Source organism: Amblyomma mixtum, chromosome 5 (assembly GCF_055824585.1).
Source record: "Amblyomma mixtum isolate Tamu chromosome 5, ASM5582458v1, whole genome shotgun sequence".
Lineage (NCBI taxonomy): Eukaryota > Metazoa > Arthropoda > Arachnida > Ixodida > Ixodidae > Amblyomma > Amblyomma mixtum.
Window position 1 is genome coordinate 108,304,090 of NC_143016.1, and position 70,306 is coordinate 108,374,395.

General features: G+C 48.4%; 5 protein-coding genes across 5 annotated transcripts; 3 read left to right on the top strand and 2 right to left on the bottom strand.

Moving 5' to 3' along the window:
- The first annotated feature begins 4,499 nt into the window (after positions 1-4,499).
- Positions 4,500-5,794, top strand: LOC149343314 (uncharacterized). The gene has a single exon (XM_089542361.1). The coding sequence runs from the start codon at positions 4,542-4,544 to the stop codon at positions 5,448-5,450; it is 909 nt and encodes a 302-aa protein (XP_089398487.1). The 5' UTR covers positions 4,500-4,541; the 3' UTR covers positions 5,451-5,794.
- Positions 5,795-12,177: 6,383 nt separating this feature from the next.
- LOC149343315 (uncharacterized) lies at positions 12,178-13,618 on the bottom strand. The gene is made up of 2 exons (XM_089542362.1): positions 13,482-13,618; positions 12,178-12,522 (listed from the first exon to the last, which is right to left on the bottom strand). The coding sequence occupies exons 1-2, from the start codon at positions 13,616-13,618 to the stop codon at positions 12,219-12,221; spliced, it is 441 nt and encodes a 146-aa protein (XP_089398488.1). The 3' UTR covers positions 12,178-12,218.
- A 470-nt stretch (positions 13,619-14,088) lies between these two features.
- LOC149343316 (uncharacterized) lies at positions 14,089-31,408 on the bottom strand. Its single transcript, XM_089546934.1, has 4 exons — positions 31,318-31,408; positions 29,243-29,418; positions 16,545-16,907; positions 14,089-15,264 (listed from the first exon to the last, which is right to left on the bottom strand). Exons 1-4 carry the CDS (start codon positions 31,406-31,408, stop codon positions 14,089-14,091), a joined length of 1,806 nt encoding a protein of 601 aa, XP_089403060.1.
- Positions 31,409-32,069: 661 nt separating this feature from the next.
- Positions 32,070-33,049, top strand: LOC149343317 (sodium- and chloride-dependent glycine transporter 2-like). The gene is made up of 2 exons (XM_089546935.1): positions 32,070-32,181; positions 32,913-33,049. Exons 1-2 carry the CDS (start codon positions 32,121-32,123, stop codon positions 33,047-33,049), a joined length of 198 nt encoding a protein of 65 aa, XP_089403061.1. The 5' UTR covers positions 32,070-32,120.
- Positions 33,050-34,489: 1,440 nt separating this feature from the next.
- LOC149343318 (uncharacterized) lies at positions 34,490-58,866 on the top strand. The gene is made up of 15 exons (XM_089546936.1): positions 34,490-34,615; positions 36,296-36,486; positions 37,076-37,211; positions 39,763-39,897; positions 40,526-40,629; positions 41,201-41,325; positions 42,323-42,435; positions 43,113-43,241; positions 44,025-44,124; positions 45,009-45,109; positions 47,413-47,562; positions 49,124-49,264; positions 50,184-50,453; positions 55,124-55,972; positions 57,940-58,866. The coding sequence occupies exons 2-15, from the start codon at positions 36,362-36,364 to the stop codon at positions 58,864-58,866; spliced, it is 3,405 nt and encodes a 1,134-aa protein (XP_089403062.1). The 5' UTR covers positions 34,490-34,615; positions 36,296-36,361.
- The last annotated feature ends 11,440 nt before the right edge of the window (positions 58,867-70,306 follow it).

The following is a 70,306-nucleotide window of genomic DNA, read 5'->3' on the forward strand; positions in this document are numbered from 1 at the left end:
CCTACAGCTATTTGTCACCATCATAACGCATGATTACTTTCTGTCAGACCAAACGTTGTACCCACCCCTTATGTAAAGCCCCTGAAAGGGGTCTAAGAAAATTGATTGATTGATTGATTGATTGATTGATTGATTGATTGATTGATTGATTGATTGATTGATTGATTGATTGATTGAATAACTGAGATGTTACGATTAGCGGTTGGTGCCAAAAATGATGATGATTTTTTTATGGCGCAAGGCCGGGTTTGGCCACGTAGGGTCATGGCACACAGTGCTTCGTTCCACTCAAAGTGGGGTCAAAGGTCCATTTCACAAGCATTTCCCTAGATTAGAAGAGTACCAGGGCGATGAAAAGTTTGCACTCATTGTATCACCGGTATGGAAGCGAGCTACGGAAAGAAAAATGATAGGTGTAACGTTAAGATAGAGGAAGAGGGCAGAGTGGGTCAGGGCTCCACCACGGGTTAATGACACCGCAGTCAAAATCAAGAGGAAAGATTGGGCTTGGGTAGGGCATGTAATGTGAAGGCGACATAACTGCTAGTCTGTAAGGGTAACAGACTGTATTCCAAAGGAAGGGAAGCGTAGGAGGAAAAGGCAGAAAGCAGGGTGGGCGGATGAGATTAAGAAGTTTGCTGGGATAGGTTGGTCGCAGCTGGCACAGGTCAGCGTTAATCGGAGAGATATGAGAGATGCCTTTGCCCTGCAGTGGGTTTAGTGAGGCTGATGATGATGATGAAGGTGCAGCACCGGTAGATGCCCTGTGGCAGTAGGGATAAAGCCCCACACCTGCACATGCGAGGCTGACGCTGCTGTCTGGAGACCCTCCTTTGCGGGGCATTCGCCTCTTTGTTCTTCAGTTGTATAAGCCTATATAAACAAGCGGCTGATTAATCGGGCTCTAAAAGCGGCGAAAGCATCCAGGAAGACCGAGAGCACTTTCGAAGAACAGAAACTGATGAAGGTGGCATCACGTCCCGTACCAAGGAACGTGAGCTGCACTGTACCTTCTTATTCCGGCTACCGCCATCTATGAGCCATTCCAGACTGCGCTACACCTTTCTTGCCATGCGTTTTATGTTTACACCTACTTCCGACGGAGATATGGACTGCAGCTTTTTTTTAAACTGTTTGGTGTGAAACAAAAAAGGATATGTCAGGCCCATACAAACAATAAATCTGCCATTGGCGGACGCAGCTCGTGTCCCCATAATAGGCATGGCGCTGTTTGCAAACCGCACATAGGGTGCCCCATTCCAGTGCGGCCGTGAAGCTGAACCTCGAGGCTCGCTGCACGCAAGGCTCCTTGACGCCTTCCGCAAAGCTCAGTGGTTATATCTAAGGTATCCTGGCATGTTCTGAGTGAAAAAAACACCTAATTTTAGATGACGCTCGGAAACAAACTATTTCGAACGGCAGCAAATTTAACATTTTGCTGTAAAACTCACGTTTGTTTGTTTGCAAATGCCTGACTGTGCCCACTGACAGGAACAGTGAATTTTGATCTTTCAGGAACTAAAAAGAAGAGCAAAGAGTTTCTTGGCATGATACCAAATACACATCTCTATCTTCTTCCTTTTGTGTTTGCTAAACAGAAGAAGAAAATGGTAGGCTCATGAATACGCCATGGCGCTTAAGGTTGAAACTCATCTGCGCTTTACACTATTTGCAGCCCGAAAAATAAGACACATACCTACAAAACACTTTTGCAATATTTTCACTACACGACGATAGCACAAATGTTTTATGCATAATGATTTTCTCTCGTGACGAGCTATGGCTCGTAAACTTCGTCTTTCATTGCACGAGAAGCTCGCGCCGGTTGCGCGATTCCATCTGCTGGTCCTATTCCAACATCTCCATGGACAACGACCGTGCCTAGTAAGTGGCGGTTTCGCCCTCTCCATTTCTTTCGTAGTCGTCTATGTCTGGGGCCGAAGGCGAGACATCTTATCTCTCCGCTAGCGCAAGACCGCTCCAGGAGGCGTAAGCTTCCATAGGCCTAGAATCTAAAAGGGCACAGATGCCGCGTCTACCAGCGCCCCTGGGCTAGCGAATTCTGGGTACGCTGGAAATACACAGTGGTGCTCAGTGTGACGCGCAGCGCATATGTAGGCGGAAATATACATTGTTTATAGGTTGTGCACTCTTACGTGTCGAGAGACGTGCGTTGCAGCTGTTCATTGCATCTTCCCCGCATTGTTGAGTTACCTGCGAAATACTACGTCGCCGTCGCGGGCAGCGCCCGTCTATGTTCGAATCAAAGTGTTTGGCGATGGCAGGAAAGAGAATAGTTCCTGTCAGCAGGCGCCGCAGAGTTCGCTCCTCCGCCTTACTCAGCCCCTTGGCAGGTGCCGGGTAGAGGCGGTGGCTATCGCAGTAATGATTTAAGATTTCTCGGAACCACAGAAGCGGTTTATGAGCTTCTGAGCCAGGAGAGCTAGGATGAGCAGCCCGGTGTGTGAGCGCTCGGGCGGCCGCATCAGCGGCCTCATTGCCTAGTAGAACCTGGTGGCCAGGAGCCCAGATTACGCTTGTGCGAGTTGGATCGGCGGGAGCCCGTCTTAGAATTTGGGAGGCAAGCGGTGATATTTCCCCTTCAAGATATCCATGTTACGCAGTAGCGGAGCGACCCAGAGCACGGAGGCCTATTGCTCCAGTTGTTGTTGTCGCGACTGAAAGAAGGGTGAAAAGGAAATAGCACGGGCCTGCCGACTGGCTCGAGCTGAGCCACAACCACTGCTACTTGCGGACAGAGGAGAGTTGAAAATGAGACGAAAGAGTGAAAGAACAGACGCGCGTCGCGACCACCGCCGCGTCCGCGGAAGGGAAGACGCTTATCATATCCCCCCCCCCCCCCCCCCCCCCTCCGCTCTTATGCTCTAGTGCCGCGTTTCTACCAAAACGTTCTCGAAGCAAACGCAAGTAGCGCACATCTCTCTGTCATTAGCGCCACGTAGCTCAAAGCGCGAATGAGGTGTCCACTGACCCGTGAAGTCAGTTTCCTTTACTTTGGTGACTTTTGCGCAAAGATGGAGTTGGTGAATATGACGACCCGCAATGCACAGCGCGAGTGGATGTAAGACCAGACATGATCGGCAATATTTGTTTTATTTCTGCCGGTATCTGAGAGCCTTCAGACACATTTCACCTTTTCTAGGATTGCTAGGGAAATAGTGTTTTCGCACTAAAAAATTATCAGAGAAACTAGACTATGGTTTAGCTCAAGATTCGCCTAGAGGCATCGCTGGTAGTAAGTATGATGCCGAGGCGGCGGTGGCTTAGTGCTGACGCTTTCTGCACATCACGGCCGCACGCCCTTCCTAGCATGAACCTCGTCTGAGATAGCAGTCGAAGGTCCGCTCCCTTCGGCGAGGCTGTGGTCGTCCGATTGCGTGCGAGCGTGCGTGCGTGCGGGCCCGTCCGTGTGTGCCCCTGCGTGTGTGTGTGTGTGCGTGTGTGTGTGTGTGTGTGTGTGTGTGTGTGTGTGTGTGTGTGTGTGTGTGTGTGTGTGCGTGCGTGTGTGTGTGTGTGTGTGTGTGTGTGTGTGTGTGTGTGTGTGTGTGTGTGTGTGTGTGTGTGTGTGTGTGTGTGTGTGTTTGGAATATGGCACCCCTCCAAGTGACCTAGCTGGGGTAGAGTGGACGCGGCTGGCTGGGTGGCATGTGATAGCCCTTGTGGGGATTAGTGGAGGCCGGACACCATACCCAGGCGCACTTAGGGGATCGCAGCGGATCAGGAAACTTCCGAGCACTCTCCGGAGCACCTTCCGGAGGACTCTTCGGCGGGTGGATCTCCGAGCACATGCAAATTCTACAGACCATGGTTACACAAACACTCAGGGTGGTTCGTGGATGTAGCCCGCCTTAACCTTTGTTACATCTTGGGGGGGGGGGGGGGGGGGGGGCGGAGACAAAGCTAAAGCGTATGAATCAGTATTTCGTCATTTTTCGCAGTGCTCAAGATATCTATTTAACCTAACGAATAAACAATACGCTACGCATGTCTCAAGAAAATTTACCTGTAGAGCTGAACTCAATTGGTTGTCTCTCCCACAGGGCACGGGATTCTGTGCTTATTGCAACGCGATGGCCACTCGTCAGAGCACCACTGCCAACGCCAGCCATGGTAGACACCCCAACGAAGAGCAACAGGGACATCAACAGCGCGAGGAGCGAGGGATGTCACACAACAACCACCAGGAAAACCAAGATGTTGGTCACGATGAAACCGAGAACAGTTCTGATTCTGACCTCGATTGGTGGCCCAACATATTGCCACCCTTCTGTTCATCACCAGGTCCAAACGCCTTCCCAGAAGTAATGCTATCGTTCGGCGTGTACGATTCCTTCGATGAGGACGAAGCCGGGGAACCCAGCGGGCCTGGATATGTCGACAGCTGCGAATTCGAGCGGCACGACGAAAACCTCTTCTGCGACCTTGATTACGACGATCTGCAGCAGCAGTGGGGGGAGCACGCCCTTTTTATACAGCCTTCAGCGCCGCTGCTGGAGTACGCCCACTTTGTGCAGTCTTCGATGCTCCAGGGGTTCGACGCTGGTGACCGAGAGGAAGAAGAGGGTTTAAGTGGGGAGCCATACCTCGGCAATGACCTGGAAGACGAGGAGCCGCACGTGTTGAGCTTAGAGGGAGGCGGCAATGCGCGAGCGGGTCCTGCGGCCATCGACCTGAACCCGTGGCAAGGTCTGCCGGACTCTTACTACGGACCCGTGGTGTCGAGCTGCGCCACAGTTTCCGTGTTCCTAAAGCACGGCGTACGCGTCGATATCTCGTTAGACCGAGCTGTACGTGTCGTCAACTACGAGAAGCACTGCACAGCAGCCATCGGCAGCTCAGGCGACAGGAGCTGCGTGTGTCACCCGTGCGGTCGCGTGCTCCAGGAAGGCGCCGACGTACACATGGGTACGGGCGCGCGACTGGCCAAGATCTCCAGCCGCGGTGTCACTTTCACGGCTCTCAACCACGGCCTAGTCTACCTGGTGGACGCTTCTGGAACGAAGTCGACCACTGAGAGGTTTCGGAACCTCACCTACGATCTAGCGCTGAGTGTGTTCAACATCGACCCGGAACCAGATGTCGATTCATTCAACGAGTGCTTTCAGATCGTCGCCCAGGCGAAACATCGAACCACGCAAAACGGGGACGCCATCTGGACGGTTGCCGGAGTGCGCATGAAGCAGACACCGCGGGGAGACGTCCAGGTGTCTCGCTGTTCAGGAAGGCGGGTAATTTGGACGTCGCCTACTACTGGAACCATTTCTGTGGCCACTCCGCTGGTGAAGGTAGCCGTTAGCTGTGATGCTAGAAAGTATTTTTTTGTCAAGACGGGTACGAAGAGGCTTAGCGCGAGCGCTGAGCGGTTCTTCGTCAGAAACGGCAGTCAGAGCGCGGGGTTTGACTATCGCGGCCGGCTGACACTTCCGTGAACCTGCACGCTGCAAAGAACCACGCACGCTGTTTCGTCATGCTTGCAGTAGCACGCCGCTCCACATCGGCAAGACGAAGAAAAGTGTGACCTGTGAAAGTGTGTGTGTGTGAAATATTGACCTATCCACGGTGAGATAACTCTGTGGAGGACGCTCAGACTGTCACAAGTTCCTTCGAGTCGCCGCGTTTAGAAGTTGCGCTGCTTGACTGCCTTCGACCCTTGTTTGAGGAGCATCAACTTGCGTGAAAGATTCACAAGCTTAACAGTAGCATATGACTGCCTGCAACAGCGAAGCTTCTACATAGCCATTGTGAATTATTGCCTATTCACTTCAAGACCATGGCTGAGTAGGAAGACAAAGTGGCTTTGTGCAGACTGTTCCAGAACCATCGTGGCATATACGACTTCCATGCGATACGGCGCGAGTGAATGCCCGCGAGTCAAAGTTGTCAGGCCATCGCGTTGAGATTTAAAGGACGCCAATAAACCACACCGCATGTGCCGTACCGCTGCGCAGAGAAAGAACAGTGTGGAGTGTGTGTCTGTAGGTTCATCGGCTAAGGTGCGATGGAAGGTAACATCCGTAAACTAACGTGCTGTATTTATTGTAAACAATTTCCGGTTCTCGAAAGCATAATGTCCAGTGCAAACATGTGCTGGGCGGAGTTATAGTTTTGCACGAGTGCTTTCCGCAGATACGATTGATGCGGGAGCTGTCTATTGAGGATTAGAATAATGTATTGCAGGTTATACTTTCTCGGATCCACTTCGATAAAGACAAGTCTGACTGATGCACTGAGATCATTTTTATGAAGAATGTAGTATTGTCTTATATAGTTTCTGTGGCTGTTTCATAAGTCATGTATAATGAACGTTCGTTAACTATGCGTTCGTGAGGATTACGCAACGGTATTTTGTACCCTGCTGGAATCTCGACCTGCAAGCTGGTGTGGTCTTTACGGTGGGCTTTTAAGGGTCATCATATTAGAAGAACAATCTTCAGTCTGCGAAATATGTTTTTTTCTGAGTGAACTTAATGCTTCTGCCACGATAATTACTGAAAAAAAAGACAAGTTCTGCGATTCCAGGACGATACCTTTAAAGCAATGATTTGTATGCCGCCAATTACCTCTGCTAGCGCTCTGTCTCTTGCACTGCAGGCTATTTTACTGATTCCAGTGCCTCCCAAATAGGTGTTCTCTGGCTTTGGCTGGTTTTGTGCTATTTCTTGCCTTTCCAGTTACCGCCGACGCGAATTAAGCGGCATGGATAAGCACGCCCTAATCCTTTAATTGGTTGCATTCTTATCACACGGTCATACTGCCAACACCTCGCACACAGTCTTTTGTAGCATCTCTGGAGAAGGCAGTGTTGATTCACCACGTGATGGGTATGATTTCGAAGCTTGGAAACAAAATCACGGAGCTAACAGACACTCAGGTAGGTCCAAGAATGGGCACTTCAAACGCATTACTTCATTCACACAACCAAGGATATTATAATATTGATCGAATTCAACGTCATAACTTACACTCCACTGGACGTGCTCTCAAACTTGATGGCATCAGTGCTTTGCAGCTTTTCGAAGTTTGAGCGGATAAAAAATGAAGTAACGGAAAAAAACACAGCAAGTAAGATTTTTAGAGCGAAAGGCTGTTGTAGGGAGCTCAACCGCGATAGAGTTCGGTGAACCGTGCACAGCCTCCCAGCTGCAAGGAAGATTAAACGCTCATCACGCCCCTGTGGTCGCTTTGCCTTCTTTGCGGCTCAGAGCAGATTCCACGCTGGGCTAGACTTTAATCGTTCGTTTTCCGGTTGAACGCCAGTGCTGACGGTCGTACTGCAGTAACACAAAATAGAGTTAGTTTCCGTGAAGGTCATCATCATCATCATCAGCCTGACTACACCCACTGCAGGGCAAAGGCCTCTCCCATGTCTCTCCAACTAACCCTGTCCTTTGTCAGATGCCGTCACTGTATCCCCGCAAACTTCTTAATCTCATCCGCCCACCTAACTTTCTGCCGTCCCCTGCTACGTTTGCTTTCTCTTGGAATCCACTCCGTTACCCTTAAGGACCAGCGGTTATCTTGCCTTCGCATTACATGCCCTGCCCAAGCCCATTTCTTCCTCTTGATTTCAACTAAGATGTCATTAACCCGCGTTTTTTCCCTCACCCACTCCGCCCTCTTCCGATCTCTTAACGTTACACCTATCATTTTCCTTTCCATAGCTCGCTGCGTTGTTGTTAACTTAAGCTGAAACTTCTTTGTTAGCCTCCGCGTTTCTGCCCCATAGGTGAGTACCGGTAGGATACTTTTCTCTTCAGGGATATTGGTCCGTAAAGGTGGAGGGGCTCAAATAAAAGCTTCGAATTTATCTACTATTTGACTGCACACGAGCCCCCTTTTACAGAAGACACAGCGAATATTTGTAGTAAGAATACATATATAATTTATAAAGACGCCATTGTAGAATATGTGCGTATAGGTCACTCCTGCGCAACAAAGAGCTTTTCGGCACTTTGTTCTTCACATTTGGAAGAGGGATGTTGTAATACTTTCAAGGTTAATAGGCAAAGTGAGATGGCAGTGACGAGGCATTACGTGGCCTTGAAGAACGTCAAAACAGGGCACATATCAAATCTCAGATGAGCGCGTAAGATAGCCTTGCGTCTTCAGTGACATTTTTCAGTCGCTTAGGTAGGTTACTCAGCATTACCCTGGTCGTATCACTGCTGGCTACTATGGTCGTGTTTAGTTATCTTTGCTAAATTAAACTAATAAAGCGTGAGGATATATCTCATTTTTTGAGGATATATCTCACTTTCCCCTTTTCCCCCAGATCCGTTCCTGTCCCATGTGTCCGAGAAACAGGCTTTTCGTCAGCGAACACGCGCTCTAATTCCTCCGTGTTCGTACCCTCTCCCCCGGAGTCTCACTCGGGAGGAGGAGGTATCTGTGCGCCGGATTCTGGCAGGAGCGACTCTGACTCCTTCTGTGCGTCATGGGGGGCGTGACAAACGTTTCGAAGTGACTGGCAAGTGTCCTCATTGTGGTGCTGCGCCAGACCAGTGTGACGAAAAACATTTGCTGTGGACTTGCCCGGCTACAGCTTCCGTCAGACGACGCTTCCTAAAGAAGGTAGGCCTGCGATGGGACGTTGCAGACGACTGTCGCAAGTGGACTCATGATAATCGCTTTATCGTGAACTTTTGCCACTTTTTAAGCGAGGCTTGTTTACACTCTTTCTTATAACTTTCTTTCCCTTTTACATTATGCCTCATGGCAAACATCTCGAATAAAAAAAAAGTTATGTTATAAAACGGCCACTACAAGACTGATTGGTAATCAAAAGTTTACCGAACCTGTTTCACTTAAAACATCTGTTCGACAGAGCTGTCCGCTATCGCCTTTGTTATTTGTTTTATATGTTGAGCCCCTATGTCGTAGTATCATCAAGAACACGGCAATTCGTGGCTTCTCACTACTGCAATGTGAAATTAAGATTTTAGCCTATGCTGATGACGTTGCCCTTTTCTGCTGTGATAAAAAGAGTGTGCTCGAGGTTTTGCGTGCAACTGAGCAGTTTTGTGATAGTTCGGGTGTGTCTCTTAACCTTGATAAATCAAATGGGTTCTGGGTAGGTCACTGGGGTACAAAAACAGGCTTTTTGGCGGCATCAGCTGGGACTCCGAAGATTTACAGTACATGGGGGTTCTCTTGCATTACTGTCGTAAAAGTTGGCCTCAGTGGGATTCTCAGATCTCGTCAGTTAGGCGACAAACCCGCGCTTGGATGCGCAGGGAGCTGTCTCTATTTTCACGAACAGAAGTTAGCAATATCTTGTTCATTTCGAAGCTTATATATGTCATGCAGACGTTGCATTGTGCGAGGAAAAAGCACAGAAAAAGTCATAAAATTTTTGCGACTTTTGTGTTGCGCTCTATATGGGAGCCTTAGCATCGAGACAATTTATTTCTCCCTCTGGAGGCTGCTGGAGCTGGTTTTCAGAACTTATTTGATCATAAGCTTGTTTCAAGGTTTTTCTTTCTTGAAACAGCAAACCACCCCTTCTTCCTGGCTGTGTTTAACAGATGATTAAGTGCTCGTTTGCCTATTCTGTCTGCGCCCACTGGTCATTGGAGTGCGGGCCCTTTGTGGGGTTTTCTCAAGGAAGCCGCCGACACATTCCATTTCCTCACTGTATGGTTTTCCTTAGAATTCGTAAGCAGTCTATCCAGAAGAGCGATGACAAAAAAATTTAATGAGGCATTGTTTCCTGTACCGATGTATTTGCAGCCTTGCCTCTCCTTTCTAGACAACAGTGTATTAAAACAGGTGCAACGGATGAGTGTTCAAGCGACCGCAAAGACTTTCGTTTTTAAGCTTCAGAAGTCAACTTTATCTGTCAAAAGGTGGCTTCGTGAAAAAGAGACTTTTGTGGCATGGTCTGTGAACTGTCGCTTGTGTTAGCAGCCAGAAACTATTGATCACAGCTTTGTGTTTTGTTGTGATGCCGTGTTTGTTTGTTTGTTTTTTTGGACATTCTTCAACGGACTGTCAAAAAGGACATTGAGATTACGCCCTATAATATTAGATTTTTTCCTACAAAGGAAGGTTCTAAGGCTCCATATGATCTTTTAGTGCTCATAGGACTGTTTAGCCTCTGGAAGAGCCGCATGACAGATCGCCACTCAGAGCTTCCACGTTCATCGCAGCCTCCGTTCAGAGAACAGTGTGCTATGTTGAGGGGGGTATATGCTGCGTAGAGTCGACCTCCTGCCTGGCTCCCTCTCCTCGATGCATGCGTGTATCTCCCGAAATTTCGATGCGCTGACAAAGTGGGAGTGGATGCAGGTGTAATTGTGTACGACGGGTTGTTAAGTCGCACTTGAAGCTTGTCAATGTGGATGTACCTCCATGCAGTAAAGAAAAAAAAAGGACTCTTCGTGGCCTAGGCGTTGCGTGCCTGCCTGGCACGCATAGAGCCTAGGTTCGAATCCTGATGCCGGCTATTTTCTTTTAAGTTACTTTGTTCTGATTTTTCTATACTCCGAGATTTTTTGACTGACGCAGGATGACTGCCGACGCCGAGTTTTCAGAAAAACGAGCTCCTTACGCTATCGCGCAAAATGTTCTCAACCGGGAAAGATAAAGACCGCTATACGGAACCGGCCGTGGTCCATACGCTTTGTTCAGCTGCGATGCGGAACCCAGAAAGGAATTCAAGAGCCACCGAGATGGAAGTTCCTGTTTTATATGAACGAGATATATAGGAGCTGATAAAACAACTGCGGCATCGCCATTTATATCAGTGTATAAAGTTCATGGTTCAAGGTCGTACTGCTGACCTGGCATAGATTTCAGCGGCCAGTCTGGACTCCTATTCCCTGTCGCTAAAGTAGTTGCGCTGAGGTAGTCTCTAGATAGTCGAGAATTTTGAAGCTTTAACTCTCGTCCAGAAATTAAGTTCTGATCTTGAGAGTACAAAAATTTCTGTACAACATCGATAAGCACAATGACTTGTACTGACAAATGTTCCAAACATATATATTTCGGGTCTGCAGTCACAAAGCTCCGTGCGCTCGTAGTCAGTGATAGTTAGCCTCGTTACTGCTCGAATAACGCAATACGATCATCGCTTCGCGAATTGAAAGTGACCCAGTGCAGTTCATGCAATAGTCACAAGGTGAACGCAGCAGTTTTCAGTTTACAAGTACGGCTGTGAGGCCGTTTATACCGCAGGAACTCCTAGAAATAGCTGTGTGTAAAAAAAGTTAGAGATTTCAGGCATATCTGGTACGCAATGACAAAAGAAAATGGTGACAGCGAAAACAAGAAGGCGTCAAGACAGTCCGTCCTGGTGGGAAGTGACGACAGTAATAGCAAGAAACACTACATTGCTTCGTAGAGCGAGCAAAAAGGTTCAAGTTTAAGTAAATAAACCCAGAATGTGGACAGTGTGAACAGCGCCGACAACGGAATAAGCTCTCGACAATGTCGCGAACTCCACACCCTTCCCTGATCCCAAAAAAGGTGCATTGGCGTGGCAACGCTGAAGCGAAAGGGAATACATACAGCAAAGGAGGCCTTCGCCCAACTTCTAACCCCCCCCCCCCCCCCCCTTCTTCTCTTGACTGCCCACTAAACTATCGTGCTGTGGCAAACGCAGAAATGAAGGCTAGGCATGGCGCTGTGAATGGACGCGCATACATTCATATTTCATCGGTATCTACATAACTAGAAACATCGCGTATAATGCTCCAGGTAAGAAGTGTTCACTCGAAAAGGGCTAGAACAAGCTAATTACTAAAGGTATATTGCGAAAGCTCTTCATAACAAGTTTTCATCAGTGTTGGGCGTAACTACATCATTGTAGATCAAGGCACTAAATATTTCTTTTTGTTCATCAACTGTGTGAGCAGGAGATGAAGCCTGCTATATGATCATTGTCGAAACGCGCAGCAGTGATGGTGAAATATACTCACTTCTGGTAGCCTCTAGTGCAAGGTGCAACAGAGCTCTGAGCGATATCTAACCGCGATGTGATGTAGTAAAAGTACAACTGAATACGAAAAGAGATGCTGCTATGGGAAATCTTTCTAGAAGCTATTGTCTCCATTCGAAGGTTGGTTTTAGCGAGACCAGAAATCGGTTATGCAAAATGAACCGGGACTTACAGTTCACTGATAACACGAAAAATTAGGAATAAAAGGGCTGTGTAAATGTCGCGTCCAATGAATAACCGCTATAGTTCTGCCCGCCGTCTACACGAACAGGCAAGTGGGCTCAGTCTCTAGCTTTCGCATGCACTTGAAGGCGCCTTCGAAGTCGGACGCTTTCATGGCGAGGTTGCAAGCCAGCTGTCCTCCTGGCTCGCCGCAGTAGTGACTACAGTAACTCAAGTAGAAAATCTGCGTGGTCGACAGCTTCTCGAGGGACTTGAGGTGCTGCTCCGGCCAGAGGTCCGGGTCCCTCTCTGAACTTTTTCGCAAGGCTTCTAAGGCGACGTCAAGAGCGAAGATGTCGCCCACCAGACGGCGCTCCGTGGCAGATTTGGCACCGTCCAGACTGCGAAATCAAAGTCGGCACATAATGTCAGACGAAAAACTGCACTTCTTCGGGCACTAACTTGTTTATAGCTGAATGGAACACACCTCAAAAGTGAACGAGGACAGAAAAAGCGCCGAAAAACACAGGATGGTTGCCAACTTACAAATGACTTATTGTTTGCACATGCTGTTAAAATCCAGAGGAACCCTAGGATACAAAATGGCTAATTAAAAATATTACTGTGTTAGTTTCTTGGAAGAACTCGTTATGTGTATATCATTTGTCTCCAAGCATTTCCAGGACAAAAAACCATTCAGATGACCCCCCATCAGCCCTGCCCTACGCCATCCGTGTCAATTAAAACCAAACTTTCCGCTAAAAAATTCAGACATACCACTGGAAAGCTTAAGTTTGGTGCTGAAGCTGAGGCTGACAAAATTTTATTATGCATAAGCGTAGGCGATTAAGGCAAGTTAGCTAGCGTGCAGCAGGCCCTAGATACCTTTGGCGACGCCGGCCCTTTATGAAATTCATTGGCCTAGTTAGTGACCCGAGTTAATTACCCTTAATTCGTTAACTGCAGTTAAAACCAAAGTTGAGCTCTAGAGCTCAGTCATATACCGTTGGAAAGCTTAGCTCAAGTGTGAATGTTCCGTGGCAGTTAGCGAGATGAATTAATTAGCGGTAATTAGTCAATTTCAATTAAAAATAAAACCAATCATAAGCACAGGGCTAACGCTCTAGTGAATAGGTTTAACAGAGTTTAACCGTTGCCAATTTTTCTCTTCTTGATCTCAGCTTCAGGATATCATGAATCGCTAATCCATTTTAAGTCTCCCTGCTCCCGAACACTAGCCATTTAAATCACATGACATTTTCTTAAAAGTAAAGAAGTGGTATGGTCTAAGAAAACTGATCCTGAATCGAAGCCTAGTTCAGCTCCCGCAATTTCAATCCCTAGTTGCGCTTGCAATAACCTGCACGGCGATGGTCCGCGCTTGCTCGGCTTCCACCAGCAGATATGGCGACCCGCCCTGTCCAGGCCACGGCCGCGCAGGTCCACGGTGCGCACCAGCTCCCTCGCCAACTGAAAACCGAGCCCCGCGTAAGCCATGGCCGCCGACCCTCCACGCAGATACGACGGCGGGAACAGCGCGGACAGGCTGAGACGGAGTTCGTTGAGCGCGTACAGGTACAGCACACTGCCTGAACGCCATCGGTATCTGCAACAGATATGGGCGCAGCCTTGCTTGAAACAGAACTGCAGGTAGTGCTATATAGGCACTGCCTTCATTCACCTGCAGACAGCACTTCACCTGCAATGGCGTAGCGGTACTACCTTCTTTGGGGCCATAGACAGCACTTCAACCTCAGTAACGTATTGGTGCTACCTGCACTAGCGCATAGGTACTGCTTTCTGTGAAACTGTACACATCGTTGTTCCTGCAATGGTATTTTGGCACTGCATTCTGTTCAATCATAGGCAACAATTCACCTACATTATCACATTGCTACTGCCTTCTATAGAACTGATTACAGTATTTTGCTCCAGTGGTAAGGACAGATGAAAACTTTTTTTCAGCCTCACCTAGACGTCATCAGACTGCCGTAGAGGGGGCTTGCCAGCGCAGCACGAAGGGCCGTCTTCGTCTGCAGCCAATTCTCGAAGTATGTTTCCCCTTCATCAGAGAAGTTGGCATACAGGGCGTTAAGGGGATCCTCGTGGAAGTACTTCTGCGGCGGCCATGGCCAGCCAGACGAGAGCAAGCCAATCTTCGCCACGGCCTCTTTCTTCGTTGACTCCGCTATTCTCGGCGAAGCCTGAATGAACCCGCTGAGCGCCGCTAACGTCCAGCCGAGGAGCGAAGCAACTTTCTGCCTCTCGTTAGCGTCGAACGCGTCTAGGAACAGGGGCGCTGCCTGCACAATGCCGAAGGATTCCTGCGCCGCCATGAAGCACTGAACGTACGAGCTGAGGTCATCGGCACTCGACGTAAGGAAGTCGAAGTTAGCGTTCGCGAACCAGACGTAAGCGTACGCGAACATCCACCCGATGACGTTTAGTAGTCTTCGCTTTGGAAGCGAGGTCATCAGGCGGGCGATATGACCGAATTGCTGTCTATTCAGGATAAGCACTTTGGACGCAGCAGTCACGCTCACAGCGCTACGTAGGTACTTGTCCAGAAGCCCGGTCAACTCGAGCGAAGATAAGCTGCCTTCGAAGAGCATTGAGACGTTGCTGAGCGATAGCAGAGTGTCGAACTTCTCTCCATAGGTCTCGTTCTGTGTGGGCACTAGAATCCTCCTAAAAGACGTTTCGTCCACACGGAGTTCGTCGACATCTGCATCGTTCAAGACGACTTTTCCAGCGGATAGGAAGATAGATACGTTCCGAACTAAAAAGTCGTAGGCCTCGTCCTCGATGTCTTCGAGCTGCTCCATTCGAAGCAAAGGCAGGTGTCCAGGCTCTCCTATCACCACGATGGCAACGCTGTCGTCATCCGCGGTCCGAGACACGGTGACTTCGAACCATAGGCCTACGCCCCAGTTGACGGCTAAGTCCAGAAGGACGCGAAGCACTGCGAGCGGTCCCCGTTCACCGGCGGGACTCGCATCGGCAAAAGGCCATGGTATGCCGCGAGCTCGCATGAACGCCGTGATGTTGACAGGAGCAGTTTCCTCGTTCCGACTCATGCAGTAGACCACATTAGTGAAAGCCTTCACTGCCGCCGTAGAGATGCGATTTGCGTTCAAGAAGGCCTACGTTAAAAGATAAACAGAGATAATTAGGACGTCTCGTATCCAGGAAGCCACGATGTAGCAAAGAAAAAAAAACTATCGGGGGCACTTAAGTCTCCTTGCGTGCTATGGATGCGAAAGCATTGTACGCTTCTGCTGTTTCTGTTGGTGCGTTAGTGGTTTATTATGTATGTGGTTCTCTGTGCGTTTGTGTAAATTAACTTAGTCCGCGTTGGCCACAAAACCGCACATCATTTAGACCTGTTCAAATGCCATGGGGAATCCCCCAAGGTGAAGTAGAGCCCTACCTCATTCCAGGCTCCGTAGGTTAGTGCCCATATACGAAGAATAGGTCACTCTCTACTTAACATTCGCAGATGGCTGTAAGTCCTTATACCACTACCAGCGGCGCTGCGGTTAAGCGATGCGCCACAGCACTGGCAGGTGGTCGTTCCTGTCAAAGCGAGCCGTAGGAATTGCGCGACCCATGTTGCTCCTCCCGTGCAACTTCTTATGATTTTGTTTAACTTGAAATCCACTCCATTTCCCTAAGACAGGGGTATCCAAAATGCTGGTCGTGGGATACATCCGGTCAGCGGCGGGGCACAATCTCCACTAAGAGTCCTGGCCCCGGTCCGCCGCTGCCACGACGCCTGGTATCGCATGCGCATCGCATCGAGTTTTTAATGACAACCCCTTCCTGCTCATATGTGGGCACGTAACTATAGCTGTACCTGCTTTACTGTCCTAGCAGTGCCGGTACTGTACACACGAAATGGATGGTTCCTCGAGTGAAGCCTCCACCTCCCGGAAGCGCCACCCACCAAGCCCCCAGATAGAGGGCTGTCCATCCACCCACCTCTCCACCCTACCTTTACCATCCAAAAGCGCTCCCACCATCCCCTAGCTACCGTGCTTTGAAAGATCCGACATCCTGGCGGAAAATTTTGCCGATCCCCGCTCTAACACTCCATCGCTTGTCTTCTCATCGTATTACATGCACTGGTTATCTCTGTTTCGTCTCAATTTCAGCTAAGATATCATTAGGACGCATTTGCTCCATGACCAACTCTCGCTTTCTCTACCTGCTATCTTACGTTGCACGTATTGTTTTTCTTTCAACAGCTCACTGCGGTGTCCTCAATTACATTTCTCCTCCATCGAGATGTGTCCACTGCGGACGGGATTTGACCCCACGACCTTAGGCTCAGCTGCTGAGCCACTGTCGCTGGGTTGGTGTGAGGGAAGATGGACGACAATAACTAAACGTTTTAATGTTCAAAATTGAGTGCATGCGTCACCTCAGGGTTACCAAGCGTATTCATGACCTCGCGGCTGTAGGCGCGTGCCAACGTGTCAGGCGGAGCAGATTCGGGCTTGATTGGACCGCCACCACAGACGTGAGCGTGGAAGTCGACGCAGGGGTCGGCAGACGCGTTCAGCGTGGCCAGAATGGACTTGGCATGCTCCGCGCAGTCCTCAGTGTCGCAGACGACCAGGGTGTCGTGCAGCTGGTCGTGCCCGCGACGAACGACGAGCAGGGACAGGGCGACCACCACCAGAAGAGTGCCGACGAAGCCGCAGCCCAGCAGGGCCCGGTACTCGGAACGCTCCTCGACGTGTATGTGTGGTGAGCTCCGACAGCTGGCGCCGGGCTTTTCTTGCTGCGAGAGAAGCAAGGCAAACAACAGGATACATAGTACTGCTGTTCTCTCGGTGGACACATGCACCGCGCCGTGAGGGAAAGGAGGAAGATGGGAATGAAAGAAGAAAAGGAAAAAAAAGCCCAGGCTTAGCTTGGTTAAGCCAAGAATGCGTTGCATATTGCGCGGTCTTTTTGCGCGAGGTATTGCTTGGCGGCACTCGATTTTCTCAGCAGCTTTTCCTCCGTGACGTATGGATGGATGGATGGATGGATGGATGGATGGATGGATGGATAGGAGCGCCCCCTTTGGAACGGGGCGGTGGCAACCGCCACCATGCTCAGGCGTCGTTTTTTTTTCTTTTTTTTATGTTTTTCTTTTTTTACGTGGTTTGGTGACGTCACGTCACCACGTGACGTCCCCAAACTCCATGAAACGTGACGTGACGGCACCTGAAACGTGACGTGAAACCACGTGACGTCACGTCACGTGGTTTGGTGGCTTCCCGGCCGAGCCCAAGGGCTGAACTGAGTGATTGCAATATGCTACGCATAAAAGAGGCGCAGTAGTGGAGAGCTGTGGAATAATTCCGACCACACGGGGATCTTTAATAAGCACTCACGTTGCACAGCACACGGCGCCTCTGCGTTTCGCCTCCATCGAAACGCAGCCGCGAAGGCCGGGACCGATGTACTCGACAACCATGACGACAGGAAGAAAGCTCATCTCGAGAAAGCCATGGAAATGCTCAGAAAAAAAGCGTTGATATGCAAGAAATGCAGTTTTGTACGAAAACGAAAGGCGCAGTTATTGTCGCTATCTAGATGTCCACCTGAATAACTAAAAGATGATGAAGCAAAGGTAGGAAGTTCTACTTTGATGCGATGCTGCTTATGGGCACGTATTTTCAGTTTTTTCCTGAGTGGCTTAGCAAGGCAATGTCATCAGCGAATCGCAAATTACTCAGGTATTCTCCTCTAACTCTTATCCCCAACTGTTCCCATTCCAGTCCCCAGAATACCTCCTGTAAGCAGGCAGTGAAGAGCATTGGCGAGATCGTGTCTCCCTGCCTGACACCTTTCCGTATTGGAATTTTATTGCTGCTAAGCCACTCAGGACAAGAACTGCAAAGCATGATGAATGAGTTAGAAAGGCAGAGCAGAACGGTGGGGCTAAGAATTAACATGCAGAAAACCAAAGTAATGTTCAACAGCCTAGCAAGGGAACAGCAGTTCGCAATTGGTAGCGAGGGGCTGGAAGTAGTAAGAGAATATGTCTACTTAGGGCAGGTAGTGACCGCAGATCCGGATCATGAGAGGGAAATAACTAGAAGAATAAGAATGGGGTGGAGCGCATATGGTAGGAGTTGGGTTCCCTCTCTTGATCTCGTAGAGGGAAATTTAGTTAAAGATGATATTGAAGGATTCTTGACGTCTTGCAGATTCGTTTTGCTCAATCACATTGCAAGAGGACACTTCTGGAGAGGTTAAACTTTTATAACAATTAAAAGCACAAAGGAGGATACAAGCAAGGAGAAAACATATTTACACGTGACTGGCTCGTACTTCTACGTGACGAAACCAGCCCTCGGTCCTGCCGAAGCAGCTGGTTTTAAAACCAATGTCCCCGCCCTCGGTGGGAGAATAACCAATCAAATACTATACCAACATCCACCCAATAACCTATTGGGGAAAGGAAAATACCACCAATCAGCAATTGGGGAAAGAATAACACAACCAATGAATGATTGGGGAAAGAAGGTAACTCATCGCGACACTGTACTCATATGCACACTTTCCACCATCACGATTTCGGATAATTATGCTTTCCCGCTGCGAGCTTCGCGATCACTCGCTTTCCCAACGTCCGGTTGCCGCCAAGTTCGAGGAACGCCATTTCAACTCATCTGTTTCTCGTCGTCGCTCCTCATGCCTGCAGCTAGCGTGACAATATGTCAAAGCATGCCGCTGCAGACATGGTACACGCACTGTGGCGCGGGTCAGCCTCGCCGTACACATGTGCACACAGGATGCCGCCTAACGACTGAGTCCATGAGGGGAGTTTGACGTCTCCTGTAATCCCCCGCCATTCGGCGCCCCCTCTTCTCCCGCCGGGTTGACTGACCCCTTCCTGTGTGGTTGTGCGGAGAGCCCAAGAAAAAGAAAGTAATGGGCATTCCCATAAAGCGACCGGATGCAGCAAACAACATACGGCACCGCGAACTTCACTCCTCCCAACCAAGAATGTCACACGGACACTTGTTGTCAGTGGGGCATTAAAGTTCAGCCACGGTGTCCAACAACAAAAGTACATACGCACGCACACACACGTACGCCGGCTGTCCGGTCAGTCCACACACACGCACACATGCACCGGCTGTCCGGTCAGTACACCAGCACGCACACATGCGCGCACACAGCGGATATTTCAACCCGCACACACAAGGCTGGAAACCAATCTGCACATTCCAGAATTCACCATGTCAGATCGGTGTCCCAAACTGGCAGAAATTACTTCTAGCCGCCTACATCTCGAAACAACACTTGTTTCTTTTGAGCCTTGTCCGGAAGACTAGACCCAACTTCCGAATTATCCGGGAAAACACCGGTTCTAAAGGCTGCCGCCACCGTCGGAGCAATAGAGCTCACCTGCTCCCCGCGGGCTACGAAGATTGCTGCTGCCCTCGCGTCTGCATTCTCCACTTCTTTCAATTTTACAGTTCGCTCAGGCCTCTCATCGGCTACTTCGCATGCAGTTTTCCAACGAGATTCAAGTAGCTCTAGCTCTTCGTACAACTGCCCAGAGACGTTCGCTTCAAAGAAAATCGTGCCGTCACGCCCTTTCTGACAACTGCCTTCACCAGCTTGCTGCCGCACTTCTGGCAATGGAAAATACTGTGTCTCCTCCACGCTGATACCCACAGGGACAGATGCATTATCCCAATCCTGCAGTTCCTTATCAGCTTCGAAAACCATTGCAGCGAACAAACGCGCATTCCTTCCTTTCTCGGCATCAAATGCAGCCTCATCGCTCGTTGATAGCTCACAATCTGCTGCAGAAACTTTTGCAGCTACCGAATTGGCCTCAAGCTCTACCGGCGTCTCATATTTGTCTCGAATTTTGAAAGGCTTTTCCAAATCAGCTCTCTCAATTTCTTGATGTAGCCGCTCTCTTTCTGTCTGCTCTAACAGCGAGTGCGTCTCAGGTGTTACCAACTTCGCTACACCATCATCTACATCTACTGCCACTGCGCAGAGTGTCAGCTCCGGCTGGCTACCCGATTCATCTTTGGCAGCCAGCTTACCTTCGCCTGCAAAGAGTGTTGCCTCTATTCGCGCCTGCTCTACCTCTTCGTCGAGCATTACAGCTGCCCCAGAGTTTGCGTCAACCTGTTCTGGCCCAGTGCTGAACACCTGTTCACACACAATGCACTCATGTGCCTTCTGGGTCTGCTCTATCTCAGTTTGCTCTGACAGGCAGAGCTTCACAGGCGTGAACAACGCCCCTATGCCCTCAGCCATCTCTGCTGGCACGGCACACACGGTTGGGCCCTGCTGCCTAAACGCTGCAGCTTTCACACCTATAGCCATTGGCCCACAGGTCATTCTCAATACGGGAACATGCTGTTCTCGCTTCGATTTCGGACAGTCAATCATTAGATGCCCAAATTCCATGCAGTCAAAACATTGAACTGCTGCCAATAACATCCCTCTATCAGATTTCGTTCCCTGGTTGAATTTAGATTGCATCTGCGCAAGCTTTAACTTTTCTTGCTCAATGAGAAGTTTCAGCTTCTCAATCTCCAGCAGCTGTTCTGCCTTCTGCTCAGTCTCCAAACATCGCATCATGCCCTCCCGATCGTACCGCACGGCAGCCATCTCCCTTTTCCGTGCTATCATCTATAGCACGAGAACACTACACCGACATGGTGAATTCGGAGGAAGCAGAAAGGTCTCCTACCTCGCAGGTTGCTTTCCTCTGCCACGGTAGTCACGTCGCCCTCAGTGACGACAGCGGGCTCCTTGATGCGGATGAGTTGAGTTGAGCCCCGGCTCTCACAGTAGCTCGCTGACTTGTCCTGCCTCGTTTGACTTGCTGGTCTCCTGGTTCTTCTCTTGAACCTCAACGGGGACGCCTGGTTCCTTCCGCAGCTCACGGATTAGGCACCTCCACGACACGTCGGTCGCCTGGCTCCTTCAGCTCCTCGCCGACTTGAGCCTCCTACGTCCCGTTGACAATGACCAGCAGTCTCATGAAGCTTTCAACGTCGCTCTACGACGCTGACGTTCCTCCTTTAGGACGTACCGCTCTGCAGCTTGTCCACCGACTTGATCCTCCGCCCCTCCGTCAGATACCTCGAGCAGGAAGACGTAGCAAATCCTGTCGACTGCGCCAGTTGGATTCCCCCTTGATCTCGTAGAGGGAAATTGGGTTAAAGAATGATGATTGAAGGATTCTTGACGTCTTGCAGATTCGTTTTGCTCAATCACATTGCAAGAGGACACTTCTGGAGAGGTTAAACTTTTATAACAATTAAAAGCACAAAGGAGGATACAAGCAAGGAGAAAACATATTTACACGTGACTGGCTCGTACTTCTACGTGACGAAACCAGCCCTCGGTCCTGCCGAAGCAGCTGGTTTTAAAACCAATGTCCCCGCCCTCGGTGGGAGAATAACCAATCAAATACTATACCAACATCCACCCAATAACCTATTGGGGAAAGGAAAATACCACCAATCAGCAATTGGGGAAAGAATAACACAACCAATGAATGATTGGGGAAAGAAGGTAACTCATCGCGACACTGTACTCATATGCACACTTTCCACCATCACGATTTCGGATAATTATGCTTTCCCGCTGCGAGCTTCGCGATCACTCGCTTTCCCAACGTCCGGTTGCCGCCAAGTTCGAGGAACGCCATTTCAACTCATCTGTTTCTCGTCGTCGCTCCTCATGCCTGCAGCTAGCGTGACAATATGTCAAAGCATGCCGCTGCAGACATGGTACACGCACTGTGGCGCGGGTCAGCCTCGCCGTACACATGTGCACACAGGATGCCGCCTAACGACTGAGTCCATGAGGGGAGTTTGACGTCTCCTGTAATCCCCCGCCATTCGGCGCCCCCTCTTCTCCCGCCGGGTTGACTGACCCCTTCCTGTGTGGTTGTGCGGAGAGCCCAAGAAAAAGAAAGTAATGGGCATTCCCATAAAGCGACCGGATGCAGCAAACAACATACGGCACCGCGAACTTCACTGTAGGTTCTCTCAGATCATGAATGGTAGGTTACCAATATCCCTGAAGAGAAAAGTATACAACAGCTGTATCCTACCGGTACTCACCTATGGGGCAGAAACGTAGAGGCTAACAAAGAGGATTCAGCTAAAGTTAAGAACAACGCAGCGAGCTATGGAAAGGAAAATGATAGGTGTAACGTTAAGAGATCGGAAGAGGGCAGAGTGGGTGAGGGAACAAACGCGGGTTAATGACATCTTAGTTGAAATCAAGAGGAAGAAATGGGCTTGGGCAGGGCATGTAATGCGAAGGCAAGATAACCGCTGGTCCTTAAGGGTAACGGAGTGGATTCCAAGAGGAAGCAAACGTAGCAGGGTACGGCAGAAGGTTAGGTGGGCGGATGAGATTATGAAGTTTGCGGGGATACAGTGGCGGCAACTGACAAAGGACAGGGTTAATTGGAGAGACATGGGAGAGGTCTTTGCCCTGCAGTGGGTGTAGTCAGGCTGATGATGATGATGGTGATGATGATGACTTTCAGTTTTTGTGGCTTTTTTCGTTTTTACTCTAGGGCGGCATTGTTGGTGCTGGGAAATATGGTGAACTATAAAGACAAGCGATGTAACCAGCAATAAAAACAAGACCTGATCAATAATAACGGCTCGACTTTAGTCGACAAAAGTCGCGTGATCGGTTCCGCTAACCAATAAATTTCGTTTTGCCTACTAATTACGACTATACATTCACGATTAATCACAATTATACATTCTTTTCTGGTGTTTTCTTTTTGTATGTGTGTGCGTTTCTGTGGTAGTCCTGACAAAACTCCTGAACAGGCCACAATGGGCAGGAACAAACTGTAATATGATTGTTTGCGACTGTGCTTCGCGTTAGAAATTACGTTTTTAGGCACTTCCAGGGCACCCGCGCAGCACCTTTCAGCGGAAGACACTCCATTGCCTTAATTTCTGCTCCGCTCATTACGAAAAACTTTGAAGACAGGTTTTTTGTTTGTATGCGAACCGTGTACAACGAACATATAGAAATGGGTTATTTTGATAAGAATAACATTTTTTTTCCGCATCCCTCCTAAGCAGTCTTCTGTACAACACCGTGTCGTCTCTAACGACCCACTGTGTTCAGCAAACGATGGCGCCAGAGATATGTACATTTAAAGTCGTAATTTGCTGTTCTACGTGCACCTACCTGATCCGACAGATACGAGTGCCTGGTAGGCGGCCGTTGCGTTGTCTCTGCCGTAAGGGGATACTGCGTCGAGGCAATGCGTTCGTTGAGTTCAGGAGCTTGATGAAGTCGGCTTGCCGAGGTGCGTCTATCCATTGGCGTGCTCCCCAGGGCCTTATCAGATGGAACGTCCTTGGAGTCACTGACGGCGGTCGATGTGGGCTTTCCATTCGTGGCATTCCGTGTCGGCTGCTCCGTCGACCCGTCCGTACTTCCGGCGTCTACTCCAAGAGGTGGAACTTCGCGAGCGTTCTGATTAGCCGACGCGTCTTTCTTGTCGCTGTGTGTGGCATGAGAATATGAGGAACTAAATGAGCTGCTGCTTTTTTAGCTACGTCCTAAGAAAACAGGACAAAAGTCGCCTCCTGGCGTCGTAGTAAACGTAGGACCCTTATGAGCATCTGCTGGCAGGCATGGATTAGTTTGCAGCAGTATAGTTTCCGATACCTCCGCATAACGACCCGCAGAGGACGCGTTCTTTGCCCTTGCTACGAATACAAGTTAAAGGCAATTAATTAGCCATGCAATAACCCTCTTTCCTTCTGTACGCATATGTTAGCGATTTTCTTACCGTTTTGAGAGTCCTTCATATGCTTTGGACCCACAAGCACAACAGCAGCTGGCCGTTTTATCGAAACCAGGCTAATGTTACGTATGAGAAGATCCTCCACACCGTTCTCAAATGGTCTAAAGTTCAAATTCGCGGAGCCACTGCCATGACACTGACGTTAGTTCTTGCCTGTGAGGACTCATTTCGCAAACGTTATGTCCATTCTTTCCAAACGCATACGTGAATATTGTGTTCGTTTTTCCTTTTTTGCCGGCTGCTCGGTGGCATCATTTTGATACGAGCGCAATGATCGCTCAGTGGAAACAAATAGGAAGGTCGTGGTACTTGAGTGTGCGTATACGATCTGCGAACAGCGTATACAGGGCACTCTTTCCTGATTGAACTGCTACAGTGCACAGCGAGATCAGAGAGGAGGCGCGTGGGGGCATTTGGCATAGTCTGTGTTCCACGCGCCGTACCAGGGCAGGGACATTTTAGTAATTGCTACATGCGCTCCCTTCCACGTTACGCGTTCCACTTCCGTTTCCAGCTTACGCACCTCTCATGTGTCTCCTTTCCAGGTTGAGTTGCACTGACGTCCATGAGGTCAGCAAACGGCAAGCTTCTCAGGAGGACAACAGCGTTGGCGCTGCCGCAATCTCCTTCTTCTTCTACTGACGTTGCTTCTCGTCCTCTTCTTGCTGCGCCACTCTCAGTGCTTTTCTTCTTTTGTTCGACATTGCCACGCGCTGCTCTTGTCCATGTAATTCAGTAGCGCATACCGGTGCGATTCTCCACGTTACAATCACGCGCAAGCCAAAGAACAGGTCTCGCTGTCAGTTTTTACCGGAGATAGACGAACGGCTTTAGGAATAGTTTTTATCGCAAAATCAAGAATAAACAGGTAGACCATGCAGATGACGTGTCAGCTCTGCGACCCCTGGAAGTGCATTAAGAACGAAGAGTTGCTTCTTTAAGGCCTACGGAACTTAGGACGGTGCACTGAAACGAGCATACGTGATAGTAGTCAGTCTCTTGTGCTTAGCTAGTGGCATTATTGGACCTCGCACTGTCATGAAAATAAACGAGCCTAAGCACCGAAACTTTTGAAGACCCAGGTGACCACCTGCTAGCTAAAAATTTGGATGAAAGTTTGCCCGGTGAGGTTCTGTAATGTAAACAAAGGATTGCTGCTACTGACCAAGTCAAGAACTGTGGCTGTCTCATCGTCTTCGACTGATACTGGGACAGTTCGTTTACAGCCTAGACGTATGTGCAGTAGGCAGCAAGTTTAATGGTGTTCGGGAACAAGTGACCAATTCGTCTGGTGGTGTTACCAGCGGATGGAGTATTTGAGTCACCTTACGCCTGCACGTGTTTTAGTGTTTGGTACCGTGACGACGAAGGAAAGTTCTCTCGCGGACTCATATCCGACAGACTTGTTTTTTTCCCCGACGATGCACAGGACGGAGTGACTGGTGACCGCATAGGGTGACCGCTTGTTGTGCTGATGCATATAGCGCTGCCACTTGCAGCGTTTATGCAGCGGCTGGTGGCATATCTTGCTAATGAGCATCCGTAAAACGAGTACGTGGTCTCTATCCTTGCAGGCTGATGTCTGCGGCTTTCCGCTGATTCCTTCGAGACCCGCAATAAACAACAAATAATTCTGTCAACTATAGTTTCATGGTCTAACCCCCGTACCGGCTTAGAAGATTTGGCGTTCAGCTGCTCGACGAAACCGAAATGCAAAAATGTAAACACTCCTGTGGTGTGCGATGTCGGTACAAGAACCATAAATAATTGAAGCAATCCGGACGTCTCCACTACTCTATCGCTCATAGCCCATGCCCAGAGTTCGAAAATTCAACGTCACAAACCAAACCAAACTTTTATGTTGCTGCATGCTGTGGGATACACTGGTATCCTTCATCGTCCCCGCGCCAGAGGCGAACGCGTGGAGCCACGAGACGAGCGCGTGCGCCGCCGGGATTGTCGAGAGAAAGCACTCCGGCTACTTTCTTCGTTCCCAACATGACGTGACGTCACGGCAACCCATCGGCGTCATAGGGAAGGGGTGAATGCCTTACTTTGGACGCAACCGGTTGCCCCAAGCAAGGAATGCCCGAGAGGTTAAAAGGAGGAGCTCGCGGCGAGAACGCTCTCTTGCCGCGGTCCTCCTGGCGAACTACCCCGAAGGACCCCTTTTTGCCCGCGACCCCCGGACGACCCAACGCCTGTCGACGACGACTTAGTGAGCTGCTGAACTTCTGTTTTATCGGATTGAACATTCTTCCGCAGTGTGCTTTACCTCGCGTTAGGACAATAAACTATTGCCTCTGCCGTTGCCTATTTGTCCGAACCTGCCGTGGCTGCGACTCTGCGCCACGGGTTGGGGAAACGTGCCGCGTACGAGTAAACGCCTGCGTATAGCCGGCACGGAAGCTCGCCTTCCCGGCCGGCTGGACGCGGAGTGGCCCCATAAAGCATAGATTAAAAGCACTGGGAGAAGGGCGAGACAGGTAGGGCTTAAGATATCCACTGAATGGGTGGGGTTCGATCTGGTTTTCCGCTTTCATATTCTAATCGCATTCGTTTACGTTGTTCTGTCTTCCACTTTTACAAAAGCCATTTTCTTTCCAGCGCTCGCTGCGCTGTGTGTAGGCTGGCATATATAGTTTTTTTTTAAACCTCCAAGTTTCAGGCCTAAAGATTAGCACTGAAAAGAGGCCCCGGTTGCTTACTTTCCATTTCATGGATTGGCAAGCAGCTGTCTCTAAGAGTGATCACCGAATGTACTCCGTAAGGGTCTCTTATGCTCTCTGCCCTCTTATGGCGTGCAGTTCGTTTCTACACGTTCTCTTGTCAAGTTTCGTTGGCTGCAACAGAATCAGCTGAAGGTGTGGGCGTGACAGTGTCGTTATAGATGGCATCCAGCCTTCTTCCTGATGGTCCCAATTGTGCGCTATGGCGAACACTAGCACCCAGATGACGGCTACGCCGAATATGGGCTCCGCTCTGTACACGTCGTACTCAGACTTCTCTCAGACGGACAACGGCTGTACACAGCACAGCGAGCAGATCCTGAGTTTCTCGTTTCGCGGTTTTCATCTGTGTGTGGGTCAGCGACAGGAAGCAATATACATGTTCTGGGGCGGCGTGGCTTGATCGCTCACAAATCGTACGGCGACGCTATGTCCGGCAAGTATAGGATGCAGGTATCAGCCTCATCCCTGTAGGCCCTGGCATCCATCAGCAGAACCTCGCCAAACGATTACGACCGGCAGGCACTCAGCGTGCTGTGGCGGAGGCTACTGGTCAGGTGTTGCCGCACTACCTTGCAGACAGAGAATCTGTTGGAGAATACAACACTGGAAACTCCATCTAAAACAAAGGCCTGCTCTCCCATGTTTACAAAGAGGCTCTTATAATGTGCCCTTATCGGCGCATTGAGAATGTAGACCGCCAACTTCCGTTAACACGCGAGTCACGTAACCGGTCACGTGAGGTCACGTATCATCGCATGAACAGCCCAGGCACGTGACCGTGCGCCCGCTGTGACTGTTGGTTTTGGACTTTACTGCGAACAGCCTTTATCAGATTGTAGTCAGAAGCTCAGCGACAGCTTTTGCGGGGTTTAGTTCGTTACACAGCCGGGCGTAAACACTTCGTAATTTATTCAACTTGAACTCAGCACGCGGCTTCTGGGATGCTTGGTTTGGTTTGGTTTATGGGATTTAACGTCCCAAAGCGACCAAGGCTGTGAGAGACGCCGTAGCGGAGGGCTCCGGAAATTTCGACCACATGGGGTTCTTTAACGTGCACTGACATCGCACAGCACACGGGCCTCTAGAATTTCTCCTCCAAAGAAATTCAACCGCCACTAATGCCTTTTATAAACTTAAAGATAGGAAAAAATGCGCTCCAAAATAATAAATGGATGATGACAGGCTTTTTCAGACAACATATTTTACAATCCGAGGCACTCTACGTTCAGTTCTTGCGAGGTTTCACTGAAAGAGTGTGCGTCCACGTCCACTACAAGTAGCAACGATGTCTGACGCCGTCCTTGTAGTTTGTAGAAATCTCTCTGATACCTCTTGTCTGCTCACTTTGAAACCACAACAGTATAAAATAATCTTCAAATTAAGCTGGTACGCACAAGACCTTTTTTTCCACCAGTGATAGCGGACGGAGCATATCAGTAGTTCGCGCTCGCTTAATCTTCTATGGGAACAAGCGTGACGGGGCCTATAAGCACGGCATTATACACTGTGTTCATACCACTAGGCCACCAGAACATCCGTTTTGCATGCGGAAGGCGCGGAGTTCTATCACCACTGTCGCCAGGTGCCCACCGGTTTACACTGGGTACAAGCTTTGCCGTGGCATGGTGCACGGATGTTTGGAGAGAAATGCTTGAAAAATGATTTTTTTACCCACCTTGTCAACGCCAGAATACCTTGTACTATGGAACACTTTAGCCAAAGCTGCCCTTGCGCTATAAAAATGAGCCACATGATCATCAGAGTCCCCGTCCTTAGCATAAAAATAAAGCGATCGTGGTTGGCGTGTTTCATAAAAGAATAATTAAATTCATATTTGTTTTATGTCAAAGCAAAATGCTCACGGTAGAAGCAACAACATCATTTCGTGTACTCTGGCAGGCTCCGGGCGCTACTGCCGTGAATCTACAGCTGTAAAAACCTGTTTTCTCCCGACTCTGAGGGATAGAGGGAAATGGTTTCATGACGGGACCGGCCCGATGCCGGTACCCGTCGCCATCATGGGCATGCTTCCTGGTAGGCATTCTGACATGCCTTTGAGAGCGAAACGCCAAGTCTAGTAGCAGGAGGAGTATTACAGGCCTCTGCTTTGCGTCTTCGGATAAGAATTCATAAATTATTCCTATTTTTGAGGATGGCGAATTAAGTTCTTCGTGCCTTTTTGAGAATACCCTCTCAGGAAGCGCGCATAAAAGGATCCGTATACCCATCATATTTTGTAAAAAAATTTATGGTAGTTCACGGCTAAGATTAATGAAAGTTTAACAGCAGATTTAGTGCGTTTAAATGAAATGAACTCCTGCTTCCATTCCGTGACGGTTTTCTGCCATCGGAAGAACTTTCGGCGTCAGTCCCAAATCTTCCATATGAACCCCTAAGTATACTGCCTAAATTCGACAACAATCACTGCTGTGGTTCCAGTAGCATTCTTTTAAATATAGGGCTACATTATACATCAAGAACGCAGACAGGAAATTGACACGACATGAGTATACACAATGTAACTGCCCTCTTCCTGACGTTGTAAGCGCTATTCACCGAGCCTCGCCGAATAATGTAGCAGGTGAAGTTGCTCGTCATCCACCCTCCGGGGATGTCGTGGTGCCTCTCGAATGACCTGGTGCAGGACAGGAGTCGCGCCAGTGCATCGTACAGCGGCACGATATCGACCACGGCGTGAACTACGGAGTACGTGATCATCGAGTAGCCCACGCCTGCGGTAAAGCTCGCAGCTTACAGGTTGTTAAAAGTGAAACTTTCGCAAGACGAACATCATGTGCCTAGGTACAAAGAGGCTGGATCCTAGGGCGTTGGGACCCCGCCGCGGTGGCTCAGTGGTTATGGCGCTCGGCTGCTGGCCCGAAAGACGCGGGTTCGATCCCGGCCGCGGCGGCTGAATTTCGGTGGAGGCGACATTCCAGAGGTCCGTGTACTGCGCGATGTCAGTGCGCTTTAAAGAACCCCAGGCGGTCGAAATTTCCGGAGCCCTTCACTACGGCGTGCCGCATTACCTGAGTAGCTTTGTGACATTAAACCTCATAAACCAAACAAAACCTAGGGGGTTGTTGTTGTGTAAACCTTCTCCTGTGCGTTATGACAACGCGCTGTTTCCTCATAATGTTCTCAAGTCTCCACCAACTAGCAACAACAAACAACAACAAATTCCAGCAACTAGAGATCAACTTTTCTGGTTACTGAAACCATCTCGGAAGGGCTCCACATTCATTCTAGGTAGCACAATCACCAATGTACGTCCACTTGTCACTTGCTTGGGTAATTAGAAAATCAGAAAGTAGAACGGCATAATTGAGAAATGATAAGCATCTATCGAACAGTTTTTAATAAAGTTGCCTGAAAGACAGCGCCGCTCTAAGTGTCGTAATGAGTGTTTTTCTTTTTTTTTTAAGTCACTGCGGCTGTAGAAACAAGATTTCTACTCGTTCCGTAGTTAATCGCAGGAGTCTGAAACAAACGTCACTCGTCAAAGAGCGGAACTGCGCTGAAAATTACCCTGTAGCCGTCTGCGACAACCCGGCCCAAGTTGTTCTCTGGGAGTAAGATGAAGAACGTCACGAAGCCCAAGAACCTCAGGTAAGCCAGCAGGAACGACGCTGCATTTTAAGACTGATGGGTTCGTCGCAAATTTAGCGTCATTCACCAGCGAAACATCCGTTAAGCGTTCACTAACGGATGGACCAACTAGGCAACGGATTCTTGTTGAGGTTTCGAATTGAACAGAAACCTAGTAAAGTGCGTCTGCACTGCAACCTAATGTGGACCTTAATTACAACTTTCACGTGGTGGGAGCAGAGAAGAAATGAACGGCAGTGCCCGCATGTTATTCTGCTCTTTTGATGGTAGTTTCTTTTGTGCTTCACAGCTAATCAGCTACTTGTTAGCTATATGCTCACAGGACGTTTATATGCCGCAACAGCAGCTCGAGTATCAGGATATAACACAGCTATGCTGACAGATTCTATGTCTCCAAGGCTGAAACGATAAGACGTGGGTTTATCCCACTTAGATTGTTCTTCTTTTGCTTAGACCCTGTAATCTCTGTTGTCTCAAGTTCTGGCTAAGTGCACATCCTCAAACAACGCACCGAGAAATATGGCTCTCAGAAAGGCAGTAATTGGCACATTGAAAGTCTTACTCGAGTCAGGCATCGCGCAACGTTAGCTTTCACAGATTTTGCACCAGCAGATTGATTAGCTTTCGTTCCTTTTTTTTCAATGCTTGGAGCCCATAAGACTGGCAGAGCCACAAAAAAAAAAAAAACTCGTTTGGTTTGGTTTATGGTGGTTTAACGTCCCAAAGCAACTTTTGCCTCTTGCATTTCGCCTCCATCGAAACGCAGCCGCCGTGGCCGGGTGTCGGGTACGAAGGCAAACCAAGAAGAAGCTGGAACCCTGGTGAAGAAAAAGAAGAAGGGCACGGTCCAGTATGCGCGTGCCCACGCCCGCGTGCTGCCAGAAGAAGAACGACCGTTTCGAGAAGCGCACGCCACAGTGCCCAGCTGTTCTCCTTCACCGTGGTGGCTAGAGCACATCTGCGTTCACTACAAGCGCCCTCGACACGACGACGTACTTCAGCAGCCTAGTGCCCGCACACACCGTGCCCCATCATGACGTCGTCCAGCGAGGAGGAGCAGGAGGTAGGCTTAGGGCTCTTCCCTCGCTGCAGTTCGTCTTCACAGGTGCTCATCGAGGCTGGCTCTGTTGAAGCCTGCCTCAGCGTTCGCGGTGTTCTCCATTCCATGCCTGCGGCGTTATATTGCTCAGCTAGCTCGCGAAGCTAGATAATTAGCCTGCCACTTCGCGTGCGGCTCTCACGTGGGGCTCACGGATGCGGTCCTTCAGGTCTCGGAAGGCGTTACCACTACATGATTTGCCGCTGCTAGGCCCTCACCCCATTATCTCTTAGATATCTAAAGACGTGAAATTTTTTTTATTCGTTTTGTTGTGTTAGTGCGCACGACTGATGACCCTTCTCTCATATTACGTTAACGCGCAAAAAATTAGAAGGATGCTTCATAAAGGCACCTTCATTCATCTCGAGTGCTATATCCTGTATCGCTAGCGCGCCTTTCTCGTTCACGAAAGGCGTATAAGAATCACATGACTGCAATGCAAGAGTTCTCAACAAATTTGGAAAATGGTTAGGAGAAATGGGAACAGGAGTACTAACAGAGAAGAGCTAAGAGAAGGGAAGGAATGGGAGGGACTGCAGACAGACAGATTGGCGAATACGACAGGGGTACTAGGCAGTAAGAAATTGAGGCTGCGGAGGAATGGTGTGATTTGTGATACAGTGCTGTTAATAGTGATGTGCTCAGACGACAGGCGCAAGCATCTTTCAGGGAGACAGCTTCGGTAACTACCAGAGCCGGGCGCACAAGCTGGCCGCCCTGTTCATCATGACGACCGGCAGCGTCAACGCGAGCCAGTTTCCCATGATGTTCATCGTCTACGGAGGAGGTGAGCATCCCGCCGTGGACAATGCGGAGATATGGCAGGAGCACGAATATGCATACTCCTTAAAATTGCCAGCTTATGAGAATGAACCGTTACTGATATTCAGAGTGCCACCGATGCTATACGTCTCGGTGTCTCCAACAACATTACACTCAATTTTCTGTTAGAAATACGCCGTGTGTATAGAGATCTGATCGACCGGGGCCCGGTATCGGACGCGCACGTGGTGGCGATGCAGAATTCTGCACTCTGCCATCGACATGACACAAACGGTGCTTAGTGACGATGGACAAGATTTAGAAAGACCATCGCCGCGCGGACTAGCAGCCAGATTTGCTAGTCTCGGCAGTGAGGTTGTCTTTGTCTTCGGCTTTTTAGTGTCCTCTGTATAAATGTGGCTTTCTCCATCTTGTCCGCCGTTTCGGAGAGCAACGCCATGTTCAGTGCTGTAGCTTGGTTGCGGGCTAGTTCCTTCATTGTCTAGGTAACGAGAATGCAGCCTAGACTCCCTCCCCCTTCTTCTCGGCGAGTGTCTAGGAGTCTGCTGTTTTCTTTATGGGAGGGAGTAAGTTCTTAAGCCGTTAAGTTCGCCGAGGTTTAGGGAACCTTTAATATAATCCAAGCTCGCTATATATGGAGGTGTTCTCTAAGTCGCGAGGAGTCAGTAGTTTTTTTGGCTATTTGCTTGCTGTCTTGGACGATGCTGCAGCGACCGCGATTCTTTTCCGATGCAGTGCCGTTCCTGCTGGCGTACCTTGCGTTCCTGGGCGTCGTAGCGTTCCCCATCATGCGCCTGGAGAGCAACCTGGCCCAGTTTGCCGGAGATGGCAACAGGGGCATCTTCAGCACAGTTCCGCTCTTCATCGGTTAGTGCACGAACCTTCTACTAATGCCCCGCCGCGGTGGCTCAGTGGTTACGGCGCTCGGCTGCTGACCCGAAAGACGCGGGTTGGATCCCGGCCGCGGTGGCCGAATTTCGATGAAGGCGAAATTCTAGAGGCCCGTGTACTGTGCGATGTCAGTGCATGTTAACGAACCCCAGGTGGTCGAAATTTCCGGAGCCCTTCACTACGGCGTCCCTCATAGCCTTAGTTGCTTTGGGACGTTAAACCCCAATAAACCAAACCAAACCAACGAAACCTTCTACTAATCACTTAGACCACTCGGATACAGAAGCTTTCATCCTGAAGTTGTTGCCGGGTTGAGCACAAAAAAAAAACAGGTATAAAGCAGCAGCGCTAATATGGGGTATTTGCTCATTTTTAACCACCCTAGCAAAAAGTAATAAGCTAGTAATTACTCCCTTACTACAAGTCTACTCGACATGGAGTATTTCCCTGAACATTGTGCTAAAAGGAGTACTGTTCAAAATTCAACCGCGTTTCGAAAACGAAACCACGTTCTAGGGTAAAACCGCTACTCTCAGGTCCCACGAAACAGTGGAAAGTTTTCGCAGCAGCATATTCCTCAGCTATATGATATCGTCTTTGGACTCGTCCTGTTATATTATTTATCAGGTATGTTTCTACCAGTTCCCTAACTATCTCACCTCTGTGGGCGAGCAAGACGCTTGTCCCGTATAGATGAGGGAAACACTGCTACTTGCAATACAAGGCAAGGTTAGAAGACTCCTCACATGTTAACGTGAACTGCAGCAGTGTGCGCAATTCATGAAGTAGGACTAGCGCTGTGACCACGGAACTGCTGCTTTCCTGATATTCTCAAAGGCCCTGGAAGCAGGTAAGCTCACGAAGCATCATTACACCGCGGTCAAATGTCGAGACTTGAGATGCCACCCCGTTTCGGCACCATTCCTAATCATGCCTGTGACGCTGTCTAAAATTTTCTGTTCACTCTGTTTTCGTTGCTACCAGACCGCTAGCGTTCCAACTGTTATAGTAGTTTGCAAGTTTTTCAAACGCGCCTACTGTATGGGAGCAGGAGTGGGGGAGGGGGATCATGTGCTCCTTCATCCCGCGGAGTCCTCAAAGCACTCCTGCCAGTCCGAGATCTCGAAGAGCCCTCCTTGACCTGGGGCCTATGACTGTCCTATGCTGAAGAGCACCGGAGGTCGAGGATTGCTCTGAATCCGTAGACGCATCTGGACATAGAGTAGATGTGCTCTTTCAAATCCTCTTAGAGGATTGAGATATACTACGTGGCATGGTACTCCTGCACGGCTTGACGTTAGCTTGTGCTAAACTCCAAGCAGCATGGGAAAATTACGAAATTCGATGCACGTAACATCTGGCTTCCCGCAGGTCTGGGGTACACCATGAGCCTGTACGCGATCGTGCACATGGTGGGCGACTCGGTGCCTGTGTCTGACCAGCTCCTCTACCTGCTCGGCTCGGTCAGGGAGGCTGCCTGGAACGACTGCTCGCACGGTGTGCTGCTCGCGCCCGACCGCACCTGCTACGTGCCCAGGCAGGCGCTCGTGAGTGCCCCTCCTGTCATCTGGCCGAAATTGTTCGTTGCGTGAGAGAGATAAAAAGGAAGAGTGAAAGCAGGGATGTTAACCTGAAGGATGTTGTGGTTGGCTACCCTGCACTGGGGAAGAGGGATGAGGGTATTGAAAGGGGAAAGAGAGTGGGGCGAGGGGCACAGTCACAACTGGTCTCTCAAGCCAGTCGCTCTCAGAAAGCTAAACAGTGCCTGTAAGCCTTGAGGGAAGTCGACTGCTGTGGCTACTGCCCCAGGATCTTATCCTCGATATCGATAGACATTGTAGGTGGACAGTCTTAGCGATGTATGTGCCAATTTTCCTCTATGAAGGGAACTTTGTCAAGTAAGACAATAGCTCGCAGCATTACATTAGATTTTGCATTGCATGAACTAGCACTATTTGTGACCTAAGCAAGATGTCGCGGCACTGCTGTCATTCCTATGTTACGGGGCATTCCTATGTTACGGACATGCGAATGCATGTAAACAAAAGTTTCAAAAGAAGTTTTATGATTTCACGGTGCGCCTATGATGTCGTCCCTTTGTTAAGCAAAACCGAGTAAGAACAGAATGTGCAAGTATAAAACGTCATTATCAAGGTCTGTGTAGATTAAAGCAACACCATAATATTTGCGTACCGGTGCTAATCAGGGTTGGCATAGGTTGGCGTAGTGAGGAGGAGCGCTGCACTTAGAAACAAGTGTAAACGAAGCATATTAAGATAGTAAACTACATATTAAGATAGTAAACGAAGCATCTTCCAAAATATTTTTGATTTTACAACGCACGTATGAAGGCGGCCGTTCTTTAATTGCTGGCGAGTACTTTTAAGAGGAGCATGAAAAAGTGTTCATCGCCTTTTTGAAGCTTATATTCTTTTTAAAAATTAACGACAAACTCGCGTTCTGAAGGCAGACATACCGCCGACAGGCACTCTCTCCACGAATGGCAAGAAGGTTCTGGTGCAATCTTTCATGCAGTCGCGCACGGGTTACTTTGCTAAGACAGTCGTTCAAACTAGACAACTTAGACAGCTCTAGATGTAAAGCAGTTTTCAAGTGAACAGCGCACCATAGCAGGCGATACCCCTAGCAGTTATAGCGTCATGTGTTTCACATACATGCAAACACTTTGTTGTGCCTATAGCAGCACGCATCGCTTTTCAACACTACGTAGAACGTGCACGTCCTGACTAAAGACCCTATATTCACGTCTGTACTTGTGATACTTGGCGCAACTGTACGTTTCCGTGCTGTTATTGCGTATTAAGAGCATCAGACAGTTAAACGCCAAGGGAAGGTAAATGGTTCAATAACTACTCTTGTTTCGGCCAGTTGGTTCATGATTCACAAAGAAAACGGCGCGAAATACGAGGAAAAAACAAAGACGCTGGTCCTGTTGTGTATGTTTCTCTTTCGTCTCTGTATTTCGCACCGTTTTCTTTCTGAAGGTATATGGGTAGGGAATGAAAAGGAGCAATGAACAATTTATGCTTTGTTTGGGTCACAGTAAACCTTAGAAAGTCTCCGAGGCCACTCAAGCCTGGCAGATTACTAGTCTTCTCAGCCTATTGAATCGATGGCGCAGGCTTGTTTTGCGTCATAGACTTATATAATAACTGCAAGCTAGTCAGGGGAACGAAGCAATATACCTGTATCCCTGGCATGCGCAGTCGCTGTGCAGGACCACCCGCGCTCGGCTCGTGGAGGCGTTCAGGCGACAGGCGCTCAGCCAGGGCATGCCGGCCGTGGGCGCAGCAGGCGAGAAGGACCTGGCTGTGACGCTGGTGCCGCCCAAGGTGTACCGCCACGATATGGCTGCCTGTGTGCCCGGAGTGTACAACTACCTGCAGCCGTACCAGCAGTGCGTGTTCGCTTGCTTAGCTTCTCTCACCAGCAACCAAATTGTTGTTGCAGCAATTGCTTAGAAACACGACAGAGGGTAACGCAAGTCCTTTCTCAATATGGGTTAGATGGAAGAGCGGGTAATGCTTCGCAGCACAACATTCCGGATTAAAATATTCGGCCAAAATTCGTCCCCACTAGAAAAAAGTAAACAGTATTTTCGCAGAAGCTGTTAAATACATACCTGCCCTATATAGACAACTGCAGGCGTAGCGTTTCTATAAGATGATTTCAGCATTTTCTCAATGTATGCAAAATCATAAGAGATGTAGATCTCAGTCGGTGCATTAGATAGATTTTCCTCCAGATTTTCCTCCACATTTTTTTCAAGATTTTCCTCTAATTTATCCTCGCCAGCATATCTAGGATTTCACTCTCTCGTTACCGTGCCTTGAAAAAGTCCACTGCTACTATGATCATTATTGCTCATGTCCTATCACCTTAGTTAGGTGTGACCCGTACAGCTTACAGATGAGAAAATAGGGCGACAGTGGCTCGGTTTTCAACGCTTAGCGACTGAAAAAGGTCACTGTATGCCTTGCCCGCAGGCGACGTCCCTCCGACTGGGTGGAGGAGGACTTCCACTCCCTCAGCGACATCCGCGCCCAGCCGTTTCTCTCGCTGGCCGCCGTATGGATGCTGGTGTTCGCCCTCGCCCACCGGGGATTCACCACGGCCAAGCGTGTGCGTAGTCTGCGAGGCTCGTCCGGGCCACTGTTTGTTCGTTCGCCCGAAAGTGTCCAGCACGCCATGCTGCCTGAGGCCTGTGGCATTGAGGATGGCAAAGATCACCGTTACTATCATCTTCGTCCTTGTCATCATCTTAATTGGGGACTCTCAATAGCCCGTAGCTCGGAAATTTTGGCCCTGAATTGAACCGCGAAAACGCAGTGTATTTCTTGCGAAGTGTATATACTCTTCGCAGTATAGCGTATGGCGAAATGGGTTATTTTTTACGCGGCAGCGTTGAGGGCGCCGTGTCGCAGAAAAGCCGAAGTCGGCGTCGGTGGCGTTGGCCGTGAGCGAAAAATCTCAGATGCGTTAATTAATAAATAAAACCAATTACGAAACTGGTCGAGTTGGGGAATCGAACCAAGGCCTCCGGAGTATGAGGCGAGCACGCTAACCACTCCGCCACGTCGGCTTTTTTTTTTTCTTTATTGCCTGGCACTCCGCCACGTCGGCTCGATGGTTTGGAATGAACAAAGGCGCGTCTAGTGAATACGGATGTCTTAGAAGGGTGCATTAGAGACATGTACTGTTATGTCCATTCCTTTCGGGTGTACACCGAGATATGAGAGACAAGCCTCTACCCTTTCCTTAAAACCAATTTTCATTTTTTTCTTCAAGGCCCCTACGGCGCGTTTGGGGTGTCCACCCAGATATGAGAAAGGCATGCTGCGTTTTCTTTCCTTAGAACCAATTTTTGTTTCACACGGTTCGAATTTCTAACGAGATATGAGAGATCGTCGTTTCCTTAAAACCAATTTTCATTTCATTTTCCTTTCCTTACGGCGCGGTTCGGGTGTCCACCGAGATATGACAGACAGGCGTCGTTTCCAGTCCTTCGGGCAAGGCGTTGGTGGTGGTGAAAACATTTATTTCGAATGAACTGGAGGTATGTTTGGATCAGCCCGTAAGGGACCGATCCTTACAAACACTAGGTGGAGGTCCCTAGTATGGGACCCCAGTGGCGGTTGCCGCCGCCCGGGCGCGCCCGACTAAGGCTTGTTGGGCCTGTAAGTCGTGGCAGCCGAGCAGGGTCGCCTCCCAGTCCTCCCGGGTTGGGTTGGGGATGGGGGGAATAGCGGGGTTGGAGGGGCAGGCCCACACCATGTGATAAGTGTCAGAAGACACTGCACTACAGTGTGGGCAGCTGCCGCTAAAGGAGGGGTCAAAATGTTTTAGCGCTGCCGGGCACAGCAAAGTATTGGTGAGAAGGCGGAGAAGGAGCCGCTCATCCGCCTTCTTCAGGCCTTTACATGGGCTAGGGTAAAGGCGATGACAATTTTGATAATATGTTGTAATATCTTTGAATGTATAGACCGGATTAAAATCGGGTTCCTGATCGGATGGGGAGGAGAAAACAGCCCGGTGAGAGAGCGCGCGGGCGGCTGCGTCTGCTGCCTCGTTTCCTGCCAACCCCTGATGAGCAGGGGCCCATATGAGGTGACGGTGTGCGTTGCGCCGATCGGGCGATAGCGTTCCGTGGACCCCTTGGCAACACTGCAACACACTGTCGCGTCCCACTCTTAAAGACTAAGCTTAAGCGTCATCCAAATTTTTCGCATCATAAATACTTACACAGAGCCAGTCACAATTTCATGTGCGTGATGATGATGATGATGAAAACTTTATTTGTAACAAGGGAGTTTTGGACACGTCGGTCCTTGGGCCCCCGCACGGCCCCACTGCACTCAAACGTTCATGTCCCGGAGGCTCATGACGCTGGCAGCCCGGCCGGTGGCGATGGCTTGCTTGGCCGGGTCCTCGGAGCGCAGTAGGGTCTTCCAAGCCTCCCAAGTGGTAAGGTGCTCCAGGCCCCGCGGGGGAGGGTCCGCCGGGCAGAGGAAAAGAATATGGTCGAGAGTGGCTTTGGGGTGGTGGCAGAGGGTACAGGAAGGGTTCGTGTGGACTGGGTGATATCGCGAGCGTATATAAGGGGAGGGCAAAGTGCGTGTTTGGAGCCGCCTCCAAAGTGTCTGATGGTAATTGTCGAGGGAAGGATGAGGTGCGTGCTGAATCCTAAAATATGTCGTTGAATGTCGGCAGCCTATAATTCAGATTGTGTATTTTAAGCTGCCGAAGAAACCTTTCGGCTTTCATAAGAAGCCCGTGCCAGTCGAGTGGCCGACTGGCACTCGCATCTTCTCCACCCTATGCTCTCACAAACGAGTACTGTCACGCCTGCAAACAGCTTGACTCACTGTAGCGCGTTCATCGTTGTCACGCTTCCTACATAAACGCTAGAGAGACTGAAAAAAAAATCGTTTTTTTTTTTTTTAATGTAAGGCAATCATTGTAAAACTTGACAGGAAAAGGCACCAGAGTCCGGAGGACACGCTACGCACACCGCCAAAGAAGACAGAAATTAGCGCCGTTGACTTTCGTCTGGTAGAGGCATGTCCTTTCGCGCCGCCCCTCTCAAAACTAGCTTGCCCAGTGTTAGTGAACTCAGCAGGATCTCCTTGAACTGTACGGTCCATACTGTAAAACATGCTCACTACTTATGCAGTTCCTGTACGCGATGGTGTGCATCCACGTGTGCACCACCATTCTGCTGCTGGTTCGGGGCGCAACCCTCCCCGGCGCCATGGGTGGCCTGAGCATGATGCTCTACGCTGACTGGAGCTACGCCGCCAGCCTGCAGGTCGGAACCAACATTGCCTAATCAGTTTTATACAGACGCTACAACCGCAATACAACTGGAGAGCTTGCGCCTGGGCAATTAGTAATCAGTGAGTAGGCCAATTAGTGGAAGTAGTCGTCGACGTGCGCTTTAAATAAAGGTACACATCAGGCTGTAGTTCAGAATGCTTCTAACTAAACCGGTGAGCTCAGCTGCAGGTCATCTTTGCATCAAGCGGGCAGCGCCAGGCTGAATTATGTGATGGAAACGAAATGCAGTAGCCCTCCAGTATTGTACAATGTCAGCCAAAGAGCTGGAAAAACTTATCTGCCACGGCGTCGCTCTCATTAAGTCGTTTCACCTGAACCTTAATCCCTGCACTCCTGGCATTGTCCATCATGACTGAGACAACAGAGCATTTGCATTACCACGTACTCCCACCGTGGGCCGCTACCAGGAGCCGCAAATAGCGCATGCACTGTTTTCATTGTGAAAGGGTATTAACTACTTATGCCAGGATTGCCTACACCTTCTGAACAAGCTCTCTTCAGCACATATGGTAAGAAGAGCTCTACAGTCAAACCGCGCTAAACAAAAACACAGTGTAGTAGTTACAGATCTGCTTTTGAATCAAAAACATTGTTTTCAGATGTGGTGCAGCGCTTTGTACGTGTCCCTGGAGAGCTTTGGCGTCACCGGCTCCATGTACCTGGGTATCGTTCGGTTCAACGACTTCAGGAACGAGTACCAGCGGTGAGAAGCGCTTCACTAATCTCCGTCTCTTTTTAGTTTCATACTGGTGCACTTGTAATGCTGGAAGATGATTGATTTTCATGTACACAGTGCAACTTTTATGCGCTCTCTAGGATATTATCTTTTAAAGATAATCTGTCCCTTTTTCGCAGCTGTACGGCCTCGATATGTTATTTTGCTGCATTCTCATACGCTTCTTAAGTCCATCGAACAGTACCAGGTCTCTGAACGCTTTCAGAACGAAGTCACGATTTTCGGCAGCTTTGCGATCATCTAGTTCAGTTGCACATGAAGAAAGCGTGTAGATTTCGTAAACAGTTCTGGCTATAGAACAAAATCTATAGATTTCCATTTCTTAGAAGGAAGTACCAAAATAATCCTGTATTCATATTTACACATAGACCGGAAATAACTGTATCCCGTAGACTTGTGACTCTCGGAACCTCGGTTAACAAAACTGTCTTGCTTGCGGTATGGCCTGTCCTCATTTTAGCTGAATAAAGCACGATTGTGGCGCCACATTCGAAAAATGATTGGCTAACCATTAACTGAGGCAATCCGCTCTAAACAGAGACGTGAACTTCGTGCTTGTTGCGGACACGGCAACCAAGGGACTTCGGACAGCCATCACCTTCATGTTCCTTGGTCACCTGGCCTCGAGCGTCGGCATCGATGTCCGCATGCTTGTCGGCATCGGTGAGTGAAGTAGATTAGATACCGATAGCGGACCTTCCAAAGCTTAAAGGGTTGTAATTTATTGTGCATGTTCGTCCTTAATCGTCTTTGGGAACAGCTTGATGGTTGAGGCGGCTGACATATATGAGCTGGGCATTAACATTTGTTTGTAACTAGATGTGCAGGAACTCCTTAAGCTCAGACCTGGCTGACAGCAGGAAACATTCCGCTGTAGTACTGTAACTCGCGGCTAAATGAAAAGAATACCTCCTATCAAATGTTTGCCGGTCAGTGCCATCGAGCTCAGCTGAGTTGCTAAACTTGGGTACAACTTTATGAACCACAGCAGTAAAATTTACGATAGTGACCATTCAGTTTCCTCAATTACGAAGTGGCCTGTTAAGCGTGTAGAAACGGTACGTGTAGGAGCGGTATATATATTATAACGTCATCGAACGCCGTTCGATGACGTTCTACGTCACATCAGCGGTAACTGAGGACGTGCTACGTCCGCCGTTTAAGAGCGTGGGTGGCGCTGGTGAACACTCTAAAGATAAATACACCCGAAAGCAGAAGAATTGACAGCCGTCGCCGTAGCTCAGCGGTAGAGCACCGGACACGTAATGCGGAGGTCGTGGGTTCGGATCCCACCGGCGGCATGTGGTTGTTTTTCCTTCTGTTTTTCTAATCAATTAGCTTTAAGCGGTAACATATTCAGTAATATTCTTAATCGAACAATAGCACAAAATAAATAAATTAATTAAAAATCCCTCGTTTCCCTTGGTTTCTGTGGCTGTTGGCTTCTCTCATATATATATATATATGTATATATACATAAGCTGAGTGCCTTGTTTCTTCGAATTCGGAAGACGTCGTTTGCTTGAGTAACGCAACCAGCAAACACCGGTACTGCGTTACGCTTCGATGGGCAGCTGAATAATTGAGACCGTTAACTTACCAGCTCGCTTGTCGTACGCAGAATGCCGACTTGCCGCAATTCATACAAATGTTTTCGCAGACTCCGACTTCGTCGTGAGCATCATGCCACAAGCCATCAGCCTTGTGCCGTACCACCAACTGTGGAGCCATGTCCACTGCCTCTGGCTCCTCTCGACGATGCTTCCGAAGTTTGTGAGTTGGGCAGAGCACAAGGGTGCCGCGATGAGCGATGTAGGCTTACTTAACGCGGACCCCGACTTTGGACGCTTTTATTGTTCGTTTTCAAAGCAGACAGAGAATTCTAAGCGAAAGCGTTTTTGAATCAGCGTGCACGAACTTGCAGTGAAATATTTCAGCAGGCGTCAGCAGAAGAGAGAGAAAAGGACGGAAAGGCAGGGAGGTTAACCAGGCGATGGCCCAGTTGGCTACCCTACACTTGGGGAGGGGAACAAAGGGGGAAAAAGAAAAAAGAGCAGCAATGAAATGAGTTTTCTAAGTGTCCAGCGACCACTATGTCACGGGGACAGAGGGCGCGCACTGAAAACATAAAGATTATAGACGGGAATACAACCCCGAGTCCCTTAAGAATCTCAGGAGCACTTTCACCGCTTTCCTTTGTGAGGAAGGTTGTGTCCAAGGCCCCAGAACGTTGGACTCTGTTAAAGGACGCGAGTTCAAGCGGTGCAGAGTTGAGGCGGCTGTCGTATATGAGCGGGGCATTAACAATTACTTAGAACTAGATGTACAAGAAGTTTTGTATTTTGGGCACTCTGAAGTGCAAGTTGCAATGGCTATGAAATTTTTGTTAGCGAAGGAAGAAATTTGCTACCCCACAATGTCTAACACGTTTCGATGTTGTGTTTTTGCAGCTCATCGTTCCGGACATCGTCAACGAAGTTCTCTCCGCTGCACACCCGTTCATTTTGTTGAACCGGACGCTGATACACTTCTTCATATGCGTGTGTCTCCTCATGGTCAGCGTCGCCGTCTGCAGCCCCGTGAGTGATCTGGCCAGTGTTGTGTCTTCAAAATATTAAAGTGAAGTGAAGGCTATGCTTTCACGGTCACCGACAAAGTAGTGCTCTGAAATGACCGTTTCCATTGACCGCTGACTCCTGAAGGACGCAGAATTGTTAGTTAAGGTACACAAAGTCAACGAACAACTGCGAGGGCGGTCAAAATAGACGCCGTAAAGCTCCAAGAGTGCTTCTAGCATAGCTATCACTATTATATTAGCGATAGTCCAGCTCTTTTTTTTTTTCAAGCAACTCTTGGTGGTCGAAGTGCGTACGCATTACCCAATCTTCTATGAGAATAAGTGTTAGTTTTCCGCTCCCCATAACAAGAGCATGCTAAATCATAACTCATAATCATAATCATAACAAGAGTGACAAGTCATGTTGGAATGATAAAATGTATCTAGTCGTGGAAACTCGCCATTGAATCGAACGGAAGGGGGTCATGTGATGTTGCAAAATAAACAGCTTTAGCAGCGGACGCTTTTTCTGTAGTGCATTTAGCAAACTGCGAGAAGATAGCAACTGTGGCCACGAAAAAGGCACAAGTCATGCTTCCATGCATCATGTAGCTAGGCGAAAACAAATGTCACCATATGGGGCTCCTCCGAGTTATGAAACTCGTGTATTATTGCGTCATAACTTTGAATTATAGCTGAGACACAATGTTTTTTGCTCTACATCTGTTAATATATTACTTTGAATGTGTCGCTCTCCGAAATTGTGATTGCCTCTCCTCATTCAGAATATCCGCTTATTTTTCAGGGCGGTGCCTATATTGCCGCAATTATAGTTCACAATCACGACCAGAATCTGCGCTTCGTCGTGCTCTTCCTCGAGTCCATCGTGTTCCTGCAGTTCTACGGTGCGTTCTTTCAGTCGTGCAAGCTGTGCAAGCTGTCAGTCCTCAGACTGCGCTAAGCTGCAGTAACACAGCCTGCGTTTCAGGGATTCCTATATAACAATCACGGAGGTGTTTGTTTCTCAGCAAAGGTCGGCACAGTATTGTGAAATGGAGTAACAAAAGGTAAACAAATACCTTAGCGCCTGAGCGCTAAGGTATTTGTTTGGTACCACGAATTGGTACCACGAAGTTTTTAAAAAAAAGCAGTTGATTCGGTGGAAATGCTTATGAATATGAGTCGTCATGCAGACGATCAGTGCCTGCTTAAGGCACCAGCACTCTTTTTTCATCTGTGCCACTTGCTGGTCTCTCGATTCTAGATTGCACACCAAGAAAAGCATTTCCAGTCACACTAACAATTGTGCCAAAAGAAACAGGATCAGAACTCTACAGTACTAGTCCTTTAATAATACCCAGGAATAGTGATTACAGTTTGTGACTTTTTAAAATCTAAATGTATTTTAAGTGACAATTAAGCAGCTGTTATTTATCCCTTCACTGTTTTTCGCCACGGTGTATTACTAGCGTTGACTCCAAACGTACCTGAATGTATATTTAGCTTTTCAGACCCAGCTCGGTGGGTGAGGAGAAAGGGGGGGGGGGGGGGGGGTTGGAAATGTACTGGCAGTAAAAGTTGCGACACATGTTTTGTACACAGATTATCACCCTGCCTCTCTCCTCTGAGAAAGTTTCCCAGCAACTTACGTCATCACTTTGCACTAATGGGTGTGCAGAAATGTTAGTTTAGTCTTCTTTCCTCCATCTTCTGAATGACTGAACGCGCGGTTTGTTGCGTTGAAGCTTCGAATTCTATAACTCAAGATGTGGTTTATTGCCTGCTGCAGGATTACGCAGATTCGACATAGTTTGTCGGATGATGACTGGTCGTGAAAGCAGCGTGTTTGTGAAGGTCTGCTTGGCGTCCATTATACCGGTGACGATAATTGTAAGTATGCCTTTGCAGTAGACAGAGCCACGAATGAACAACCTATTCGAAAATACCGATTGATGTCACTTTCATAGAATGATAGATAAACGTAAACCGAGGACAGCCCTATCAGGGTTGGTGCTCTGAAGACGCTGACGGCTGCGTCCACATAACAAGTCATTTTCCTTGGGAAACTCCCCACAGCAGTAGCAATGCTTCTTTAGAATAGCCACCTTCTTCCTCAAAAACTGTGGCTTTAGACAACAAAGCTTCAGATGCGGTTTTTTGTTTCGAATTCTTCTGCATTTGTTGAAACAAGCTGCCACGTAGTATAGGAAGCTACGCAGAAAGACGGAATGTTTGAAATATAAGACAGCGGATTACATAATACGCCGCAGAAGCTTTATGCGTCGCATTGTAAGATCTGATGAAAGTGTAGCATGCGCTGTCGAGATCCTGTACTGGCAACATATCCTGAGATTCCGCAAAACACACCTTACGAGAACAGTGGAAACCACGTTTCGCAAGCGTTAACTAAACGCTTTTCTCGTAGTATATGCTTATATCACAAGAGTAAAGCAGAGATCAAGGCGCCATGGCATTGTACTGGCAACAGCATCTTGAAAATAAGCGCTGAATACTACTGAAAACTGACTGAAGTTGTGAAGAGTGCTTACATTGTTTTCTGCATATTAATGCAAACTTGTGGTTAGCGGCTAGTTAGTAGCCTATCCTTCGAGTTCAACGTCTTGGTTCCTTGTGTTTCTCTTCCATTCTGTGGTCCAACGTTAGTGATGACATAAAAGTTCGGTTAGTGCTTGTCGATCATACATTGCGTAATCATCGTCTGTTGTGCTGCTCACAATTCGAATGTGCTTTCAGTGTACTAACAGGCCAACCTTTTTGCTTAGACAGTTGCGGATGTGAATAGGGTCTGAACCACTGGAATCCTAAACTTTTGATGACTTATAGGTACCATCGAGGTTGCAGTGTACAACATCAGCTAGTCTCCATTAGTGAAAATAATTAAGGAAGGAAGGAAGGAAGGAAGGAAGGAAGGAAGGAAGGAAGGAAGGAAGGAAGGAAGGAAGGAAGGAAGGAAGGAAGGAAGGAAGGAAGGAAGGAAGGAAGGAAGGAAGGAAGGAAGGAAGGAAGGAAGGAATTTGTTGCTACAATCTACTCAGGCTTTACTGTTCCCAAAGCGATTTTGCTTGGCAGCAGAATTTGCGACAGGGAAGCCCGAAGTAAGGATAATCAAGAAAAACATGCCTGTGCCACCTTCCCCACAATATGAATTTTAGTTCCCATCTTTCACACAAATTTTGCACCACGGCGCTCCTTATTAATATTGTGACGAAGACGAAGCTGGCAGTGGCGCGGGACGGAGCGCTCGCGCTAGGCCAGCGGCCATTAAATCATCTCATAGCCATGGTTCACCACGTCTCATTCTTCGGCTGGCCGCCGCGTAACATTTGGTGTGAGGTGCTGGGGTCCCTTCATCGCCATCCTGGTCACGGAGCTTCGGCGTCCTGGGCCTGCCGTGGACGTCGGCCGTGAGTACCTGGTCAGCGCCGCACGGCCGTGCCCCAGCCCGCCCGACCTGAACCGACCTCGACGCTCACCCCAGCCCCGTCCCCCGCCCGGACCACAGTACACGACGACCCAAGACCCGACGGACCCAAGACCCCACCGACCCAAGACCCCACTGACCCAAACGTGAAGACACCGTCCCCCTGCCTCTGCCGTTCGGTGCGTCCAGAGACCTCGGCCGTCAGCTCCTGGCACCCTACGGCCCGGATGCTTCGTGGACCGGGACTCATTCTCTCAACTTTCTCATCGTGGCGGCCAGCACTGCACCATCTTCTACATCCTGTTCAACCCCCCCACTCAAGACAATCGCCATTTCGCCGTCTGTTCGTCACCGATCGGGACGATCGCTCGGAGGACCCGGGTAGTGTGACGAAGATGAAGCTGGCAGTGGCGCGGGACGGAGCGCTCGCGCTAGGCCAGCGGCCATTAAATCATCTCATAGCCATGGTTCACCACGTCTCATTCTTCGGCTGGCCGCCGCGTAACAATATATTAGGTTTTTAGCTTAGCGGAGACGTACTAGCGTAGACGTGTAGCGTCTTCCGCTGCCCGGTATGCGTCTGTGCTAGTACGTCTCCGCTATACTAAAAGCATCTGTTGTCGTTCATGTACTCACAGCAAGCCTGAGAGCAGTTGCATGCGCCCTTCGCAGAAACACATTGACAACGACATTCCTCTTGTTAACGAGGGCACCGAAACTCACGTATCAAATGTACCCCGTTTTCTTGCAGACCCTGCTTTCAGCCAAGATTACGTCTCAGCGTTGGACAGGGTTGGGTCAATACCCGATTTGGATTTACGGCATTATCACGTGGTTTGATCTCGTTCAACTCAGCTGCATTCCAGTGTTCGCCATTGTCTTCATGAATGAAACAAATCTGGTGAGCAAGCCGCATTCCAGTGTTCGCCATTGTCTTCATGAATGAAACAAATCTGGTGAGCAAGCCAAATTAACTTTTGGAGGCCGACAGCTTGTTAACCACTGGACGCCACATGTAGGGCGCTTTTTAGAACTACTACTAAATTAAGAAGCATTTGCGAGGGGGATATTGCCATTAATGAAGCTTAGTGAAGATAGTTATGATGTCCATAATGTAAAGAGGGAAAGGGGGAAGGAGGAAATATTCGCGGTCTCTGCCTTTTTTTTTTTTGCAAGGCAGAACACTGCAGTCCCTACTGTGTGCAGTTACTATCTGTAAAGATATTACCGCTTTCACTGTCGTGCTGGTCGTACCGGTGAACTAACGTGAAGAGGACTTTCCTCCAAGTTAGCCGGAATGAAGGGCTCCGACGAGGCTCCTTTTTGCAGGAGGTCAAAAATACACGCTCGTAGGTGGCCCTTTCATTGTTCTGTATTTCACCTTTACGTCTTTTTTTCTCTTTTTTGGAAGAGGAGGTTACCTTCATACTAGGAGGAGGTGTAGGTCAGCTGACCTGAACCCGACCACCTCTGCAGCGACAGGCGACTTCCAAAATAAGCAGGATAGGAGCCTAATTCTTCTCGCAGCATATTTCTCAATGTCTGAGGATCTTTAGGAAATGAAAAGAATCAAAGTTTTGCCAGAAACCGAAATTTGAATATGGCCTAATACCTCAAGTTCAGTGCTTTATGAACCGATTTGGGAACACGATGTTGCATAATAAGCCTTTTTAATTCCCATTCGGCATGTGCACTGTCTGCCACTACTTCTTGACAATAGTTCTGGGGTCCAAATTTGGACTCAACCTTGGCTTATACAAGATTTTTAATCCTTGTGAAATCTCGTGACCCAGCGAGTGCTGTGAGGAAAATGTTCCCTTCAACCCATGCTTCCATGAGAAAGCATGCACCGCGGTATAAGCGTAGTTGGAACACGCACCGCCAGCGACATGCAAGAGCTTATTCTTTTTTCAAGCGACACCTGCACTGCTCTTTTTTTCTGCTTTTTCGTCTTAAAATCGCCTAGAACAGAACTGAGGTAGACGTAAACGCCCTCTTTAGTGAAAGTGTGGTAATATCTCCTCACACCGATTCGCGCATAATTGCATGGTAATATGGCGAGCTGCTCTCAACTAGCTGGACGGCGGAGGAGGTCTGTAAGAGGGAAAAAGAGGTGGAGAAGCTGAGAAAACGGGGAAGGGGGCTTGATAGAGTGCATGGCGAGAGTTTTTTGTGGAATTAGTATGAACTGGCATTGTATTATGACATTCATGAAGGTGACCATCCGACACAGCCGTGAAAATTTATTCCAGCTGCATTCGTGCTGCAGCTCACCATTCCTGCTGTAGCCCACTGCAAACACACCAGTAACAGTGTCAACTGCGCCATAGAAGTTTAGTCAGCGTTATAATTCATGTTTTCTTGTGGCCTCATCGTAGATTTAGTTCGCCGTGCATTTCTACCTCACTCTCGCATGAACGATAAATTTTCAAGACGCGTTGCTCTCTACCATTTCTGCGCAGTCCGTCAGCAGCTGCCTGATGCCGCTGCCCACGTGGGTTCCCGTTAGCTGGCAGGACGCTATGGTCTACCGGCAGACGCTCGTGGTGAAGGGCTTCGACTCTGACGTCAAGAAAAGAGGCCCTTCCGACAAGCCACGGGCAGCACCACAGGCAATCCCATACACAGCCTTATTCTTATTCGTGTTTCTCTGTTCTGGTTGTTCGGCTGTTATTATTTATTTGACGTCTTAATCAGAGGGAGGTAATGCTTCATGGGCTTAAACCTCTTGCTCAAGAGCGAGTTCACTTGTAGCTAAACAGTACCATCTCGGTAATTCCAATTTGATCAGTTCTTAATGGCAGCAATCTTTTTAGTTTACTCCAATTTGACAAGGGCGGAAGTTTTTGCACAAACCGCAGGTCTTAGTTAAGCAAATCCGAATTAACGACGGTACACTTTTCAAGGCATGAGCACTTTGTTCGAGGCCTGTAAATTGCAGAGATCCGCACGTCAATAATTCAATTAATCAATCAATCGATCAATCAATCAATCAATCAGTCAGTCATTCTTTATTTCAACGACTACATCGTAAGGTAGCTGGACATCGTGAGCACACATGCTCTGAATCAGTCTCTCACGGCGACTACTTTATAAACTTGTGATGCACTGGCAAATTAACCGGAGTAACTACTCCGGGTTGTTCAGGACTGCGTTGCTGAGCGCTAACTCACAGCCTCTAACCTTGGCCGCGACCGCGGCATTTTGCAGGAGGCGAAATGCGAAAAACGCCCGTTTGCCGTTTTTCCATCGTCATCACTGTTGCTGTCGTCTCATGTATATTCATATGCCGCTTTTAACTTTTTAAATTTCTCCCTACTTAATCATTGTTTCAGGGGCGTGAAGTTTAAACACTGAATAAAAGATACTTAAACGCCATATTAGCGTGCGCTGAAATTAGGCATTATTTGAGTGCGTGGATGTTCATAAGCGCTGTCGCCTCAGCTAGCCGGCTAGCGCTAAAAGCTGCCACTTTTTTCTTTTCATGCACATTTCATGAAATCTGATTCCTTCTTTCTATAGTTCGGTCGCCGATCGTCCAAGAAGTCCAAGCACGCCAGCAGCTCGTCTTCGTCGTCCAGCACCGAGTTCATGGCCAGCGCGCTGACGTTCATCAGTGACCGGGAGTACGCCGAGCCGGGGACGGGCACCTCCAGCCTGGCGGCTCGCAGGGCCAAGATGGGCGTGGCCTCGCTTTCCGGCACGCTACACGCGCCCCGACGCCTTAGTTCGGTGCGGCAGTCCATGGTGCGCGACAGACTGGCTCAGCAACAGGCCCTGGCCGCCCTCGACGTAAGTATAGAGGGCGCCAGCATACCATCTGTTCTAGAGTCACTGGAATTTTTCCAGCGGCTCTAATCTGTTTACGTGTGCATAGACCTCTAAACTAATAGGCAGCGGCACTTTACGTAACTATTGAATGTGTTTCTATATCTGCTCTGACCTCCGCAGAGTTGGGTCAGTGAGCTGCATTGCGCCGTCCGAAGTTGCCGAACATAAGTGGGTGTGGTGATTTGTATTTTCTGAACGAAAACATCTTCGACAGAGGTCCGTCTGGTTGGGTTTTTGAGATAGTTGAGAGTTTCTAGCCTCAATTTTGCTGAGGATGTCCGCCTGTTCGTGTAAATTGACGGGTGCGCTGACTATTAGAGAGAACACTAGGGCGCAAGTCAAGCAGCACGTGCTTCATTTTTCCACCATAATTAGCAACCTATGTGACTGCTGCGATGAGCTACGACAAGGTTCTCGAGTCGCACTCACTGGTTTCTGCAGCAGCTCCCTGCACCAGTAGCTCTACACCAAAATTTATCTTGTCATCTCTGGTCACTTGCATTGTTGGATATGCTGAATATATAAGCCGGTGAGCAGCTATTTTGTAGTAATGTCGCTTATCGATATCTTGTCGGTTTGCGGTACTTTGCTGCTAGGCCTCTGCAGCCCATCGGTCTGCCTTCTGAACTGCACTTTATGTGATAGCAGCAGTTAACGCATGAGTGAAGTCCGTGCTCAAAGTTTAGTCGTAATGTTTTAAAGTGTACACTGCATCGTCGGGTAGAAACATTGACGGGAGCTTGAAAGTTAGTATTGACTGCCTGTGCGCCTACGTTTGAGCAAAGTGTAATGATTACCAAATAGTGTGGTTATTACGACTTTCCAGATGAACCAAATGAGACTAACGCTGACTTAGCGATAAAATACGTACACTGCAGAAGACAGTCTATTCAAATGAATAATTTGTAAAAGAACAAGAAATAAAAACGTGTAGAGGCGTGAAAAGTTGCGAAAGTATGATAAAACTGTTGCAGAGGCTCGGACACTGCCGCGTTCATCCCCTGGTTTGCATGTCATGCAGCCTTAATGCGACAGCTCTTGTCTTTCTTGGATGAAGCACTTGTATATGGCGTCGATGGGCATTTTCTGCTGGTCGGCCGAAATATTCGATATGGGGGTTTAAAAAAACAACGCAAGAATAACACAACACAAAAAAGAGAAGGGCGAAGCCAATCCTCTTTTTACGATACAACTTTGGTTTCAAAGGAGCATGCCCCCCCCCCCCCCCCCCTCCCCATTTCCCCCTCCTAATTGCCCCCAAAACTTATTGAATCAGAAACTGAAGTGTCATTTCGGGCTTTGTTGTTTGGTGTATAGTCGCTTGCGCGTTTGCCATTTCCATTCGTATTTTTAAGTTTTGTTGTTTGTCAATTTCCTTTTTTCCCCTTTTTATCATATGTACCCCATAGAACTATTTGTGTTCTTTCCGCGTGCAATAAAGGCTTCGGGCGCAGCAGATATTTGAAATAAATAAATACACGAGGCACGAAAGAGAGAGGCACTCCTTCATCCTCTTATCTCCCTTCGTGTTCCATCTTGTGTTTTTATTTGGCGCCTTCAAAATTATCAATAAATCCAAACCGTCTGGTCCAAAAGGAAGTTCTTGTACTATACATGTGTTAACTGACGAGCTTAAAAATTAAGCCATCCATTCTTGTTGTGTCAACCAATTGAGCTAATATTTCGAACACATCGTTTCCCAAAGGGCGCCGTGATGATTGTGTGAACAAACTTAACGCAACGGAAAAAAAAAAAGTCGAAGTTTGGGAATAATCTTCAGTTTCCAGTCCGCGGTGGTGTGGTCTCCTTTAATCGCCCGCGTTCGCCTTTTTCATTTCCATTTCACCTAACCAAAAGCCCGTACTTGTATAGCGTTGCAAGCACGACTTGCTGTTTTCGCTCCCTTATGAATTTACAGGATCCGAGGCGACTGTTTCCGGGAGCGGAAGGTACAGCGACGTCCGGGCCTCAAGCATTTGCTGTATCTCAGATAGTAGCACCGAGCGTACCCACCTTTCAAGAGAGTTCTCAGATTCCCGGCATCGTCCTTCCTTCGGCCACAAGTGCTGTCGAGCAACCAGCACAACTAAGCCCCGAAGCCAGCGACATTTCCCAAAAGGTACTCGCCCGAGCCTATACACGAGCGCCTCGGTAATCACGCGCGGGAACACTAATGTGCTGACTCTAAAGTGTAAGCCTTTTACTGGAGAAACACCCCAATACGCATTCTGATGTACAAATCTACTAAACGTTGAAGTCATGGTGCATTCGTCAGGACAGACCTCTGCTACCCGAAGCAAAAAGAAAATGGAAAGCTTGGCTAAACAGTCATTTGGCTACTCAATACGCAAGTATTAGAAGAAAAAAATGTCCACAATTGGAGAAGCAAGGAGCGCTGGATGTGAATGGAGTGAACTTGCTGCTGTTTATTCACGCATGTCACACACACACACATTCATGAGCCGCCTAAGCGCTCGTGTACTTGTATGCGGCCCAGGAAGCTAGTCAATGCACAGCGCGCATAACATGTTTAACGAACTTGAGAATCAAACGTGCGCTCTTTACACCTACTAATGTTTGCAAAGCAACAACGAGATACAAATTTGGTTTGGTTGATGGGGTTTAACGTCTCAAAGTGACTAAGGCTATGAAAGACGCCGTAGTGAAGGGCTCCGGAAATTTTGACCACCTGAGGTTCTTTAACGTGCACTTACATCGCACAGTACACGGGCCTCTAGAATTTCGCCTCCAGCGAAATTCGACCGCCACGGTTGGGGTCGAACCCGCGTCTTTCGGGTAAGCAGTCGAGCACCATAACCACTGAGTCACCGCGGCAGCTCATAACGTATTCGGTCACAGCAATGGTTTACGCACACAAATAAAAAAAAGCTAACAAGTGCAAAGAATTAACTCTTCCTTATATTTTGTCGGGCTGCCACGAAGTTAACTATTCATCAGTGCGACTTGTGACTCATGAACATTTCACAGAATACACCCTAGAAACCACCTTAGGCACAAATGTAAAAAAGCAAGAAAGAAAAGAAGAAAAACATGGGCAAGTTGATAAAAGTGGCAGGTAAAGATTGCAATCAAATACCACAGACTGATGAGATTCCTCATGATCTAAACATGCGTTTATATTATCATAATATATTTGCTGACTGTATTTGTAGCTCATCAGACGCCAGGTTATTAAACAGAGAGGGAACGTAATGGACTTGGCAACTTTGTTCGCAGTTATTGCATATTCTAGGGATAATTGAGCTTTCATTCTTACGTCAGGTGGATTTGATTCTAGGTTTTGGCATTTTAAAGGACTAATCACAGTAATGCAATGTGTAGGTCATTCATGTCGCTTTTGAAAACGTAACAAGTTTAACGCTGTACTCAGTTTTTTTATCCGCCGTTTCATTATCAGTACCATTCTCAGACACCTATATACAACCCTATTTACATCATGTATTAATGTATTAGGACAGAATTCAATATCTAAATAAGAATTCTCCTAGGGACTGGAAAATTATTTTTCTCAAGTGGGCAGATGTAAAGACCTCTACACAACATAGCTGAGAAGCTATAGCACGCCACTTCATGCAAGTATAGTTGATGTGGCTCTGCAATGAAAATAACGCCCAAATAATTTGCAGTTCCTCTAAGCTCCAGTGGTGCGCATGACGAATCGGATTCGTCAGTGTGCAAATACAGACGTGTTGCTTATTCAGTTTTTTATTAGGGTTGTGAATGCGATTTAGTTTTCGTTCCGCGCGACTGATTAATATGCGATGTCTCTGATACTAACGCATTACTTTTATAAATATCGCACAGGAGACAGTCTGCTGAGCGTTCAAGCCTGAGGTGTGCTATAACTAACGCAGTATCATCAGATTAAATGAGACTTTCCAAGTACATTCGCATACTAGTCTCAAGAACAAGAGGACAATGGAGTTAGCAACAGTGCCAATACGCATGAAATAGAGGAAATTCCAGCTTAATCGTAGTTGTTTCCGTCATATTTCGTGCGGCTTTTTAATACGCCTAATATGGTCCACTCGTTGTTTGATATTTTTCACTTCTTCTTCTATTTTTGCTGAAGACGACAAGAACGAAATTCTGCCTTAATATTACTATGTTGCTTATTTGACATTATTTTTGTGGTGGGGTTGTTGTTCATTATGGGTAGAAAGAAAAAGAATCAAACCGGCTGCACCTCGAACTTCCGTGCTCAGAACTAGCACTTCAACCTCTTGCGACATGGCGGCAGGATATGAAGCGAAGAGCACTTTTCATCTTGTACTCTTTTTTTAAATGATGTCCCCTTGTTCTGCTGAACAATTTCGTATTTAAACATCGGTAGATACAAAGTGCAGCTTACTTACGCGAGCACGTGAAATCATATTGTGGCGGCTCAAGTCAGGATCGTGTTGGCTGCAGGTTGTCATTGTTTCATTGGTTATTTTTACGCAGAATAAAACTAGGGCACGTAGGGTAAAATGTGGCCATAATGTGATGAAAATTTTTGGAATGTAGCAATGCAACATCGAAATGGATGACCATGCAGCGGTAGCTGTCAGATCTGCTGCACGAAATAGCCTATTTCAGTCAGATAAGTTTATTCTTTCCTCTCTGTTCAGGTCGCCCCAGTCAACGCAGTCCACGATGACCTGCAGAAGGAGGATTTAAGCACAGTAGCACAAGCTGAGCGAGAAGTTCCTGTTAGTCAAAAACCAATTGTTGGCGACAAAGCTGTTGGTGCCACTTCACTGAAAGCCAACCAAGAAAAGTCCAACGGTGCCTCTCAAGGGTCTCTGAATAAGGACTCGGGCAACCTGCTCGCCAAGAAGTCACAGGAACCTCAGCACCCACTACCGGAAATGACGATAAAAAGCGGTACGTTTCCATCCAAGCAACCAGCTACCAAAGCAGGTCCAGAAAATTTTCAATCCCACGACCCCCCTGAGGCCGTCGTCGCCGAGCTGTCTCAAAATAGACCGGACGGCAAGGACGTAGATGTTGCAGTAGAGCAACCAGGGTTGGAGACGAGATCCAGGCAGTCTCGTCCGAGCCTCCAAGAGTTGTTGCTCTCGAACAAACCTCTCCCGTCTTCTCCCGAACCAAGGGTTATGGAGAGCGATGTCTTCGTCCGAATACAAGGTTCGTCGAAACCTTCCAGCGATCCTGCCCTCCAAAAAGCAGAGTGCGCCGGGCAGAAGACTGCGAGTGAAATCAAGTCGAAGGAAACCAAGACTCGCAAAGAGGCAAGCGCAAATGCATCAGTTGAAGGGCCGCGTGGGCAGCAAGCACTCCGCGAACCGGGTGAGCCATTGAAAGGGCAGCCGCTGCGGATGGAACAGGGAGCCTCTGCAGCAGGTTTTGTGAAGAGCTTCGCATCGAACGAAAAGTCCAAGCCTGGACAGCTATCCCCTGCTGCACAAGTGCCTGCAGGAAAAACTGCCAAGAGAGCAAAGCATGCCGCTGACAAGGTAAACAGATTGCATTCTGGGATGCCTTGCATCTTGCAGTATTAAGCAAGTCTAAAACCAGCAGTTAAAACACAATGGTTTGGCTGGCATTCTTGATGTGAGATATTAAGGCGAAAGCCTTTAATGGCTCATCTCGTCCGTTAACAAAGTGTATCAAAGGCGTTTAACTCCGGAATTAAAAAAAATAGAAGGAAACCAATGGTTGCTCCAGATAGAGGAGGAAAAAATGTACCTAGAAGCAAAGTTTGATGACTGCAGATTAATTATAGGAAGTGCCGAAATTGCGTCGAAATAGCACGGACGTCGATATAGCCATGGGAACGGTGTGACGTCACATCCACCGGAAGTCGTCACGGCATAGTGAAAATTGTCACAGAATGGTCGGAAAAACGTCGGCTTTGTGCCAAGCTATATGAAAAAATGTGTAATTAAGCGTAATAACACAAGATTCCCGAAAGATGTATAATTTGTCTATCGATATACCCACGCGAATGGTGTGACGTCACATCCCCCGGAGATTGATACGGTATGGTGTCCTCAGCTTTTGCTTCTCAACACTTTAGTTGCCAAAGTGTCCTCAATTTTTGTTTATGTGCGAGCGTGCGCACGTTAACGGAAGCCTAAAACGAAGGCACCTTTACTAAAGTCTTGAGCGGACGAAGGAAGGTGACATGACAAATGCAGTACTTTCGCAAGTATCTTTCGTTGCGTTCATTATCTGTTACACGTACAACCATTATTGCGAAATTTTCACATGAGGCACAAATGTTTGCTCTTCAGGCAGAATATCCTGTCCTGCGGTGTATATGACCATCGGGGCGCTATTCAAAGCTCAAATATATTTTTCTAATTGAGAAAATCATTGTACCTAAAAATACACATTTTCAGTTCTCGTATTCCTCTTGAATGCAAGTACGCCTAGCTGTCCCTTTTTCAAGCCGGAGTTTTTGCAAATATCGCTTTTTTACTTAACATGAAGGTAACACATCGCTGGCTTAATAAAATGCACATTTCTTCGCGTTCAAAATTTATATGTTCATGTTAGCCATAGCGCCAGACAGCATCCTCAGTCAAACAAAACCATTGAAACCCATCCGGATTCGAACAGGACCCAGCGGGTTCCAACGGGAATTCTCAACTGGACTTATGGGCTCCAATCGGGACTTTCATTCCAGTTGGCCAGGCCAATTGGTCCTTCCAGCTGGTTCCAAAGGGAATGCCCTTTCCAATTGGTCAGTCCAGCTAGACACAACAGTGGTCAAATTAGTTCCAACTGGAAATCAAATTCCAATTGGGCGGTCCAAATGGACAGCCCATTTGGTTCCAGTTCCCATTCAAGAAAGGACCAGTTCAGTTTCCAATAGGCTTCAACTGAACTGGTGTTCCAATTGCATAGCCCAAATGGACTATCCAATTGGTCTTACCCAAGCATCCAATTAGCCTGCCCAACTGCACCCAATGTATCCATTTGAATGTTTGCATATTTAGCAAACAAGGCAGAACTAATATGGTTTTTATAATAAGAGATATCAACAGCTTAACCTACTAAATTGTATTCATCATCTGCGCCACGGCTGTGGTCGAAATTAAATCACTGCGCTCAGTGGGCAAGCCCCACTGGCGCCAGCATGAGAGCCTCATAAATGGGGTATCTAAGGTGGAGAAGTGTGTTCTTTGGATGTTCATATAGAGCTAATATATGTTACTAGTGTCTAAATGTGCAGTGTTGTGTGTGATGTATGCGTGTCTGTTGGCCTTGAATCGATTGGTTCCAATTGTTTTTTTTTGTTTTTTTTTTACTGGGGCGCCTCATCCATACGGTGTTCAAATTGCAGGAAACCATAGGCCGCGACGCCTGCAGAGTGGAAAATGCCTCTATGTTGACAGATTCTTCTGGTTATCAAAAAATAGCATCACTAAAAATTGCGCACTAATCATAGAAATAATCATTTTCTTTTATTCCACAGAAACAGTTGAAGCACAGCAGGCCAGCTGCTCAAAAATCTCCTGCGCTTCCTAAAGAAACTGCCGAAAATGTGGCCAGCGGAATAAAATCCACGACGGCCGAAGCACAAGCGCCAGACAAGTCTACGGCTGGCGAACTCGAAAAAAAGGTCGGCCAAAGCGGAGAAACTGCTTCAAGACGAGCTTCCGTTGCAAGCCATTCGCGGAGGGCCGCCGCGCTCCGAACCGCAGCCCATAAGCGGGGTACGGCGTTGTCGCAGAAACCTTCAGGACGTGCGCCCAAAGATGCGCAAGGCCGGCCAGATACCAAGCAGATGACGTCAGGCCAGAAAGTCAAGCCAGATGACGTGGCCACATTGAGGAAATCCTCCTTCGCTACAAAAACTCCTACGGGGGGCAGCATTCACAAGAGAGTTTCATACAGCGAAGCGCAAATAACGTCACAAGTCGGGCAGAAACCACCAGACAAGCCAGCAGCTCCTGTAGGGCCATCCGGTAAACTTGCCCAAGACCAGCCTTCCTTTGCCCGGAAACCTTCTTCAGGATCCATTGAGTCTGCTGAAAAACGGCTTCAGCCTGGCGTCATCTCCAAGACGAAGGAAAAGCGTAAGAGTAACGAAAAGGCCGATGCGGAAAGAGGTGTAGGACATCCAAGGGATCTACCGAATGCCCCGACATCCAAAGAGGAATTGCCTGGCTCCGCTGCTGGAGGTCAACCGCAGCCTCCCTTTAAGGAAGCCAAGGTAAAAAATGCCGAGAAGCTTCCTGTAAACATGGAAGGCGTACAGCAGCAAGAACAAAAGAATAAGCATCACAAGCGGGGCCACAAGCGCCACAAAAAGGAGGATGAAAGTCGCCGGGCATCAGCGATGGTCCCCAGCTCACCCGGCACCGCTGAACCGGAGCAGCAGAATGCTCCCAATAAATGACAGCTTCGAACTTCTTTTGTGCCTTATTGCTGGAAGGTCCTGCTCTGTATCAAAGCTTCTGGACAAGTCTTGCTCATTATAAAAACATCAGGTTATACTGCTGCATAATATGACCGTTTTGTCCAGTTTTCTTTGCAGCGGCCCAACTTCGAAAAAACGGGAGATAAATAAATAATTTACGGATAATGAATACCTTCTTTCGCAAACGAGCAAACGAAGTGGACGTGGAAGAGCCGCCATGGTGAGACACAATGAAATGGACCTCATACTGGTGGCAACCTGGCATCGTAGAGGATGTGCAGGTCATCTGGAAGGTCTGTTGTAGCCGCCACAGAATAGTAGGGTTTAGTATTAGCTTAGATTTGTAGAGGAAACGGACGAAACTAGTAAAGCGGATTGCTATTAACCAATTAGTTTTAAGAGGGAAAGTAGAGGAATTCAGGATTTCACTGCTACCGTAATGCTGAAACAATGAACGATAATGTCACAGCTATCGATACGAAGTGCACCGCAGAAGTGGGGGGTAGGATGGTTCGACAGGATACCGGCAAGCTACTTCAGGAGACTAAAGATCTGATTAAGAAACGCCAAAGCATGAGGACGTCTAACTCTCCCGACAAAATAGAACTAGCAGAGCTACCGAAGTTAATAAATAAGCGCAAGGTAGCCGACGTAAGGAAACACGGAGAAAATCGAGCAGGCCCTAAAGAGTGGAGGTAGACTAAACGCAGTGAAGAGAAACCCAGGCATAGGTAAAAACCAGATGTATGCGCTTAAGCATGAAGACGGCAATGTCATTAGCAATATGGATAAGACAGTTAAAGTAGCCGAAAAATTCTACGCAAATCTATACAGTAGCGAATGTAATCAGAACGCTACTGAGAGGCAGCAGAGTACAGAAATGGGACATCCCGCCAGTAACGAAGGAGGAAGTAAAGAAAGCCTTAGGAGCAATGCAAAGGGTGAAAGTAGCTGGTGAGGATCAGATAACAGCAGATTTGTTGATAAGGATACTCGACAATAGACTATAGTCCGGCTATCAATCAGGTGATAGAGTTAATTACGAGAAAGCTTGGTTTGGTTTATTGGGGTTTAACGTCCCAACGCGACTGAGGCTATGAGGGACGCCGTAGTGAAGGGCTCCGGAAATTTCGACCACCTGGCGTTCTTTAACGTGCACTGACATCGCACAGCACACGGGCCTATAGAATTTCGCCTTCATCGAAATTCAGCCGCCGCGGCCGGGATCGAGCCCGCGTCTTTCGGGTCAGCAGCCGAGCGCCGTAACCACTGAGCCACCACAGCGGGGTAATTACGAGAAAGCATTTGACTCAGTCGAAACCTTAGCTGTTCTGAAGGCACTGTGGAATCAGGGTGTAGTAGGGCGTTATGTGAGAATACTGAAAAATATTTATAACGATTGCACAGCTACCATAGTCCTCCATGCAGTGAGCAATAAAATTCCAATAGGGAAAGGTGTCAGGCAGTGAGACAAGGTCTCGCCAATGCCTGTTTACAGGATGTATTCCGGGGCATAAAATTGGAACAGGTGGAGATAATAGTTAATGGAGAATACCGAAGTAATCTCCGATTCGCTTATGACATTGCCTTGCTAAGTCACTCAGAACATGAACTGTAAAACATGATCGATGAGTTAGACTGGCAGAGCAGAACGGTGGGGCTAAAAATTAACATGCAGAAAACCAAAGTAATGTTCAACCGTCTAGCAAGGGAATAGCAGTTCGCAATTGGTAGCGAGGTGCTTGAAGTAGTAAGAATGCCTATTTACGGAAGGTAGTGACCGCTGATCCGGATCATGAGAGAGCAATAACCAGAAGAATAAGAATGGGGTAGAGTGCATATAGCAGGCTCTCTCAGATCATGAATGAAAGTTTACCAATATCCCTCAAGAGAAAAGTATACAACAGCTCCATCTTACCAATGGAGACTAACAAAGAGGGTTCAGCTTAAGTTAACGAGAACGCAGCGAACTATGAAAAAAAAAATGACAGGTGTAACGTTAAGAGATTGGAAGCGGGCGGAGTGGGTGAGAGAACAAACGCTGGTTAATGACATCCTAGTCGAAATCAAGAGGAAGAAATGGGCTTGGGTAGGGCATGTAATGCGAAGGCAAGATAACCGCTGGTCCTTAAGGGTAACGGAGTGGATTCCAAGAGAAGGCAAGCGTAGCAGGAGGCGGCAGAAAATTAGGTGGGCGGATGAGATTAAGAAGTTTACGATGGCCGCAACTGACAAAGGACACGGTTATTCGGAACGACATGGGAGAGGCCTTTGCCCTGCAGTGGGTGTAGTCAGGTTGATGATGAGGGTTATGATGATCCCACGCCGATCAACTGTGTACTGCTGTCTGCCGCATCCGAAATGATGCCTGTATAGTGTGTAAATTGTCTTCTGAGCAAGCCAGCATGAGAGTATATTTGGAGGCCCGTCTAGTGCATGCTTTTTTTATATGACCACGACAGGGATTTTTATTGACCTCTGAGGCCTGGAGGTGTGCTGTGCCAAGCTCTATGCCACAAGCGACTTAGCTAGCCTAGTGCTTAAAGATTTTTTTCGCCAAATAACCAGATGTAAAGCCAAGGGTAGCAGCGCCGCTCAAAGGAAGAACCAAGCATATACTTCCAACCGTGAATATTCTACTTTAAAGGCTGCGTAGTGGAATGGTATACTGCTTTCGACGTCGTCTATGGTATCAGAATTCTGGGTGGTGCTCCTATCTTTCAAGGAATGCAAGCTGTTATGGTTTTCCCATTAAGCTAACATTAGCTGCGTATATAATTTCGACTACACCACGGTGCATAGTGTTCTCGATTAGCCCCTGAAGTATCAAGCTGCCCCTATCTGTTCACAAACATTGCGCGTCGATTGTGCGGTCGGTCTTATGTGCACTGAATCCTGTGTAAAGATTTCCGGCAATCAAAGCTGCTCAAATTTCCGATCGTGTATTGGTAACAGCCTAGGTGCCGTTACTAGCTGGCCACCTTTCAAGACCATGCACAACAGCATGGCATGCGGATCGCTCGTTCAATGAGTGAAGAAAATGTATACCGTAAATTTCGAAATTAAAAAGCGAACCTTTGCGCCATTACTCTGCAACTTACTGCTTTATTTCTAAAATTTTGGGCATAAAAATAAATCACCACAGTAGCAGACTCCGCTACTTGAGGCATGCACCAAAGAACAGCAATGCTCTGTATGAAATTATTTAAACAACGAAGGAGCAAAACCTCTCGAAATTCATAGTAGAATTAAAGCTTACATCCTATTTCACGGCAAAAATTTACGGCAAACATGATCGCATTTTTGCCGCATGCATTTCGCAATACAGGCCGTCACCACCTGGTTATGGCCAATCCACCTTGCGGGTACGTGCTATTTGTGTGGCCAAGTACAACAACAACAACAATAGAGCTACTTCTATGTGCAAGTGCGGGACAGCAGCAATTTTAGGAGTGGAGTAAAAGATATTTTAAAAGAATTATTAAAAATGTTGCAGAAACTATTACGATCGTTGCGTATGAAATGTGAGCGCATTCGGCCTGATACTCGCCATCCATCACGGGCAATTTGAAAAACGGTGTTGGATTAGATGACAACCTCCTCCTTTTCTGTTGCATCTTCGATCACATTACATGTCGCATCGGAAATGTTTTGTTTTGCACTTGTTGAGTCGTTCCTCCACTATCAGAACCTTGTCGGTTGGTTCTTTCTTGTGTGAAAAGGTGAATTTATGGTTTGTTTTGGGGAAGCAGAGTCCCTGGACATTTGTAGCTCTGGCGAGTGTAATATAGATGATATTGAGTCGTCATCATCATCAGCAACAGCAGACTGACTATGCCCTACTGCAGGGCAAATGATTCGCCCATGTCCCTCCAATTAACCTGATCATGTGCCAGCTGCGGCCACGTTATCTCTGAAAACTTCCTAATCTGATCCACCCATCTAGTTTTCTGTCAGACTCTGCAACGGTTGACTTCTCTTGGAATCCAGTCCGTTACCCTGAACGAAAATCGGTTATCTTGCCTTCGCATTACATGCCCTGCCCAAGCCCATTTCTTCTTGACTTCGAATAGGATGCCGTTAACCCGAGTTTGTTTACTGACCCATACTTCTCTCTTCCAGTCTCCTAACTTTACACTTAACATTTTTCTTTAAATAGCTCGCAGCGCTGTCCCTGCATTTGACCCTTTTCTTTAGCCTCCACGTTTCTGCCTCATAGGTGAGTGCCGGTAAGATACAGCTGTTATACATTTCTCGCCTGAGCGATACTGGTCAATTTCCATTCATGATCAGAGATTAGCAGCCAAGGACGCTCCACCCTGTTCTTATCCTCATATGTAATCAAGACCCGTGGTCCGGATCTAAGAGCACTACCTGCCCTTGCTACTTCCTGTGCCTGGCAACCTATCGTAAACTGCAAGGCAATGTCCTCAGGTAACCGCAGGTTACGAAGGTATTCCCCATTAATACATATTCCCCATTAATCCTAACCCAGATCTCTGAACATATGCCTCCTGTAAACACGCGGTGAATAACACTGGAGTAATCGTGACTCCCTGTCTGAAACATTTTTATTGGGATTGTATTTCGCGGTTTAGTCGGTATTTTTGGATGGGAGGGTTGACGCAGTTTTTTTTTTTCCATGTCTCTTTTCAGCGAGACGTCGAATTTCATGACGCTGCTTCCATAGCGTGCCAACAAGTCTCGTGGCGCTGACGCTAAAGTGTGGTGCGTTGCGTCCTTCAACGCTGTAATACGCGTTGGGCTATACTTATAAAATTGGGCTATACTTATAAAATAATATTTGGACTATAATTTAAAAATACTTTAACTCAAGAGCTCGAATTAAGCGCTGACTACTAGCTGAAAATACGAAAATAGTATTTACGGTCACTGGGAAGACCTAGGAGCAGCCTTGTACACGTCACAGAAAATACGCAACATATTACAATTACAATTTCTCCATATAAAATGTTACTAATTAGAGTGGTCAATTGCAGCCCTAGAAAAATAACGAAACAATTACATCTGTAGCGAACCACGACGGCCGTGCTGGATACCGCCTAGGCCGATCGCTGCCAGAGCGCCTACGACGACGAAGCGTCGATAAAAGACGAAGGGCAGCCGCGCTGCACAAGCTCGCGTTATCTCCCCTCTGTGCATTTTGCCGTGAGCCTGAATCTATCGATCATTTTTGGCTCCATTGTCGTCGTTTCACCTCTTTGAGAAGAAGACTGCTGGAGTTGCCCTTACAGCAACTTGGCCTTAGTTTGAGCAGCCCGCACTTGCTATCATTTGGTGCCACCACACTTGGGTTCAGCCACAGGTCTGTTTGTGACGCTGTTCAAAATTTCTTGCTGGAATCTCATCGACTACCTTGCTAAAGCTTTCAGTATTTTCTTTTTATGCCTCATTATTTTTTGAATTATTCTCTCTTTTCTCTCTTTCCCTCTCTCTCCAATCCAAACTCCTTTATATATATATATATATATATATATATATATATATATATATATTTTATGATTATTAATATTATTTGTAATTATTATTATTATTATTTGTTTCTTTTGTTTTGTTTCTTTTTTTTTCATCCTCTCCGTGCCCTTCTTGTGGTAGACTCCCCCGGTGTTCCTCTCCCGTGTGCTTTCCTTTTGCCTTTTCTACGTACAGGTGAATACCAACCTTTACCACCCGATTCTTGGCCGATCCCCCAGAGTGGGTATGTGCCATTCTGTCGTAGGCTACAACAACAAGCTCGCTTGTGTTGGACTGGCCGTCTCCTGCGCTGCCCGCCGTTCTGCTCGCCGTTTTGTGTCGCCTGCCGTCGACACCACGCCCTGTACCATTTGTGCAGAAACCCCCTTTCACTTGGTGGAGGTGCGGATTTACTGCCTTCTTGGTGCTTCAAGGCCGTCCGCTTCCGAATTTCACCATGCCTGAAGATTCTGCACAGGCGCCGATCCTTCTGCCACACGCTCCTGCCCCACAGCCACCGACAGTCGTCTGCGCTGGAGCTTCGCGCCAGCGCGACCCCGCTGTCTTCAGCGGTACCGGAGACCACGACGTCGAGGACTGGTTAGCCTCGTACGAGCGGGTCAGTACCCACAACAAATGGGACGATCCTCTAAAACTGTACAACGTCATTTTCTGTCTGACGGACGTTGCCAATCTGTGGTATCGCAACCGCGAGGCTGACCTCACATCTTGGTCCGCCTTTAAGCGGAATTTCGCTGACGTCTTCGGCCGGCCTGCGGTGCGCAAGCTGCGTGCTGAGCAACGCCTGCGTGCTCGGGCGCAGCTTCCCGGTGAAAATTTCACCAGTTATATTGAGGACGTGGTGTATCTGTGCAAACGTGTGGATGCTTCGATGCCCGAGCGCGCCAAGATCGACCCCATCATGAAGGGCATTGACGACGACGCATTCCAGATGCTTCTCGCCAAAAATCCAGCCACCGTCGTCGACGTCATAGCACAATGCCAGAGCTACGACGAACTCCGTAAGCGCCGTCTTCTCCCTCGCTCTCCACTCTCACCACCGGAGCCTCTGGGCGCTTTGACATCTGACTCCGACCAGCCGGTACTGCTGCCCCAGACCCAGCAGTATATTCGTGAAGTTGCTTGACAGCTGTCTCTCGTCCACCCGAGTACTGCCGCTTCCTCTACTCTTGTGCCTTCGCTGCAGCGCGTCATCCGCGAACAAGTGGCCGAAGCTCTTCCTTCTCCCTCTGCAGTTCCTTCCGTCCCTCCTTTGACGTACGCGCCGGCGCCGCAGCACATTATAGCCAGTCCACCCCTGTGGCGGCGCCCTTGACGTACGCCGCCGTGGCTGCACGGTTTGCGGTGTTGCCACCTCGTCAGCCTGTTCTGCGCCTGGCGCCGGCCCCACCAGCGGCTCCGCTTCATCCTCCCCCTTCGCCATATTACAACCCTTGGCGCACACCGGACAATCGTCCGATATGCTTTTCATGTGGCTTCCCCGGACATGTGACCCGCCACTGTCGTCGCCGCATGGTCGCTGCTACAGCGGTTGCGCCTCCTGCCTGCTCACCTCAGCAGCTCCGTTCTGTTCCACCTCCGGTGGCCTACGCCACTGTCGATCGTCCGTATACGACCCGTCGATCCCCGTCCCCACGTCGCCGTTCACTTTCACCTATGCGCCGTCGCCCTACATCTGCTGACGAGGGAAACTATATTCCGCAGTTCCCGAGGCAAGAACTGCGTGCTCTTCAAACAGCTCAAGGCCTCAACTTTCTCCCGCGAACATTCTATTGGTTTCAGTCGATGGTTTTTCTGTGTACGCGCTTGTCGATACGGGTGCTGCTGTGTCTGTGATTCATGAGAGACTGTGCCGTCGGTTTCGAAACGTGACATCATTTTCTGGTTTGTCGCTTCGGACTGCTACCGAAGAGAGGATCGCACCTTTGGCCGCATGCACAGCGCGGGTTGTCATTGCCGACATTTTGTACAGTGTTGAGTTCGTGGTCCTGCCGTCTTGTTCCCACGACGCAATTCTCGGGTGGGACTTCCTGTCAAAAAATAACGCCGTGATAAATTGCGCCCGCGCAGAGGTAGAATTTTCTGTATTGTCTGACGAACCGGCCGACGACCACCATTCCCTGTGTCCGCAGAAGATCACCGTAACTAAGGACGTCGACATCGCTCCGGAGGCTTCAGGGCTTGTATCCCTCTCGTGCCCTGCCACGCCCGCCGTCGCAGTTTTATTTACGCCGTCGTCTTCTTTCGTCCATCGCAAAAACCTGCCGCTGCCGTAGGTTGTTCTCGATGTTCACGGAGGTCTCGTGAAAATACTTATTTACAATCCGTCTCCCTGCCCGCTTACCCTGCTACGTGGCGAGTCTCTTGGTTCAGTGCAACCTGCCCACCTTCTCTCTGACCTGGATGCCCCTGTGACCTCCCGAAGTTCCTCCATCAGTGCTCTTCATCTTGATTCGGCACCCGATCCGTTGCCCGACGCCTTCTTCCAAGCCGCCATCGACGACGCTCTTCCTTCCGCCTACCGGACGCAGCTCTTAGCTCTTCTACACACGTTTCGCTCCGCTTTCGACGCTGCCCACACTCCTCTAGGCCGGACTTCCACCGTCGCTCGTCGCATTGAGACCGGCTCTCACCCGCCTTTTCGCCAGCGGCCATATCGTGTGTCGGCGGCAGAGCGCCGCGTGATTAGCGAACAAGTTGAGGACATGCTGCACCGTGGTGTCATCCGCCCGTCTCACAGCCCTTGGTCGTCGCCGGTGGTACTTGTCAAGAAGAAAGATGGTTCAATTCGATTTTGTGTCGATTACCGCCGCATCAACAAAATTACCCACAAGGACAATTACCCTCTTCCCCGCATCGACGACGCTCTTGATAGCCTCCAAGGCACTGAGTACTTTTCGTCCCTTGACCTACGTTCCGGCTACTGGCAAGTACCGATGGCTGCACCTGACAGAGAAAAGACAGCATTTGTTACACCCGACGGCCTCTACGAGTTCAACGTGATGCCGTTCGGTCTGTGCAACGCTCCCGCCACATTCGAAAGTACGATGGATAACATTTTGCCGAAGTTGAAATGGCAGACCTGCCTCTGCTACCTGGATGACATTGTTGTCTTTTCCGCCGATTTCACCACACACATTGCACGCTTAAAACAGGTTTTGACTTGGCTGACTGACGCCGGACTGCAGCATGAATCTCAAGAAGCGCCACTTCGGAGCTCGGCAGTTGACAATATTGGCGCACATCGTCTCCAAGGGAGGCATTCTCCCTGACCCGGTCAAGCTCCGTGCTGTGGCGCACTTTCCTAAGCCGGTTTCGCTCAAGCAACTTCGAAGCTTCATAGGTTTGTGTTCTTATTTCCGGCGCTTCGTACGCAATTTGCGTCCATCATTGCGCCGCTGACGAAGCTACTTGGCGGGACCAATGACATATCTGGCTGGTCGGCCGAGTGCAACGAAGCGTTCACTACCCTGCGCCATCTTTTGACTTCGCCGCCAATACTCAGACACTATGACCCCACAGCACCTACCGAGGTCCATACGGATGCGAGTGGCGTTGGCGGCCCAGCGACAAGATGGTTTTGAAGAATACGTAGTTGCGTATGCGAGTCGCGTGCTTACCAAAGCTGAATCCAACTATTCCGTTACGGAGAAGGAACGCTTAGCTATTGTATGGGCGCTAACGAAATTCCGGCCCCATCTCTACGGCCGCCGGTTTGACGTCGTCACGGACCACCATGCGCTCTGCTGGTTATCGTCGCTTAAAGATCCATCCGGTCGCCTCGCTCGGTGTGCTCTTCGCCTTCAAGAGTTTGACATCCGCGTCATCTACTCCTTACAAAAATGCTTCTTGAGACAGTGTTGAAGTTCTCATTAGCAGACTCAACACGCCATGTTGAATTTTTGTTGTGACCAGGATGGGCTAGTGTTGGTGAATTATTGAGGCTGAGTTGAAACTCATTTTGAAAGTGGCCACTGTGCTAGAGTTGAGCATTCTCAATGAAATTTCTGCTATGCGTTCATGTTGAATTCATGTTGGAATTACGGGAGTGTATCAACACGCCATTCTGAATCTTGGCTGGGGTAAAAAAAGCAAAAAAATCCTGGGAATACATTCGTATTGCGCCAGATGGACCGACTACCAATGCAATTTCCGGCGGTATATCATATTTGTTGCTGCAATTTCTTGTTAACGTGAAGCCGTCACCCCTGTGACGTAGTGTTCCACACATACGCACGAACACGTATGTGTATATATATATATATATATATATATATATATATATATATATATATATATATATATATATATATATATATACATACACTCTAGACCTACACATCCATCAGATAAAACTGCACACGAGGCTATAGAATGAACTAACTAAGAGTTCATCTTACGATATTAAGTGCAACCTCGGCTTCGCCCTTATATAGTCCTACTCAGGGGTGTCCGGACCTGCACAGGTTTTCACCTGCCGATCAGCAAAGTTATGTCAGTTATTACTATTATTATTTGTTTATTTTATGTGTAGTAGAAGTAATCAAGTTCATATGCAACGGTCTATTATTTGACGACCTTGATTCATTCATAAATAACATAAATAAAGCATTAATTAAGCGCCCTTTTTTATGAGAGCACATACAAATCCTCCAATGTAGGTATGCCTGAATGAGCATATTGCACTACTAGCACTTTTTTCTATGCAAGAAAATGACTTTGAGCGGTTTATGAGAGTTTTAACGGGTGGTGCATGTGTTCTTAACATGTGTAATGTCATCAGGTTCTGTTTACACGATGCATGTCGAAATTATTTCATTTAGTTAGGCTTAGAAACGGCTGCCTTGAAATCATTCAACTTAAATTCAACAGAAATTGCTCAACAGTTCATCTCTTGACTACGCTCAACAAAAATTCCGTGTAGCAGGTGTTGAGTAGGCTCAACATACATTGAGTTCATGTTGGTTTCCAGTTGATTCAACAGGAGTTCAACAAGGCGTCAACTGAAGCTCAAAAGTTATTTTTGTAAGTCCGGCCGTAAGCAAATGGACGCCGATGCTTTGTCTCTGTCTCCCGTTCCCAGCGACGCTGCCTGCTCCTCGGCGACCGATCCCATACTTTCGTCTCTTACCATCGCTGATATGCCTGCGGAGCAGCGGAAAGACCCGTGGCTTGCATCATAGACGCCGTGTCTTCATCACAAAACGTTGCGCCTTCTAGAACTTTACGGCGTCAAGCTCCGCACTTTGCCCTCCGGGACGGCCTTCTATACCGCCGCAACTACATGCCTGATGGTCGGCGGTGGCTCCTCGCGATCCCCTGCCATTTACGATCCGAAATTTGCGCATCTTACCACGCTGACCCTCAGGGTGCGCACGCTGGTGTGCTGAAAACATTCAAACGAATTTCTCAGCGTTACTATTGGCGCGGCATGTACGCCTATGTTCGAAAATATGTCCGATCTTGCATCGCCTGTCAGCGGCGGAGACTTCCACTCCCCGAGTGACCGGCCCCTTACAACCACTCCCATGCCCAGCCCGTCCTTTCAATCGCGTTGGCGTTGACCTTTACGGACCGCTTCCCTGTACGGTCTCTGGGAACCGTTGGATTATCGTCGGCGTCGACCACCTCACCCGGTATGCCGAGACAGCCGCCCTTCCTGCTGCAACTAGCCGCGAAGTTGCTATGTTCCTGCTGCACCATTTTGTCCTTCGTCACGGCGCGCCGCGCGAGCTGCTCAGTGACAGAGGCCGCGCCTTCCTTTCCCACGTCGTTGAAGCACTGCTTGCCGAATGTCGCATCGTACATCGGACCACCACTGCCTACCATCCTCAAACTAACGGGCTGACCGAGCGCTTGAACCGTACTCTCGGAGACATGCTCACGATGTACGTCGCAGCATATCAGACCAACTGGGATGCCC

Coding starts and splice junctions, on each gene's coding strand:
- LOC149343314 (XM_089542361.1), top strand. CDS start 4,542: ATGCTCCAGGGGTTCGACGCTGGTGACCGAGAGGAAGAAGAGGGTTTA.
- LOC149343315 (XM_089542362.1), bottom strand. CDS start 13,618: ATGGCTTACGCGGGGCTCGGTTTTCAGTTGGCGAGGGAGCTGGTGCGC. Junction 12,523..13,481: donor CGCGGACCATCGCCGTGCAG/GTTATTGCAAGC, acceptor TTGATTTCGCAG/TCTGGACGGTGCCAAATCTG.
- LOC149343316 (XM_089546934.1), bottom strand. CDS start 31,408: ATGAGCACCTGTGAAGACGAACTGCAGCGAGGGAAGAGCCCTAAGCCT. Junction 29,419..31,317: donor CGACGTCATGATGGGGCACG/GTGTGTGCGGGC, acceptor GCTTTACCGCAG/GCGTGGGCTACTCGATGATC. Junction 16,908..29,242: donor ACATTATTCGGCGAGGCTCG/GTGAATAGCGCT, acceptor CTTCTCTCGCAG/CAAGAAAAGCCCGGCGCCAG.
- LOC149343317 (XM_089546935.1), top strand. CDS start 32,121: ATGACGACCGGCAGCGTCAACGCGAGCCAGTTTCCCATGATGTTCATC. Junction 32,182..32,912: donor GTTCATCGTCTACGGAGGAG/GTGAGCATCCCG, acceptor TTTCCGATGCAG/TGCCGTTCCTGCTGGCGTAC.
- LOC149343318 (XM_089546936.1), top strand. CDS start 36,362: ATGCCGGCCGTGGGCGCAGCAGGCGAGAAGGACCTGGCTGTGACGCTG. Junction 36,487..37,075: donor TACCTGCAGCCGTACCAGCA/GTGCGTGTTCGC, acceptor CCTTGCCCGCAG/GCGACGTCCCTCCGACTGGG. Junction 42,436..43,112: donor CGACGATGCTTCCGAAGTTT/GTGAGTTGGGCA, acceptor GTGTTTTTGCAG/CTCATCGTTCCGGACATCGT.